Genomic DNA, 71,334 nt, shown 5'->3' on the forward strand with positions numbered 1-71,334 from the left:
AAGCAAATGCTCTTATTCATACCTTCATACACATCTTACTCTTCCTGCAGAGTCCTTTTTTCTTTCTTAGGATGTTGTCTTTTTAATAAGTTTTTCAGGCTTTTTTTTCTTGAATTATGTGTTCAGTTTTGCATCCTAAGTGACTCTCAGGTCTGTTGAACTGGATATACCATACCCAGTATAGTCACAATTTTATTCTGTGCAGTGGAGCTGAACTTACAAAACTTTTACATAATTATGTCTTTGTTTCTAACATCCCCAAAAATGTCCCATAGCATTATTCAGCTACGTGTCTCAGCCCATTTCTTCTTCCAGTCTAGGAAGAAAAGTTTGCAGCTTTAAACTTGCTCAGAAGAATACTTTTGGCTTGCCTTCCCTCACCTGGCCTACAATTTCATTTTAATATCTTCTATCTGTAGCTTCAGGAAACAAGGCTAATTCTTCTCTCCCTTTCTCTTTGTGAGCTGTCATGCAAGGTACCCAGAAGTGTGGCTGTAACAATAATAGGCTACTTAATTTGAGAATTAGCTCTGGGGATTCAAAGGCTGTGAGCCAGTGAGTGTAACTTCACAGGAGCCTACACCTCTGAGGGCCTTGCAGATAAACACTTTCTTTCCTCCAGACACTGAAGGTTATTTCCATTTTCTTACACATGTGATGCAAGGTACACAGCATTTGTATTGTCTTCTTGGGAGGCAGCCTCTCACCACCTCCTGTGCCTGTTCTCAGCCTGCTGTCAACTGAGACCTTATTTAAGAGAACCAAATGGCCAGAGTGAATGTCACCTCCCTCTCCACTTGCTGAACTCTGCTTAAACACAACACTGTTTTTCTGCCTCAAAAATATACATAAAGGTATGTATAGTATGTTAGCCCCTCCTTAGCCTTTCCCACCCTGAAACGTTTCAAACAGGGATGGTATGTTCCTCTCTTCACTGCCAAAAAAAAAATAAATTCCTTTCTCAGCATTTCCCCCTTCCCCCATTTCTTCTCAGCTGACAGCTGTGAGAGTGGAACTTTCTGGAGCTATCCTATCCATTTCCCCCAATTCTGTTTTTAAGCTAGATTTGGTTTAAATATCCAAGCCATCTTTCACACTACAGGATTTTTTTAACATAAAGTGGCTTTGCAAATGCTTAATGTGGGTAGAGACAGGGCAACTGTTTACATATATATTTTTTTTTTTAAACAACCTTCCACCTTCTTCCCCCAGCAATTTAGAAAGTTGATAGAGAATGAAATGGAACAATACAGCCATTTAAGAAATTACAGGAAGGCCAAAGTTTTGTAATAAAGCAACTTTTTTTCAAGACTATTTCCTTATAATTCAAACAATCTATTTGATTTTCATACTAAATCACTTCTAACCAAATAAAAATTTCATTAAGAAATACAGGAATAGTATTCAAAATCTGGAGAGTAAAATGAAAATAATGGAATTTAAGATAGCTCTTGAACTTCACACTTCTCAACCACGGAAGGCTTGGTAGCTGTAGGTAGTTCTTCTGTTGGTTGTTTTGTACTTTGATCGGACTTTGAGGTTATCTCTCACTCTGACATAAACACCTACTGTAACTCAGCTTTATGGGAAGGTGTTTTTCTGCCCTCATTAGCCTGTGCACAAAGGAATCAGCCAGGTACTTCAGCTGACTTTACAAGGCAGGACCCAAAGTATAAACGTGCAGTTGTCTCTGCAGAATCTAACGTAATTTAATTATTAAAACATTCAGGTAAGGGAGAGGTTAGGTATTCGTTTTTCCTTGGATTAACACAGCTGCATGTCTGTGTGCTGGAAAATCTGGGTTTGACAGTGATAAAATAGGATCGATGGCTCCATGAGTTGTGAAATTCAGGAATTTGTGAAATCACATGATTTCTGGAAAATGTGTCCAGGGTGCTTTGAGTGTCCTTGTTGTCCCTTTACTGAACTTGATATGTTGTTAGAGTGGACCCACTGGAATATGGCACTAGAGATCCAAATGATGGAGACCATGTATGAATAGGCAGTGGTGAAAGTGATGTTAAATTTCCCGTGGCCTTAAGGGCATACAGACCTGAATCGTCAGATAGCCAATGTCACTTGTTTTGTATTTTATCAGTCTCATTGACTACAAAGAGATAATTTGACTTCAGAAATTTGGGGTTTGCCCATTCAACATTAGTCTGTGACAAAATGGCATTGAAAAAAAAAAAAAGGAAACCTTCTTTTCAGACCAATTATCATATCCCTTGCTACCACACTCCAAAATAGCCTCTGCATTGTGCTTAAAAAAATCACTGTTTTCTGAGGAGGGTGTGCTGCAAGCAGACATGTCTCAATTGCCTGTAGTTTTAAATCAAGAATTTTTAGGAAAACTTAATTTTGGAAATCTTAGAGTTTTCCTTGTCTTCCCCATACTCTTGCATGCACACCTTCAGCTTCCCTCATCACTGGAGCCCTGAAACCTCCACAGCAGGAAGTGCATCGGAGCTCTGTGATGTAGATTCACCCAGCAGAATACAAGTGTTTTGTAACTCCTCAACAGAGGAGAACATATTGTTTTCCAGAGACATGATGGTTGGCACATGAACAACACCTAAAATGCCTGCTGCCAATTTGTTGTTTGTTACTTGGTTTATTAATTAAGTTACACAAAAGATTTGGAAAAAGGCCAACAGTTATTGTTTTATTTTTTGTCCCATATTTTGGACTGCCTGGCCAAAGCAGAACAATTGCTGGTGCAGAGATACAGAGGAGTCCCCAAAGGTTAGCTCTGTTCTGGGACTAAATTACACCAAAGCCTTACTCCTTCACTGCTGCCATGAACTTTAGTAGAGATATCCTGTTGGGCTATTAATTGACTTCTTAAGAACTTGTGTTTACATCCAAGAGCCATGTAGTTTTGAACCAGAAGAAAATTTCTTCAAAGCTCAAATATACTTGAAATCGAAATTTCAGCTCAGCTCATTTGATATTTTTCCCTATTTCTATCAACTTTACATTGCTTTTTCTTGATTCCTTTTTTCTTTTTAGTAGATGTTTTACCTTTAAGTTACACAAATAAAACAGAGAGTTGCGTGTGGCTTCTTTGTAACTTTATTATACATGTATTTTTATATGTATATAGAATCAATTTCAACTACATTTGCCTGCTTCTATTTTTTTTCCAAAAGGAATCTGATAGCAAGATTCAGTTGACATGCCAGATGTCTAACTGTAGTTACATGTTCTAGAACAGACACATAAATTTATATACAAATAATGGGTTTGCCACATCTATCTGTTCCTACACATTTTTTTTTGACCATAGGAAGAAACTCTTCTGTAGGAATTTCTGTAGTTATCAGACGAGGATTTAGCTTAGTTCAGTAGTATGTCTGAAGCTGGCCATGATCAGTCTCTGAGGAAAGCAGCCTTTGTGTTGTGAAGTGAGTGAAGTGTGAAATTCTTTCCTCTAATTGTGGACATTCCTGTTGCCCATATAAAGTTAAATTTTTCAAAGCCATTGGAGTTCAGACCTCAACAATAGTTTGTGGTGAATGGTTCCACCTGGTCCTGAAGAGCAGAGTTGAGCGTGGGTCAGCCCTGCACTCATTGCTCATTCTTCCTTAAAATACCCTCATATCTAATAATTCACTCAGTTAAAAATGACAAGAGACACTTGAGCCTGCAATATGCTTAACCAAGGTCAGACATTGCTGTGCCACACTGGATGTGTTTTTGGCCCAATAACTCTGAATTTTTCTTCTGTGCAGTCCAAAAGCAGCTTTGAGGCAGCAGTGCTCACTTCCATGTTACACAATGAGGACAGCAAGAGTCTGTCCCACAGTGGCATTATACACAGTGCGAAAATCCTCATCTGTGCAATCCTGTCTAGAGCCATCCTTAACACCGCTGACACATTTTCTTGAAGCTTCCCTGGGTATTTTAGTAATTTACTCAGAGACGCAGCCCCTTGAAGGACCTCAGCTGTCCCAAGACATTGTGGATAACACCCAGAGATGAGGCTGGGGGGACCATGCTGCTCTCTACAACTCCTGGGAAGGAGGTTGTAGCCCGGTAGGAGCCGGGCTCTGCTCCTGGGCAGTGACAAGAGGACACAATCTTAAGCTGCACCAGGGGAGGTTCAGGTTGGACACCAGGAGGAATTTCTTCGCAGAAACGGTGCTCAGACATTGCAGGGGCTGCCCAGGGAAGTGGCGGTCACTGTTCCTGGAGGTGTTTCAGGACATACTGAGCGTGTCCCTCAGTGCCATGGTCTGGTTGACACGGCGGCGCTGGTCAGAGGTTGGGCTCAGTGACCTCCAGCTCTTTTGCAGCCCAGGTGAGCCGGTGGCTCTGTGAGGACAGCCCCGGTGCCCTGGGCGGTGTCAGGCGCTGCCGGGCAGCAGCGCACGGCACTGCGGGAGAGCCCCGGCCCTCGGCCTCAGCAGCGCTCGCCATCGCAGCGGGACCTTTGGGGCCTTTTGTTCCGCTCCGTTATGTGGCACGTTACTTTCTGGTCACCGAACCCCGCACACTTATTCACTAATTCATTATTTACATTTATTTCGCTCCCTTTCCCAGCGCGGGACCAATTCCCCACAGGGCCCCTTCCCACACGGCACCCGGGCCGGGCCCGGCCCTTTTCCCGCTTCCTCCCGCCGCCGCCGTGGCGCGCGCGCGGCCCCGCCCCACGCACATCCGGGTCCCGGCGCTGGCCCCGCCGGCCCCGCCGCCGCCGCCGCTCCCGTCCCGCCGTCTCCCCCGGCAAAGTTTCGCTGCAGCAGCAGCGGCGGCCGCGGCCCAGCCGGCGCCTCACGGACACCCGCCCCGGGGAGGCCGCCTGCTCCGCGCCGGGTGGGTCGGGGCGGCGGGATGGTTGGGGCGGGAGGTTGCGGGCCGCGGGGTCGCGGCGCTGCGAGTCGGGTTCCGGGCGGCCGTGAGGGAGCGGGGGGAGACGGGGCCGAGGCCTCGGGCGGGCCCGCGGTGACACCGGGGGTCCCGGCGGGGCGGGAGCGCACGGGGAGCGGCCTGCGGGGGAAGGAGCAGCCCCGGGAGGGAGAGGAGAGCGCGGGGCCGCCCGCGGGGCTGCTCGGACACGCGTGGTGCCGGTACAGGAGCGGACACCGCCGCGCTCGGCGGAGGCTCGAGAGGGTTGTCTCTTATTTTTGTTGCTTAGGTTTTTTCGGGTTTTTTTTTTTTTTTTTTTTTTTTTTAAGACGAGGACTCTTTTAACTGGAGTCAGGCCTGAGTGAGCGAGAGGAGAGCAACAAACACGTTTGCAGGCGCTGGTGAAGAGGCGGGAGGCGATGTGCGGGCTCACACACGCACTGAGCGATCACAAACACACACAGAGCGATCACAAACTCACACTTGTCCACCTTGGCCTTCCTCGCGTGTAGCCCTGACAGCTGCCTGACAACAGATGAACAGCTTCGGTGATTTAGAATGGCAATTTTTGTCTTCTGCGGGTTGTATATTTAATAGAGGAGATATGCTCTTGCGGTTAAAAGCACAAGACTGGAAATCAAATGATCTGTGCTTTGTTCCAGTTGTGGGGTTTCTAATGTGACCTTAAGGTGATTGAGTGATATTTTGCAGGAAAGTGAGATAGGGATGAACTGATTCAGCAGTAGTGCTGGATGTATTATTGAATAGGTTCAATAATAGTTGTTGAGTCTCTTTGTAGAATAGGTAGGGATTTAGAAATTCCATGCAGTGAATCACTTGGGCTCACTGCTGCCACAAAACCTCCAAGGAATAACTGTCAGAATTTGCATCAGCAAAGTTTTGTCTGTCATGGGAAATTAGGTTGTCAGTATATGATGGGTTTAGATGAAATCTCATGCTGTTTTCATTCCTTCGTTAATTTCAGATAATTAGCCTTTCATGGGTGGCTTTAAAAAGAATGAAAACTGAAATGAGCATAGTTCATTGCGTGTGTCAGTTACAGAAGTTCTGCTCAGAATCGCTTCCTGGTATTCTGAGGAATCACAGTTTGACTGGAGTAAAGAAAAAGGTGCAAACACTTGCAGGCATGTGCCTGTGCTCATCAAAACCTGTAATGCTTTATGAAGTTGGCAGCTAGTGGTAGTGGAAGTTAATAGAAGCAGCAAATAACTTAATTGAAGATGTTTCATAATTAGTGTGTTGTAACTTTTGAGAGTGCCCTGTCTGTGTTGGATTTAATGTCTTAATCCCTACCGTTTGATAGTGGTTTACTCTTACCTCTGATATTATAATTTTGTTCACTTGGCCTTGAAATTGCTGCTAAGTGACTAATGCCACTTATTTCTGCAAAATAAAACCCCAATAAACCACGTGCTTACTGGGATACCTACCTTTTTCAAACCTTTCTTTTCCTTTCAAATGTGGAGGACAGACATTTGAGATGGGAATTTTCTCTTTTTCTGAAGAGGACTTTCCAGGTGGAAGTCCAGATGGACAATCATGATGGGGCTGACAAATGGAAAAGAAGGAAGAGAGGCTTCCTCTGCATTTCTGTTGATGACAAAAGATCACAACAGGGTGTGCTGCTGTAATGGGTAGTTTTTTTGGGTTTTTTTGAGGTTTGTATTTTAACCTCTAATGGAACCTGAAGGAACAGCTGTAATTATTGAACCTTTACTATTTTGTACTTGTTGGAAGTCAGATTTTTAATCTTACACTTGGAGTGGGTGATCTGTGCGGAGTTTTTTATGATCACAGAATATTATTTGAGCTGGAAAAAATGTCTCCCAAGATGGAGTGCTCATGCTCAATTAAGGAACTTTTTGGGCTTATTTGAATGTTCTTTGCTAATTATGTTGTGATCTTTAATGCTTTGGAGGACATATTTAATTGCAGAAAACTGTCCTCTATTTTCTGTATAGAAGTCTAAGAAAAGTGCTAGGAACTTATTTATTGCTCTTGGCTGAATTACATACCTGCAGAAATACTCCTGTGGCAATTCTGTGCAAGTCCCTGTGTCTTCCCTTCCTTCCAGTTAAGGCCTTGCTGGTTATATTCATGTTTGTTTGGGGTTTTTTTAATTAAAGTACAAGTTTCTTCAAATATCTATGTTAGATTTGGTGGAATTAATTTTATTTTAATCTGTTAATGTTTCTTTAAAGATCTTTACTGATGTTTTTTTTATAACAGATAAGGAGCTTGTGTTCAAAATGAGAAGATTTATTCTTGTGTGAGCTGAGTGCACTTGAGATATCTTCATGGCTAACGATAAGCAGCTCATTAAAAGCAAGCTGAGCAGTAATTTAACACTTTTGCCGTTATCATTAGTCACAGTGCAAGTTCCTGCCTTGTTTTCTGGAAGCCTTTTTAGCCGTGTTCCTGTGACCACGTAGAGGAGTTTGGCTGGCACTGGGGCGCGCTTGACCAGCGTGGGTTGGCACGGTGCAGGACGCTGCCTGCCAAGTCCCTATCCCCACTGACCTACCACCAAGGTTGTGCCTGCCAGCACTGTCATCCTTGACAGAGGATCTTTGTCAGAGTCCCTGCTACTGATACACCAACTATGAAGTAGTGTCTCTGAATTCTGGGTCAGTGGATGTCACAAACTGACAAATTTAGAATACTTTGCCATTCATTCATTCTGTGCAAGGGGAAAAAAAAAAAACTTGCTGAATTACTATTGTCAGTGTTCCCTCCAATCCTGTAGCTTTTGTAAACTTGTCACAGGCTTAATGCAGTTCAGTTGGAATGAAGTGTATACACACACACACACATATACATCTTTATTTTTTGTCTTCTTTTAAAGCTTTTTGGCTGGCCCATTTTTCAGGTTATACTTTCTGTTGCCAACTCATAGTATTTAGAATCTTGGTCTTTAATGAAGGTCTTGCACATGAGCGTTTACATTTTTAGAAGGCTTTGTCCAGCTTGTTAATTTTTAGCATACTTTAGAGTTTGTGAAAAGCACAAGATGCCCTTTATTTTCCCATTTTTGTTTCCAAGTGTAGTACTGAGGTCATTCCTAATCACCCACTTGCTTGTCCATGTCCAACCTACCAATGGAGGCATAGGCCTTTGTTTTCATGTTTAGTGAAATGTAGCAGTGCTTTTCTCTGGAATTTTAATTAAGAAATGGATTCTAAGTTGTAGTTATATGCTTTGGTTAGAGTAGATCTGAAATAACCTTAAAAACAGGAGGCAGTTTCAGGGCTGTCTACTGTTGATGGTGGCATTTTCCAGCATAATGCTTCTCCTGGAAAGTACCACTTAGCTGAAACAGAAAAGTGAGAAAATGTACAGTTCTGATAAAACACTTAAGGAAGACAGGTTTTGGTTCTAAGATGGAAATTATAGTTTTTAGAATTTCTGCAAAAGCTAATTGCTCAGTAATTAGTGCAGCTGCAGAGACCAGGGCCATGGGAGCACTGGATTTTTTTGTTTTAAATGTGGATGCTTTAAGAAATAGAACATTTTAGGCATAGCAAGTTTTGGTGTTTTCTCCCTCCCTCTCCCTTCCCCTGTATCAGAGTTAAACCCAAATTTTGCCATGATGCAGAACAAATTCAAAACTGTTCTTCAATTATAATTTTTCTGAGCTTTTATTGGCATCAGATGGAAGTGAGGATACTTTGGAAGTGCAGTGGAGCTCTCTTAGTGATCTCTTTGCCTGGACCTCTTTTGTGGTATAAATCATTATCACTGGTATTATTTTTGACAATAGTTTTTGAGGAAACTTTCAGAAGAAGCAGAAGCATCACTCTACTATCTGAGTTGTATCTTCCATATACATTGTATTACTTGCTGCTTGTGCTTGGCCTCAGAGTTTGTTAGGTTTTTTATAAGAGAGTGCTGGTTAAATACTTCTCAGCTGACAGAGCTAAATGCTTCAGCATTTTTTAAGCTATGTTAGATGGTGTACAGATGTGGAAATTAAAAGCAAAAGTATTGTGTGAGAAAGCCTTGTCAGCAATTGTCAGTAGATTTTTCTGTTTGCAGGGCAGTCACAGTTAGTAAAAGTTTTGAAGATACCAGATAGTTCTTTTCTCTTCTTGTTTACATATATTATCAGTTAGATTATATTGCCTTACAAGGCATGTTTGAAGCAAGAAATCAAGTGCTAGGGTAAAAGCACTTACCGTAGATTTTGGTCAGCTGGATGCCAGTTCTCATGAAAATACCACAAGTTCCTTTTTGATATAATTTATAAAATCTCTTTCATCTTTTACTTAACTTCTTTTGCCTCTTGTCCCCGTAAGTTTTTTTCATTGGTGGTATTCCTTGTGGCTGAGATGTTGCACAGGGTAATTGAAGAGAAATCTTTTCTGTGGAGAAGCTGTGGCAATGGTTTGAAGGATGCAGGCCCTTCAAGTTCATTGAACAAGTTTTTTAACCACAGTGTCATCTTAGGATTTGTTCTATGCTTGATGTGTATGGAGAAACTGTGGAGTTAGCATTTCTCCTGTGTTTGGTTTAAAGAAAAGACTCTAATATGTGCCATTGCATGGGACTGTGTGCTGGGCTACAATGTAAGCTTGGGAAAATGATAATAAAACCCAAGCACAATCCTGCACAGTTCCTGTCAGGAAATTTATAAGGAAAGAAGGATTTTAATAAAACCAAGTGAAATGATGTGTGAGGTTGTAGTTTTAAAGAAAGTATTGATCTGTGTATATAGCATAACACACTATAATATACTACTGCAGTTGAGTTTCTGAGCTTCTGTATGAATATGTATGTTAATGTGTGTATGGAGTCAAAATACTTGAGCATTTCTGAGTTTGAAGGGCAATAAAGTTAAGCACAAGAGCTGACTGCAGAACAGCTTTAACTGCAGATCTGCAGCAGCTCTAATGAACTCCCAGTTGTGCTGCTGCTTATAAGTGGTGCTTTGTTTATTGTATGAAGTTGAGTCTCAAAACAGCTTCTAATCATCAGCAGTGAAGTTCCTTGTTTCACATTGGGTATGATGCTACAGGAGGCTTCCTGAATTTGCAAACAAGTAAATTAGTGGGAAGAGAATAGTCCTTGTACATTCGAGCACAGCCTTAGTACTGGCAGTAGGAAGGGATAAGGGTCATTGGTTTTACCCATTTTAAAATAGTTTTACCCATTTTGTGCTTGTGAAAGCATCATTCACTGCCCTGCTGCTTGCGGGATGATGGTTTGCTTGGTTAATGGTACTTCAAACCTGGATTTTGCAGGTGGGAAATCAGTTTGGAATCAATGGGAGAACAGGTTACATACCAAATGCATCTCATGAAAATAGGTACACCTTATTTAGTGTTACATTTTCTGTTCTGTGGTGACTCTTGCTCAGGTCCTTTTAGCCAGAAGGAGATTCCTTGGTATGACATCAAATGGACCTACTGAACTTGCCAGTTTAATGAAGTAGACTAAGGAAATTTCACAAGAATTGACAAAGGGAAGTCAAGTTGCTTGGTATTTGTGATGGCAGATGGAAAGTGGTAGAGTTCTCCCCTCTGCTTAAATGAAATATAGGTTCTGTTGTTGGCCAACTTTGTTTAGATCTGGCTGGATGAAGTATTAAGGAGGGGGTTCAAACAATGGACCTGTTCACCCAACTAGTTTCCTTCCATTTGCTGTAGTCATTAACAAGAACTTTTAAAGTATAAATAATGCATGCCCCAAAGTCTAATTTTGATACAACGATTATTTCCTTTTATATTTGCCCTTTAAAAGCCCCCTCATGCTACTCCATGTAATTCATTACACTCGCTCCTAAAAGAGTGTTTGTAGCTTTTTAAATGTAATAGTGTGGTTTTCAGTTGATGTTCTCTTGTAGCTCAGCTGAAAAGTTATTTAATAAAAGGAGGTAATGCATAATAGACCCTCTGCATCTTAAGGAAATTTAAGCAAGCTTTTTTCCCCGTGAAAGTTGTTACCAGCTGTGTCTAGAGGTACAGCAATAAGAGTAATTTGTGCACCACTGAATGAAAATGTGACTTTTTAAAGCATTTGTTTCTGTATTCAAAGCTCAGTGATGCTCTGTGGTACTGCAATCATAGCTCATAACTTGGGCTTTTAGGCCTCAGAAGAAATTGATTGTAAGTACAGATGATCTGGGGAAGCTGTTCCTGGCAGATGTCAGGATTACTTAGAAACCTTTCACAAATTAGATGCTGAAATTACAGCAAATGCAAGTAAATGTTCTAAATGTGGTTTGTGCCACACATTCAGAAATCTAAAAACCCTGCATGAATTGCAATTTCTACATGGAAATGTTTGGTTTCTACTTAAATACCTGAACCTACAGCTTTGTGGCCTTAAATAGCTCATGAAGCCAGCTCATGATTCATGAACCTTTTTAACTCTGCCTTGTTTTCTTAAGAAAGGCAAAAGCTGTAAACCTTCAGTGTTTTACCATCCAAAATGAACTTTGGGCAGGTGTGCAATGGGATAAATTCAGTGTAATTTTTTACTTCTCAAAGCCTATTAGTATTTTGTTGCATTTTCTTTCTTGGCCTTGATTTTCTTGAACAGGTTCAAATACACTTCTGTTGGAGAGTGTTTAAAGCCTCATAAGTGGCCAAAATGGAGTTACAGTGGATGGTATGAAGGACTTCAACAGTCTCATTTTTCAGCGGTTAGAGTTACAAGCATGTATGTGGAAACTTTTTTGAAGAAGTTGAAGCAGTTTTGATCAAATCTGTTGATCAGAACAATTTGATCTGTTCTGATGCTTCTGAAATGCTTATTTTACCAGGCTTTGCTTTTGTTGATGGGCCCTCAAATGTAAAGTTTTAGAGTTAATTATGTTACTTACTGTGAGCAGATTATTTCTAAAATGATAGTTTTTAGGACAGTCATTTATCATAATTCCCTTGCCACTTGCCCTTCAAATACTAATTACTGCAAAATATCATCATTAGTAGAACTGTTCCAACTTCCTTTCCTTCTAGTGAGCTTGTTTATTCCATGAGTGTACTTGTGGGTAAATGAGGTTGGAATTGTATAAAACAAATAAAGTATCTTTCCTAGTCGATCCATTATGTTCAAAATAATAAAAACAAAATAAAATTTTACATGATCATAGCATAGAATTGTAGATCTTTAAATTTGGTTTCTTAATACAGAGGGGGCTCCTGTAATGGGATAGATCAGGGGATGTTTGTTAAGATCTCCTTTGAGCTCAGCTTAACTAGAGGAATTTCCAGTGCATCTTTGGCCTTGATGATGCATAAGATTCTTTGAAAGCATAGCTGAAAGCAAAAATAGAACATTTTAATTGTCTCTGGTCTGAGATTCTAGGTGGGTTCATTTCCTTTTCTAGGGGTGTGAGCAGTTGCTGATCTTGCAGCTATTGAATGTATGCATGGCTTGAAAGTAAGTTAGTTGCAACTACAAACACCTTTTACTTTTTGAAACAGTAAACTTTTATCCTCAGTAAAAGAAAAAATTCAGTCTGAGTTCCTGGCCAAATTTATTTCCCTTTATGTATTTCCTGTTACTTTGAAGGGTGCAGATATTCTCATGTGTAATAGTCCAAGGGATCTAAATTAGTCTGAAAGTGCAGACATGGTGATATTTCTGAAGAAAACAGGTGATATGTAATTATTTGAGTTTTTTTCTCAATACCTTCTTCCAGGGAGTTACTGAAGCAGTGGGAGATTTCTGTTCTTTTTTTTTTTTTTTTTCATTTTGGTTTTTTATGAGAACTCTAGGAAGAAAGACCTTCAAACAGTTTTTGTGTTTGCTTTGCTTTCCCGATTTTTTTTCCATATTACTGAAACAAAGTTGAATAATCAAAGAACTACCAATGGGATTAAGCTACTACATGAAATAAGTGGATTTTTTTCCTGTAGATGAGCACCAAGTATCCTTGGGATTGTTCCCTGCTTTCCTCACCCTCTATAACTCCATAATAGAAAATATAGGATGGTTACACTTGGGACATGAATGCCTTGCCTAGGGATGTTTGCTGTAGCTGTGGCTGCTGGTGCTTAGCACATGGTTTTGTTACATAGGAGGATCTGTCCAGGTGCCTGAGTGAGCCTGTAAATGTGCCCAGACGCTTAAAAAGCCTTATCAGATGACTTTTAGTTTATCAAAGATGGGAGGAAAAAAGATCTTCGTGATTAAAGGTAGCAATCTAAGAGAACCAGCAAAGAGATATTTAACATTTTGCTTCCCCCCCACCCCCTTTTTCTCTTATGTGCAGATTTGGTGTCTTGGGCTGGGGTAGGTGTTCTAATTCACCGTGGTTTATCAAAAGTGGAGAGACAATGTTGTTTGGCAGTCTCTGTAGCAAGAGAGGAAGCATCTTTTGTTATTGACATCCTTTCTCTTAGCTCTGCTCTTGCTTTTTGCCAGCTGCTCATTGTCTATACTTGCTTATTTAGTATTCACAAGGGATTTTACAAGTTCTTATCAGTTCGTTGCCACAGCACATCATTTCCTCTTGTCATCGGTACTCCTTAAATTGCTGGGGGGAGGATTTGCATTAGGGCTGGTGAGTGGTAAAACACCATTCATGAGCCAGTTGTTCTGCTCTTCTCCTTTCCGAGGCACTTTGTAGTAAAGGTCACATTTCTAATGCTTACTCCAACCATGTCTTTTCCCCCCTTCTTTTTACTGGGGAGAAGAAAACAATTTTTTTTTTTGCCAAGGCTAAAAATATCCAGCTCTTCAAATACTCTTCTTAAAAGATATAAGGAAGTGCAGCATAAAATTAGCTACAGCTAAAAAAAGGTTGACCACCTCTCTGGGTGGCTGGAGAAGGTTTGGTTTGTGCTTTTCATTGGGTTTTTCTTTTAATTGTGCTTTGTTTTCTTTGTCTGCAGTTTCTTCCTAATTTCTTTTCATAAGCTCAAAAACATGGGGTGACTAATTAGAGCTCAAGAAAAAGCAGATGCTGTAGGTTTTTTTTCCTTTTTGGAAATAAAGATCCATTTGAGAAGCTGAATATTTCCATGCAGTATTGGCTTTGGAACTGGTGGTTCCAGCCTGCCTCCTCCCTGTTTCTTCCAAGCAAGTTTAGTTTTCTAGTGCAGCACCATGACAGGGATATATTGCTAGTTTGAAAGCATATTCCTCAAGCTTATCTTCTGAGAGAAAGTAATCAATTTCAGAAGTGTAATGGGAACTGTGCTGTCCCTACTGACCATCATCCCTTGATGGTCCCTATTCCCACTAATCAGCAGTGCAAGCTTTGGGGACTGATCAGTTTTTTCGAGTGTACATAGTACTACTGGGATTTTGTTTTGAAACAAAATCAGGTGCAATGCTGGGCTTGAAACAGGAAGTCTTCTCATATGTGCCTTTTGTTTTACCACAGCCTTTACTTGTTTACTAATTCCTTGTTCAATTATCTTTTTACTAGAACTAAATTGGAGGAATCCATCATCATTTTTGATGCGAAGGCTTCATCACTGACATCTCTATGCTCATTTGTCATCCTCCAGGAAATAATACGGCTCATCAGTTGCAATAAGTGCTTTGGGTGTAAACTGACATTTATTTGGAAAAAAACAAATTAATTAACAAAAAAACCCAACAGACAAAACCCAACAAACTTTTTGAAGACTTGTGTCAAATGACGTCAATGGCCAGTTTGTTCTCCTTTACTAGCCCAGCTGTAAAGCGTCTGTTGGGCTGGAAACAAGGAGATGAAGAGGAAAAATGGGCAGAAAAAGCTGTTGATGCTTTGGTAAAAAAGCTGAAAAAGAAAAAGGGTGCTATGGAAGAACTAGAGAAAGCCTTGAGCAGCCCAGGGCAGCCCAGCAAGTGCGTTACTATCCCCCGCTCCTTGGATGGACGGCTGCAGGTTTCTCACAGGAAGGGCCTTCCCCACGTCATCTACTGCCGTGTGTGGCGCTGGCCGGATCTGCAGAGCCATCACGAGCTGAAGCCCTTGGATATTTGTGAATTTCCTTTTGGATCCAAACAAAAGGAAGTCTGCATCAATCCATACCACTACAAGAGGGTGGAGAGCCCAGGTATGTTTGAAAGTTATGGTCTGAAAAACTGAACAGAATCTTCGGTACTTAACTATTCACTCCATCCTCTTCCTCCTCTGGTACTGTACAACCAATTGAAAGTGGTGTGTGAGGCAGTGTGGGAAAGGAATGTTCAAAGTGCACATTACTGGTGGGGTTTTGGGGAGGTGTGTAGTCCATTCTGTACTAATGGTCTGAGCTGTTTTCTTTGGGATTAATCACCTTTTTCCCACAGACTTCTTTAGCCTGCTGCCCTTAAAGTTAGTAGCAAACTTCTCCTTTGTTGTGAAATAGAAAGCAGTGATGTGTTCTTTCAGGTTCAGTTTCAAAATCTCAGTCCTTGCAAGAATGTTGGTGGCTGCCTTTCAGGGGCTTGCTAATTAATCAATGTGTGACATGAACTGAGGAGATGAAAAATAAAATTAATAAAATTCTAGGGTGGTAGAGTTCCCCACATGACTTCCAGTTAGGAGACAGCAGAGATGCATAGAAGCAGGAGATGTGATCAGTTAGAGGAAGGTATATGTCAGATGTGTGTCAGGTAAGGAACCTGCTCTTTAAATGTGCTGTGGGAATGGTGAGGAGGATTGGGATTGCAGTGGGAGAGATGAAGAATGTTGCTCTGGACAGTGTGGTGAGAAGTTGCTTCCCTTGCTCCCCAGAGTGGTTGTAACTCTACTGCAATGGCTGTACTGCTCAAGTGCACTGCTGCAGCACTGGAATTCCAGACTCCAGCAGTGCTGAAGTTAAAATACATGGCAGTACAGATTTTGTTTCTCTTCAGTGGAAAGGACGATATGTAACTGTATAGTTTGACTGTAGTAATAGAGACTGTATTCTCATTTTCTCTGATTTGCTAATGTGTGCAGATAGAAATTTTGCACTTCTGCATCCGTATTTCAGTATGTGCCACATGTAGCGTGGTTTAGTTTATTATTTTTTTAGAAACAGGTCATCTTCTGGTTGTGTGAAATACGTGTGTGTTTTTGTGATTCTTGCAAGAGTAAAGTTTGAATCTTTCATTAAGAATGATGTGAAAAATGAAGGAGAGGATGGGGTAGAGGCATGCCACATTCATCCCCTGCTCCTCTTCCCACCCCAGCTAGAGTTGAAATTATCACAATGAGCAGAATAGCACATTATTTGTATCTCTTACCTTATATCTCAGGTTTTAACCTAAATATATCTGGGATTTGTTTGTTTTTTTGCAGTTCTACCTCCAGTGTTAGTGCCTAGACATAGTGAATTCAACCCCCAGCACAGTCTGCTAGTTCAGTTCAGGAACCTGAGCCACAACGAGCCGCACATGCCTCACAACGCGACATTTCCAGACTCCTTCCAGCAACCCAACAGCACTCCATTCTCCATCTCACCAAACAGCCCCTACCCCCCTTCTCCAGCCAGCAGCACTTACCCGAGCTCCCCAGCCAGCTCTGGGCCATCCAGTCCCTTTCAGCTGCCAGGTGAGTACAGCCTGAGTGGCAGTTCAATAAAAATCATTGAAATGTCACGTGTTGTTGTGACCCGTGACCTCAGGAATTCGTGGCTTTTTCTTTTGCATTTTATGGGATTTTCTTCCTAGTTTTGTCACTGATCAGAGTTAATTGTTACAGTTTTATTTTTCCAACTGCCTTTTGTCATGGATGTAATACTGGTGAGTTTTTTTGCACAGCTTCACTACAGATTAACTAATCCATACTTTAGAAGAAGAATTATCAATGAAAAGAAAGCAAAGGCAGGATGCTGAACAGAAAGTTTACTGATGTCTTTCACTGAATAAAAACACTTAAAATATATTGTTTAACTGGAAAAAAGTAACATTTTTGTTGGGAAGAGACTGGATTAAACAGATTCTGTTTAACTGAGTTGGAAAACACAGAAAAAACAATTCATAGGGACAAAGGAAAGAAGTCTTACTGATTCTGTCTGATTATTGGTGTGGTTTATAAAGCCAGAGATTTAGAGTAAAGATTTTATTTTTCAGCTAGCTCAGTGGCCTGATCTTTGTAGTCTGGTTGCTCAGTTCCCCAGAAATGTCCCAGTCAGAGAGTATCTGTGTTGGCTAAGTACTGGGATCACTGGGGTGGATGCATTTATGGGGCATTGTGGGGTGTTGCCACACTGAGTGCTGTGCTGATGGAAGAAAACAGATCCACACCTCTGTAATGAACTCAGCCTGCAGGAGCAGCAAAAACCCCCAAACTCTTCTAGGCCTTTGTTATACTAAGCAAACAGTTATTTCTTCTACTGCTTTGTTTTTGAACACTGAGAAGAGGGTAGGCAAGAATGCTCGTGTTTGTGTGACAAAAAGGGGGAAGCAGAGTCATCAAGCCCAAATGCAGGAGTGCAGGTATTAAAGGAAGAAAAATGCAGAAAGAAAAAAGTGCATCTCTTATTTTTTTTCAAGTTTTCAATCTTGTTATTGGTTCCATAGGTGAAATTTCAGCTACTGAAGGAGTTTACTGTAAAGACAGCTGCCTGTGTTCAGATTTCTTTGAAAATGAGGCCAAATTTTTTAACATCTTGTTTGGGAATATTTTTGTATGTTTACAACTGTAGAATGTATAAATAAATAGTCTAAATCGCAGAAGTTTATTCTTATTTTTTCATGTTTGTAGCTGATACTCCACCTCCTGCATATATGCCCCCTGATGAACAAATGGGGCAGGATAATTCACAGTCTATGGACACAAGCAATACAATGATCCCTCAGATCATGCCAAATATATCTACCAGAGGTAAGTTGTATAGTCTGGTGTAAAATTACATAGTTTGGTGTCTTGCAACTCATGACCAAACTGAATGAATAACTTCAGATGGACCAGTAAATCCTGCTGGTAGGTGGAAGCAGTCCTCCTAGCCCCTTACTGGGGCTGTAAGAGACACAATTGAGAAATAAAACTTAACTTCCTTTTTTTTTTTTTCACCTTTCCCATTCAAAGCCTCAGGTGCATAATGTTGCTTACAGTGAGTTGAATTTTTTTCCATTTCTTTTCTGCTACCTTTGCCTGTTGCTGGAATAACATTTGCACAAAGGCTCTGAAAATTGAGTCCCAAAATACCTGTTACAACAGATTTTTTAAAAGTGAGCAGAAGAGTTATGTTTTACCTGCTATCACATAGTCTTTTCTCTGTGTGTGTGTAAGGTTGTTTTTGTTTAATATCAGGCTTAAAATTGAAAAAAACAGTAAAATCAACAGGCCAGCTAAAACGCACAAAGGTCAAAATCTTTAAGGTTATAATCAGGACACTTCTTGCCCATCATAATTGTTTACTCAGATTTTACTTAGCTTGGTGTTTTGGAAGGTCTGCTTGACAGTTTAACTTCAGTGTTTTAACTCTTACCTAAACTGTTCCTTCCATTTGCTTTTCAGATGTTCAGCCCGTTGCCTATGAAGAGCCTAAACACTGGTGTTCCATTGTGTATTATGAGTTAAACAACCGTGTTGGGGAGGCTTTCCATGCATCTTCCACAAGTGTCTTAGTAGATGGCTTTACAGATCCCTCCAATAACAAGAACAGGTTCTGCTTAGGTCTGCTCTCCAACGTTAATCGCAACTCAACGATTGAGAACACTCGGCGGCACATTGGCAAAGGTAAAGCTGGGTTTGTCTTATGAACCAAGTCCTTGCTTTTATTTCTCTATACTGCAGCAGTGATAATTCTCAGATGAGAATGCTGGAGGTAATCTGAGATGTGATACATTATCTACCTCTCCAGTATCAGAAAACAGCTTAGTTAGGTATGGTTTGATTCTAATTAGTCAGGAATTGCATGCATTTTTCTTTGTCACTAATTAAAAAGACTAAATATTACCCCTTCCCTACCAAATTAGATTGCCATTGGGGCTTGTGCTTGTTAGGGTAAATGTACTGATCTGTGTTTCAGCCCCAAGAAACATTACAGAATATGCCATGATATTCTACATTATATCTACTTCTTAAATTCTGCATACACCTTTGCAGTATGTCAGAGATTATTTGTTTGTTTTGTTGTTGTAAGGTATTACCTTCTGTCTACAGTATGTTCAAATATCTTGGTGAGTTGGCAGCAGGACTTTGAAGTGCTAATGCAAAACTGCAAGGGCTCATTTGTTTGAGTGAATCCATGGGGCGTGGATGTGTGTGGGAGGGATTCCTGGAGACAGCAGGTTTTGCAAGATCTTCTAGTTTTCCTGTACTGTTTTGGCTGATAGTACATAGAGATGCACAGTTTTCATCTTTGATGGAATGTGCCTGGATTATCTTAAATTGTAGAACACTTTTTCTGAATATAATTTTTTTTTGTGTTTAACTCAGTCCTGAGAAGAGAACTCTGTTTCTCTTGCACATGTTCAGAAGCCTTTTTACCACGTAAGAGTATTTGGTAAAGTTGGTGTTGAGTTTTGATTCATGAAAGTTCACCCTTTCCCATAACAATCTTTTAATTAGAAATAACTATAAATAGGACAAAATTTTGCAGATAATTTGGAGACCAGAAGTTCTGTTTGTGTCTATTGGAAACTTGGCTCTGTGATGCAGTTGTCCAAAAAAGTTTATAAATAAAATAATATTATAAAGGAGAGCAAGTGATTTGTGGGGCGTGGGTGGTTTGTGAGGCTCTTTTGTTTTGGCTCTTTTGTTTTTAGTGGTATTGGCAGAGAAATCTTGTGCATCTGCCTAAGGTCAGAAGTGTAACCAGGACCCATCATCATATTGTAGAATAGTAATGAGCTTTAAAATGGCTGCATCTCTAATAGTAATTATTGAAGTTAAACTTTGCTTTATGGTGACTCTTCTGACAACAATTAAGGTTATTTAGGGATAAAATACTGTTTATTTAAGGCTTTTGCTTGCAAGGTCTTGAGGTTTTGCCTCCTTAGAGCCACGCAATCCTGTGTGCTAAGGTTTTCTACTGTAGCTGGCAAGTGGTGGTCACTGTCTTTTTAAATAAATAGGGTTGTGAAAATGCAGTCTTGCCCGCCCCAGATTCTCTGACAGCTGCTTGCAGTTGTTGAAACCAACAGTTCCTCTGCAACCTCCATCCTACCTTAGTCCCAAGGGGGTCTAGCACTGTTCACAACAGTGGCTGCTGTCTGAAAGATTAACTTGCATCTGTTGAATTGCTGCAGCCTCCTCTGGCACACCACGGGATGGTCCTTAGTGGATTCTCAGGGTATTGCAGGGAAGACTTAAACAGAGCTGTATCCCAAGCATGTAAAACTGGGATAGGGGTGGGAAGGCAGGTGTCTCAGTGAAGCAGCAGGGAGCACCTGAGTTTGGGTGCTGAAGGGATGGGCAGCTTTTGTATATTAATTTTTAGTCAATAATAATGTATAGACTTCAAAACATGTGCATAGCTGAACGCAGACAGATGTGATACATCTGGGGGCTTTGTTGATGTTAAGGTCTGTAAACCCTGATGGTAATTAAGTGGAGCAGCTAGTTGGACTTACTTGTCCTTTAGCTTGATAAAATGTACTGAAAATCTGAGCAGACTGTGGATATTCTTTCTCATTCATGTCCCATCACTGACCCTTCTCCCAGGACACACCTATTTCTGTTCTACTTGGCATAGGTAGAAGCTGCCAGGTGTATAAAACTGGGGTTTTAATAATAAATTCACATAAATTCTCCAGAAAAATAGCTTGAAATAGCAATTGAAATGTGGCAGTAATTTTTTCATTCTATTCTGTAATTGATCAGAGAAGGACATCTAGTGGCTGGTGCATCATGAGCTTGCTGTGTTGAAATGAGACAGCGTGTTATAATGCAAGCAAAAGCTTTCCTGAAAACCTCCTCAGGCAGAAATTTACTCTTTTTTTCCCCCCAATAAAATAGAATTTAAGATAACTACCTCGAAATCAGAGACAACAAAGTAATTTTGAAATGTTCTTATCTTTGTTTTCAAGGAGTTCATCTCTACTACGTTGGTGGAGAAGTCTATGCTGAGTGTTTAAGTGATAGCAGCATATTTGTACAGAGCAGGAACTGCAACTACCACCATGGCTTTCATCCAACAACTGTATGCAAGATTCCCAGTGGATGCAGCCTGAAGATTTTTAACAATCAGGAGTTTGCTCAGCTTTTAGCTCAGTCTGTCAATCATGGATTTGAAGCAGTATATGAGCTCACCAAAATGTGCACCATTCGAATGAGTTTTGTAAAGGTAAATTATTCTGAGAGTATTTAAGTTTATTGTGGGTTTGGGTATTTAGCAGTAATTCCATTTGCACTGTAGCAAAGCTGTTCTGGCCTGATGGGGTTCTTTTCAATTATAAGTATATTTAAAGTGATTAACTGAGGGAGAAGGAAATCAATGCAAGAAAGGAAAAGCACAGATTCTATATTGAATGTTGGCTGTGTATTCAGTTACTTTAGTATTCAGGACAGGAATTTTTTCATTATGGTTGCTGTAATTTTGTTAAAGGACATTTAAGTTCATGGTCTAAATTTTAAGGAGTAAAGTGAAAAACAAGTCCACTAAAAAGAATGTGAGTAGAAAGGAGCAAAATTATTGAAGAAAATTGATCAGTACCATTTTGTTCATTTTCCAGGGCTGGGGAGCTGAATATCACCGGCAGGATGTCACGAGCACCCCGTGCTGGATAGAAATTCATCTTCATGGGCCCCTCCAGTGGCTGGATAAAGTACTTACACAAATGGGTTCTCCTCTTAATCCCATCTCATCTGTTTCATAGTGCTGCAATTCCACCTTCAGCCTTATTTTTAGTGAACTTATTCTAATTCTAGAGAAACTTCCAGTGGATACTGTGAGCTATATGGAGAATGGATCTTATGATTTAACTTTTTTTTTTTTAGATCCCTTTGTGACCAATTCCATTGTGTATAGCTAATCAGTTTTACATTTCAAATTGTTCTTGTGATGCTTAAGTGACAGTTGAGCCCTAAGGGAAAAAATAGTCTATTGAAAAATTCAGAACACTTTTCCCCTTCTTCCCCTTAAAACTTAAACAGACAAATGTCTTAACTGGAAAACCTTTTTGTCCTGTAGGGACAAGAATTAATGAAGACTGACTTCAGAAAATAAATACATATCATAATTAGGGATTTTTTAATGTGTTTTAATGAAATTGTTTGAACATGTGCAGCTCCAGCTTGCAAGCTGTATTTTTAGCTTAGTGTTTTAACATCTTATGGTTGACATCTGTCATAAGCAAAATTAGACTTTATTATGTCTAATTTGCCTCAGATTGAACAATGTGATTTTTTTTTTTAATGTACACATGAAATATACTTTTTACAAATATTGGAGTGGTGTAAAAACACTTGTATTTTCTATTGGAAAATGCTGTCATAAACACATTGTATATTAATACAGAATAGCAGTTCTTAGCCTTTTCCCACTTTGGTTTTTTAATATCTCTTTTAACCACCATTTAAAGTAGTAATTGATCCAAGGTAAACATCCTGCACGGTTCTGGAGTAGTGATTCTTGTTTTGCTTTGATTTACACTCATGCCGTTTGGATTTGGTTGCCAAGGCTATTTCTTTTTAGGTACCTTTCTCTATTTTAACATAAACACTACTATTTGTAAATGGCAGTGCTTACTACTTTTTGGAAGGAATAAGTTTTTTGTTTTCTTTTTGGTGTTCTAGCTGTTTATTTTACCTGTCTGGAATTGATCTGTGTTAGGCCTTTTTAGTCTCTCAGTAGACATTATGCAGTATTAGTGATTACACTGTATTTAATTCACTTTCAAGTATGAGTTTGAGTCTCTTTGAAGACTGTGAGTGGCTTAGCAAATGAGTAACTGAATGCAGAATCTTTTACTTCCAGATCATGTAATTTAATTCAGACCTCTTGGTAATGACCAAAAGTAATCACTTCTTTGTAGCCTGCATAAAACTGTGCTCTTGATCCTGTCCCTGATGGCAGGGCTTCAATCAGAAGACGTGTAGCTGTGGTTGGCATCTTTATGGGATTGAAGGATTGTGTTAATATGACAATGGAATTTCTCTCTCACATCTACAGAATCACAGAATGCTGAGGGTTGGAAGGGACCTTAAAGATCTCCCAGTCCCAACCCCCTTTTCCATGGGCAGGGACACCTCCCACCAGACCAGGCTGCTTCAGCCTTTCTCCAACCTGGCTGTGAACACTGCCAGGGTTGGGGGCATTCACAGCCTCTCTGGGCAACCTGTGCCAGTGCCTTACCAGCCTCACAGTAAAGAATTTCTTCTGTATGTCTAAGCTAAATTTGCCCTCTTTCAGTTTGGACCTGTTACTCCTTGTCCTGTCACTACAGTTCTAGACAAAGAGTCCCTCTCCAGCTTCCCTGTAGCCCCTTCAGATGCTGGAAGGTTCCCATGACGTCTCCACTCAACCTTCCTTCTCCAGGCTGAACAGCCTCAAACTTTTTCAGCCTCTGCAGGGGAGGTGCTCCAGTCCTTTTACCTCAGGACTTGCTCCAGCAGTTCCACATCCTTCTTACACTGGGGGCCCAGATCTGTGCTCAGCACTGCAGATGGGGTCTCACAAGGGCAGAGCAGAGGGGGCAGTGCCCTCCCTCCCCCTGCTGCCCATGTTCCTTGGGATGCAGCCCAGGATTCTGTTGGTTTTCTGGGCTGTGAGTGCTCAGTGTCAGGTCATGGTGAGCTTTTCATCAGCCATCACCCCCAGTCATTCTCTGCAGGGCTGCTCTCAGTCACTCTGCCCAGCCTGCAGCTGCGTCTGGGATTGCTGGGACCCCGGTGTAGGACCTTGCACTTGGCTTGGTTGAACTTAATGATGTTTGCATTTGGCAAAGTAGAGAATTTAAACACAGTACTGAACACTAAAATCAGTTACATAACATATACATATTTCTGTCCTTTATATCATAAAAAAGAGGCTGAGAGAAACATGTTAAGAGAATTAGAAGTGAATTATATACAAAATTTTGCATGCAGAAAGACCTTATATTTTTTAAACTCACCTTGCTTTTTCTCTTTCCTGAACACCTTTTCAGAAAAGGGTTCAGTGTTTGGGGGAGAGGCTGAAAATTATCATGCAAATACTTATTAAAAGATGTGTTGCAGTTAATTACTGCAATCCTGAGAAAATTATTTTTTAAACAAGTTCTTGTGTCTTCTGTTGAATGACAGTTTCTCCTCAAATGTGGAAATCGTGCATCATATGGTACCTAAGTAACAAATGATCTTAGAGGATAAGAATTGTTTACGTGTCATTAAAATGTTTTTTATGAATTGCCTTAAAGGAATAAACTGTAACACTTCTGCAGAACCCTAATGTTCTCTTGTACAGGAATTTCTGTATTTCTGTTTTGGTTTTTTGTGGTTTTTTGTTTTTTGTTTTTTTAAACAGTTTCTCAAGTATGTTTGAAAACAGATGAGTGCATCTTCAGGAGAAGGGGAGTAACATTTTTCTGCCACTTAGCTTTGGTTTCTTCCCTTTCATTCTTTGGAGCTGCAACCCACAGACAGTTATTTTGATTGAATAAGATGCCAAGTCAGTTGGCCACAGGATCCTGCTTCTATTTTCTTCTTGGGGCCTGACATTTGTCAGGTTGCTGAATATGTATATTTAACACTACAGAATATTGTATTCCTTGACTAGCTTATGTAATAAATGACATGGCACATTGAATTAAGGGAAGATTGCAGTTGTAGGTACAAGATTTTACTTTATCCAAAATGTTTTTCACCTGGCTTCTCTCTGTTCACTTGTATGCTTATATGTGGCCAACTGAATGACTCAAGAATGGGTGCTGCAGTGGGTGCTGTGAGCCAGAGCTGGTGTTTAGTGCTAGTATTGTGGTTACATTGGCTGCCCATGCACTGAACCATAATTTCTGCAATAATATCCAGTTAACCCACTTCTGATGCTGTCATTAAGTACTGAAGTGCTCTGGCATTTTTTTGCTTGTGTACATATTCTGGAACTGCAATAGCTGCAGTGCTGGGATATCCTTGTGACTGCTGGCTTTGGCAGGGCAGGCTTGCAGGAGCAAACCCAGTCAAATTTGTCTGCATCCTACATCTCTGTCCTTCCTAGCAGGGCTTTTTGGGAGCTTTCTGGTTAGCAGATTTTGTGTGCTACTGGTTCATGGTGTTGCTAATCCTGTTTTATTCATCTGTGCTACTGATACAATATTCAGATCTGGGTGCATGGATAGATTGGATAGAAAGTTGTTTGGTGCCAACAGTGTGTAAAGTGTCACCAGAGCAGGGAGTGCTGCTCCTGGTACAGCACATTCTGCAGAAATCACCCCTTGGTCTAGAGAGAGGGATGGGGAGATTGACTCAGCCAGTGGTGTGGTAGTGGCACATGGAGCCTTTCCAGTGTAGCCCAGCTTAGACTGAATGTTACTCTTCAGTAAAAACTCATTTGGCTGTTGTAATGCATTTTCTTCTTTTTGGGCCTCTTCCTGCTTTGCACCAGCCCCAGCACTGGTTGACAGCTTTGGCAATACCAGCAGAGAGCCTGGAGCAGGCTTTCCTGGCAGTGCTTTTACAGTCCCTGAGATAAGACAGCAGCTTGGCTGTGGTTCCTTACACACCTGGGCCTTGCTGGCAGCCAGGCAGTGCCTTGTGTATCACACTCATTAACTGCATTAGGCATGAAGGGCTGACACTGGGTTATAGAATCTACAGGACCAAAATAAAACCACCTAGCAATGACTGACCAGTGAGAGACAAAACTGACAGAACAGCCCAACAGGCAAAAGAATGATGGAACAGCCCAGGTGTTACAATTCAGGATAGAATTGTTTAAAATGTTGGAATTATTTTAGTTTTGCTTGAAGCAATGATTATTTTTTTTTCCCCCCACAGTATTACAGTGTCAAAGTTGTCAATTCTTGGGTGTAAGATTGACTTGGATTCTTGCAGTATAACTCTAGAGGACATTGAAATGTGTCAGGCTTCCTCACTAGTCTGAAATAGTAACTTTTTCAGGATATTGTTTTACTTGCTCAGAGTGTTGCTGGTGATGGTTTCTGGAAAGGCAAAGAAACAAACAAAAACCAAAAACAAAACCAAACCATTTTCTAAATGTTTTGCTTCAAATGACAAACGTGACGAACTTTCTTCTGGAGTTGTGAAGTTTCTGTTGAGGAGGGTTTCCCATTCTGAATTCAAATCAATAGACCAAACTATCAGATTACAATATAATGTTGCTTTCTTGTGCTGCTCCATAAAGCTGCTTCTGTGTTTGTTGCAAGCATAACCTTTATGCTTTTGTTTACATTGTAGAAAACACAGTTCTAGCAATGAGGTTTCTTTCATTTAACTCTAAACATCTTTTTATTTTGTTAATTTTAAAATTACTAGGTTTTGCTATGTTATGTTTTTAAAGATATTTTTTGCATACTGCTGCTCATATTTCAATAAACAAAACAAAAACCCCACAGATTCTTCTGATTTCCTTTTTCTGTAACTGTGTCTCAAGTGTTTGTTTACAAGGGTTAATTTATCACGTGCTGATGCCTCTCCATGTCCGTATTCCTCCTCACACAAAGGTGATCCTGTCATTTTAAAAATACTTTTCTGTAGCTTTTTCGTAATGTGAAAGCTGCTGTGCTCTCAGAAACAGAGACCTAAATTATTTCATAACTTCATTTTAAAGAGTTCTTTTTTCTTGTAGAATGCAGCCAGCCAAAATGGTATCATGTTCATAGTACTTATGTAACTATTTTTTGTACTACCAACTGAAGAATTTCTGTGAGACCTCAGCAATCTGCTGACTTGGGGGTGGTTGGGGTTTTTTTCCCACTGTGGCCAACCATAACATTTTGAAACAACTCATCGTGCCTGAATGTGTTGAGCTTTGAACTGCTGACCAAGAGCCTTTTAGTGAATTGAAGGCTGCTCAGATATCTCTTTAACTCAGTACTGCTGCAGTAAAATGTACATTTAGAACTTCAGTGAACTGTATATTAGCTTCTTTTTAAAGATTGAGGGGAAGAAAACTTTTCCCTTGTTTACCAAGATACTGCAGAAATAGAGGGTGACAAGTGGTGTGCATATATTAAATCTTTTTTTTGGCAGGATGAGTACAAAAATACTGAATCCCAATTCCACAATGACAAATGATTTCTTTAGTATAAAACTGAAATGAAGATGTTGATACAACTTTATCTTGTCTGGGCTTCCTGCTTTGGGATTTAATTTTACCAGCAGACTGCCACCTGCAGTAATGCTCTGAAATTCTTGACATTTTCTTAATAATAAAAGCTTTTTTCCTCTGAATGAGAATCCAGTCACTCAGGCAAAAATGTCTTTTTTTAATTAAACTCTTGATACTGTACTATTTTCATGGGTTTGCTTCCAAGACAATGATTGCCATGAAAATCCCCAGTAGATTTACTGTGTTAGTATTACACAGACTATACAGGCCAATTTTTGAGTAAGATCTCAGATGAAGTTTCAGTAGCTTATTGGCTTTGCAGAAGCTTTATGAGGATTTTTATTAATAGTTTTTTAAGTAAAAAGCAAGCAAACAAAATACTTAGATTATTAAAAGTTTTAAATAATGTAGAAATGAAGAGGTTTTTTTTTTTTAATCTTACTGGTCTTTCTGGGGAATTTGGAGGTACAGTAACAACTCTGGGAGTAGGTAGCCAAAGCAACCTCTTGAAATTCTTTATTCATGGGATTTTTACAGATGGAAAAAAAGTTTTGGGTGAAACAGCCCTCTTCCACCCCCTCTTCAGCCTACACTGTGTTAAATAAATCGGAGGCTGCTTCTGTTCACTGCTACGTGAAAAGCAAATTAAAGTAATTAAACATTGGGTGTCCTGTACCCTGTGACAGGAGAGATCTTTCTTGTCCTGGAGTAGAGAGCAGCTTTCTGCCAGCTCAGTCAGAATTTCACATTTAATTGCTGAACTCTGTTGCTGTTTGATTTGTCCCTGCTCTGCTGGGGGGAGGAGCAGTGGGCAGCATGTCGGAGGTGTCACAGGCAGCTCTGTCACTGTCACCTCCTGCAGCACATCCCAGGTGTCACAGGCAGCTCTGTCACTGTCACCTCCTGCATCCCCCTGCCTCAGGCATCCAAAGGGATGCTCTGAGTTAGCAGAGACTGAGCTGCTGCACTGCCAGTGGGGATTGCACAGACAGGGACCATGGCACAGAAATGCTCCTGCTACAGGTGATGGGGGACAGCAGGGGCAAGGTAAAAGTCTCATAAAGACAGGTGGGATTTATACACACCACCACATTAATGTGAAATCAATATTCTTTTTCAGATTTAGGTCTTGAAAATAAGCTTCCAAGTTGTGTTCAGAAATAAGTATACTTAGGTAACATTTCCCCTCCCAAAGACAAATTCTGTAAAACTACTTCACTCCCATGGAGCTGTGAGATGAGGGGGTTGAAGGGTGACTTTCTGGGGGACAGAAGCTGTTGGGTCATCTCCAGCCATTCTGTGTTCCAGCTTCTTGCAGGGCTCCTTTTTTCCATAAAAGGCATTGGAAGAAAAACCCACACCTTTTAAAATAGCAGTGTTTCTGTTCTAAGGCCAGTTTTATTTTGTTTATAAATATCTTTTTTTTTTCTCGTTCTCTTTTTGAGAAATAACTTTGTTGTTTGCAATAACAATTTATTTCCAGGACTCTGCTGTGTAACCTAATTTTCACTCCTGCAAATCCTGATTTTCTGAAGTCTCTTAGAGAAACTGCTGATGGCAAACTCAGGAGCCACTTGAGACAGCTCAAAGCTGTGTGTGTGACTTTGACTTCAGACCAAAACAGACAGAATGGGCTCTGTTCTGTAAGAGCCAAATGGAGACTATTTTTTCTAAGATTTCAGATCTCTGGTGAGCAGTGTCATTAAAAAAAATAATAGAAGCAATTCTTAAGTTTTCTCTATGAAATTGAGGTAAATGCAGTATATTGAACTTAAAAGTGCAGATTTAGGAGTGACCAGGCTGTGTCCATGAATAGAATTCACCAGTAGTGCTCTATGCAGATGCTCAGCCCTGCAGGGAAGATTTTGATGATACCAGGAGGGCAAGAAGAAGAAAAAAACTTGAAAAGATGTGACTGTGTACCCTGCTGCCCTGGAGACTTTCTGTATGGATTAATGGATTTAGAGCAAACTTCTCTACTTATACAGGCAGTTTCTGGAAGAAAGAACCTCCTAAACACAAATGTGCTATGAGCACAATCCAGGTCTTCCTTGCCCCATCTCAGTCTGATATATCCTCCATTGTTTTAAATGTTTCAAATATCTGGTAAGTAAAGCTCCTGGCTCTCAAAATGTGTAGGAGAGCAAGGACCAGTGTTCAGTGGGGACACTGCCTTGGCAGAGCTGAGCTGAACCTTTTGATTTGCTGGGGTCAGCTCTGGCCACACTCTGCTCTGTGGGAGTAGGGCAGCTGCTTGTCACCAGGAAATCAGGGTAACTCACAGCAAGTGAGTTACAAATTGCAGTGGCCCCAGTGGTTTGATACAGGTTTGGAGAGTGTGATCATGCCACACAGCCTTGCTGGGCAGCACTGCCTTGGTTACCAGGCTGACACCTCAGACAGACATGGAATATTTAGCCCTTAGGATTTATTCTTTGCCTTTTGTCTTGCTGTGCAGTCTCACTGACTTGTGAGTCCTACAGGTGAGCTCCTTCCAGGCAGAAACTGTCATGGCCATGTGGCATGGGAAACCCTCAGCTCCTCACTTTTGTTAGGGGAAAGGAGGACCAGTGCTCATGGGGAAGCCCACCTACAGCAGGAAATGTGAGAAGAAAGATGGGTCCTGCTGGGGCCCCAAAATGTTAATAATCCCAGTGTTCAGGCAGAGCAATGGGTGAGCTCCCAGGTGTGGAATGCTCTCCCAGAGGAACACTGAGCTGCTGGTTTCTCCTTGGTTGCTCAGTACAGGGCTGTGGCAAACTCCCTGTGAGCACTGCCTGTGCATTCAAACAGAATGAAATATCACAACAGAATGAAATATCACAATAATAATAACCCATTGAAAGGGTGGCATCTACAAAGTGATGAGCTGTTTCCCTTGCCCAGAGGGAGGTTAGAACCCTCTTTAGCTCTCAGGTCCTGATTCAGCAGAGCACTTAGCTATGCATGTGAAGTGTATGAATGCTCCTCAAAGTGTTACAGGAGCTGCTCATCTTTTGAAAGCAAAGCCTATAATTGTAAGAGTTCCTCTGAATGGGGACCACTCTGCTTCTCACAGCCTCGTGGCCCAGATTTCCTGGTGTTTCACTCATCTTTCGTGTTGCAGTGAACTGACCTCCAGTCTGCCTTGAGGAAAAGGCATCAGGAGGGGGACGCTGCTGCAGGGTGTGTTCAGAGGCTCGAAAAAGGCACATTGAGAAAATGGGATTTGGTCAAAGACACAAGGAACGGTGTGTTTGTGTCAGGGGCAGGACTGTGACTGGCAGAGAGTGAGGGAAAGGGATGGAGAATCCATGTGGGACCCAACATGTGTCATACATCCAATAAAACAGTTCCAGCAAGTGAAGCAATGCCTGTCAGTCCCTCCCTGGTGTGCTTGCAGTTGGAAAGGGGATTTTTTGGTCAGCTTGAATTCTGAGCCTGGTAAAACAGAAAGTTTTCTACACATATGTTTCATACATTGGCTAAAATTATGGTGATGCCCCATCCCTGGAAATGCTCAAAGCCAGACTGGAAGGGGCTTGGAGCAACCTGGCGCTGGAAAATGACCCTGCCCATGGCAGGGGGGTTGGTACTGGATGATCTTTAAGGTCCTTTCCAACCCCAAATGTTCTAGGATTCTATGATTCTGAATATCATTAATGAAACTTTCTTCTGCAATAGAAATGATCCTGGATATTGATGAGAGCAACACAGGGCATGGATAAAAGCATTCCCAGAAAATCAGTTAATGCTCTCAGCATGACAGGTTCTTCTGTGGTATTACTCTAACCAGGCTGTGGTGAAAAACAGGATTATTCTGGAGCTATTCTTGAATGTTTAAATAAAGAGTGCAAAGCAACGTGTGCTCTGTCAGGTTCTGAGGCTTTTGCCAGCAGAAATTCTTAGACCAAACACATTATGGCTGGTAGCTGAAAACAAGCTGTCATTACTTAAAAATAAGTAAGAAATGCCTGATTTGATAAAACTTGATTTATTCAAAAAGGGCTGAGAGAAATACACTTGCATTTATTGTTGCTTTCTGTATTAATTGGAATTACAGCAGTTAAATTTGGTTCAGAGGAAATTTTGGCCACATATCAAGGAATAAAATATTGAAATCTGTTGTGTAGTAGTTTAGCTATTGAAGCAAAATAAAACATGGTAACAAAGACAATGACATGGAAGTGTTATCAACTGTGCAATTTTTGGGTTATAAAAGAGGCTTGCAAACAGACTTCCATAGATACACATTTTGTCTGTGCTCTTAAGTGTAAGCCTGTATGTGTGTGTAATTGCATTGTAAAATCACCTCCTTTGGATGAAATAAGTTATGTACAAGTATATACACCCATCTCCTCTGGAGTACTCTGCAGGTCAAGGACAGAGTTAGGAGCAGCATCTGACACCACTCTGAACCCATTTCAGATGATCCAATACCCAAAACTGCCGCTAAAATAGGATTTAGGACTAATTTTTTAGTTAAATAGGATTTGGGATTTAGCTATCCAGAAACACGCTGTATCCAGGTGCTTCTGGATAGCTGCAATTCTTCTGTATATTGAGCCATTTGATTTAAAAACAACAACAACAACAACAACAACAACAACAACAAAACAACCAAAAAAACCCAAAACAAAACCAAAAAAACCAAACCCAAGCCCTCTGCCTGCTACTTGTGGGAATTATGGACACTTTTCCTACGTCCATGCAGCTTCATCTGGAATTGCGCTGTAACTGCAAGTTTACAAGAAATCAGCATCTACAAAATAGCTTGTCACCTACCAGTGTTACGCAGCAGCTTTTTTTGTTCTGATTTTAGAACAAAATCAGACAGTAATTTGAAATGGTAGGGGTTGCCAGTGGCCAGTGTTGAATCAAGCTGTTGTCATATTGATATTTTATACTTCTAATTGGGCTAGGTTTAGATGAAGAGCAAGGAGTGATAAAGTAAAGCTACTATTCCTATAAAGCTGTGTTTTATGGCTTTCAGAACTTATCCACTTGGTGTACCAAACTTGGAGCACTCTGCTCACACTTCTCATTTAGTTCGCATAATATTAAATATATTAATTTTATTTCCCCACTTCTCCCCAGCCTGATTATTTTGGTTTCATGCTGTGGCAAATAATTTCCTTTGCAGCTTTTGAAAGATGAAAATAAATTCATTAGGTAGTAAGTGTTTCACATAAGTAGTAACTTCAGACTTGATCGATGATGCATTCAAACATCAAAAACACCCTTAACAGAATGACAATCAAAAGCCTAAATAAACATTTTTCATTTTCTCCTGCTGCCTGGCAGGCCTCCCACAGCATCACCATGCAGTTCCAGCAGCAATTGGGAGAAACGGGTCTGGAAAGTAAACTCATCTCTGTGGAGCTGTTAGGTAAATACACTGGTTTTATACATTTGATGCTTGGTTTCCTAAACATGGGGGAACAGGCTCCACCAGATGCCCAAATCAGAGATTTTTGTTAATACAATTATCCTTGTATGGACACTGAATGGGTGGATGATGACATTTGCATACACACAGAGCTTAATCTGGAATCACGGGGCAATTTTTTGCAAAAACTGTATCAATTTGCTAAAGCATTCTCTTCAGTTCATAACAGAGCTTTTTATTTACAGCTACTCAGACTGGCATACAGCAGAATTTTGAGCCATCTCCTCCTGCCCACCACTCTAAAGGGGCTCACATCCTTGCACTGGCACATGGCACCAACTCCTTATTGCGCAGGGTTTGTGGCGCCTGCTCCTGCTGGGATGAGAGGTGTCAGACAGCTTGTGTCCTCCACGGGTTCCTCGCCTCCCTGAGCGATCTGTCGTAAGGAAGAGTAGCAAAAAAAGAATTTTTCAGCTGGCAGTTTATGAAGAACACAATGAATGTCACAGTCAAGAACAGAAAGAAAAATAGAATTATGTAAGTCACCAAGTCTGGCTTATTTATTTCCCCTTCTTTTAACACCCTGGCTGTCGACATGTAAAGAGCAGAGGAGCTCACGGGTCTCGGGGTGCTGCTCAGGTAGGGTGTGTTGGTCTGAATCATTAGGTGAGCTTCAGTGGCACTGGTGGAATTGAGCAATTCACTATACATGTTCTTGCTTAAATTTCTTCCACAGCAGAAGTAAAACAGGAGGGCAAACGCAGTCAGTCTTTGGCATAGGAAAGAAATAATGTTCCTGCTTGTAAAAGGATGCAACCCAGCCGCATGTTGTCTGAAACAAATTAATTCACTTGCATGGCTCAGCGACTTTCTTTTAAATCTTCTTGCCTCATATTTACAGCATTTACCCACAAATATTAATCAAAAATGATACAGGTACCTCGTGTCCTGGCCCTGGCTCCCCCAGCTCTCCTCGTTTGGGGAAATGCGCTGGCTCATCTGCCGGTCAGCCGGGATGTGCGGGGAGCTCCGGGAGCGCGCTGCGAGCCCGGTGCCACCGCTCCGGCATGGGCTGGGGGACACAGAGCCTCTTCAGCACCGGGCACGGAGCAGGGATGTGCGGGAAAGGCGCTGGAACCCGGTGCCACCGCTCCGGCATGGGCTGGGGGACACAGAGCCTCTTCAGCGCCGGGCACGGAGCAGGGATGAGCGGGGAGCTCTGGGAAGGTGCTGCAAGCCCGGTGCCACCGCTCCGGCATGGGCTGGGGGACAGAGCCAGAGAGCCTCTTCAGCCCGGCTGGCAGCGGGCACGGAGCAGCCCCGGCTGGGCTGGCAGCGCTCACTGTCCGCCAAGGGGAGGCACGGTGGTTTTCCAGCTGCTCTGCAGAAGTGGGATGCACATAAATCCGGGGTTAAACGGCATCTGCCTGCCTGGAGATGCGGCCGGATTTGCCGTCGCGGCTCTCTGCCTCGGCAGGCTCCGCGCTGCTGAAATCCCGGCGCTGCGAAGCATTAGTTGACTTTCTTAATCCCAGTTAACGGCGCTCTCTGGAGCCAGCGTGAAGAGACTGAGCTTTCTGCTTGAGCTTTCCAGGCACTCCTTTCATTGCTTTGAAGAGAAATAAATTAAAAAAAAATAATAATTAAAAAAAAAGAGCGACGTCCCTTTGTTCGAGAAAGAAACCCCCAAAAAGCTTCCCTGGGAATGGGTCAGTTCTTTGGCAGCCTCACCCAGAGCTGGGCTCAGCCGAGGGGCTCAGCTCTGTTAGACCCGGCTCTGTTAGACCCGGCTTTGCCCCTCGCTCCGCGGGCAGGGCAGGGCACAGGGCAGGGCTGCGTGGTGCTGCCGATCAGCTCCGCAGCCCGCGGTGCAGCTGGCACTGACACGATGCTAAAAAGGAAGAGATCTTCGGATAAATTCCCGTGAGTGCCTGAGGCTCTGGCTGGAGGTTTTGAGCTGGGGGAGGGTAGCAGAGAACGGGACAAAAAAGAAGAAAATTGCCTCAAAACCTTTCTTTCTTCTTCATCCCTATCCCTTTATTGTTTAAGTCTAGAGTAATCAATGTCCCTTTTTTTTTTACTCCTCTGTGATCTCCAGCACCCTCTCCAGCCTGACAATTAGCATGTTAATTCTTTTTTCCAGCAAATTGCTTTATGCTGCTATTAGCTCCTGGCTGCTCGCCAGCTTGCTCTCACAATCTCCCATGCATCAGATAAGCGCCGTTAAAACTTTTATTTTAACGCACTGGAACTTGAAAAAATGGGCAGGGGAGACGAGAGGAGCGAGAAAGAGTAACTGGGCAGAGGAAAACACCACCTCCAGCCCCAGGGTGCTGATCCCAGCAAATGCTAAAGCTGCTTATGATGAGCTATTGCAGCCAACAGTGCCAGTGGTTAAACATTTCACTTAGCATAATAAATGTTTCTGCTGAGAGAGAGCGAGTGAAGAGAACGGAAATCTAATGGTCAGTTAGATTTGAATAAAATAAGAACTCAACACCCTCTGAGGCCCTGGTCAGCATGTTCCTCATCTGCCAGGCTCCAGGTGCTCCAGTTAAACCCCTTGTGCCACCAGCAGCTCTGCTGGTGTGATAGGAAGCTGACACATCTCTGTCACATTGCTGTTCACATCCTCCTGCCTCCATCCTCAGAAGAGCCATTCCCTGTGTGTTTACTCACAAGTCCTGGGGACCCTGTCATCCACAAGGAGTTCTTCCTCTATGGAAGGTTTTCTCGACTTTTGTTCCCCTGTCTCTCTCTGTTCCTCCCGTTTTTCAGCCCCAGTGCTCTGAGTGCCTCATGCTGCTCTCCAGGATGGCAGCAGGGGCTTTTCCTGCCTGCCCCCAGAGCTCCTCCTGGGAGCACATCTCCTGCCCACAGAGCCACGGCAGTCACACCTATTTACTCTGCAGGTTCAAAGAACAGGATGCTGAGGCAGGCAGCTGTGGGGGCTGGAAAAATCAACAGAGCCACAGAGTTTGAACTCTCATGTTGAAATGTCTCCTTTCATGCCTCCTTCAAAGAGGGGACTCTGTGAGCAGCAGCAGGGCAAGGCTGAATGCCTTCCCAGCACCATCCCATCTTCAGCTCTCTCCTCTCTGAACTGCTTTTGAGTTTAACAAAGCTTTACATCCTTTTTTTTATTTATTTCCTTTATTGTTTTCATTAATATGTAAGAAAACCAAGAAGGCAATCCTACAAATAGTGTGCACAGTCTCAATGTTTTACATACAGGCTCTCTGCAGATGTTTCCAACTCTGTCATAGGATGAAAATGCAACAAAAGATGCATAGGGATGTCATGGTCATTGATGTGTTTCCTCCCTGCACAGGAGTGTGGTGCAGAACAAAGGGCTCTGCCAGGGGCTCCTTGGCATCTTTCACCTCCATCCCTCCATCCCTCCTAGCCGCTCCCTTGGGAGTGTTTTTCTGGATGGGGGGTGGGATGGGACAGGATGGTTCTGCATTCCCTTGGGTGTGTCCCTGGGGAGGGTGGCACAGTCCTGGGATGGGATGGGATGGGATGGGATGGGATGGGATGGGATGGGACAGGATGGTTCCCCGCATTCCCCTGGCTGTGTCCCTGAGGGAGGATGGCACAGCCCCAGGATAGTTCCCTCACTGCTGGGACAGGGCAAAGGTGCTGTTTGCTCTCCCTGGTGAATGCCCCCAAACGCCTCGTGGGGCTGCATCCCTGCCCTGCACACACAGGGTGCCCCCCTGAGCACCTTCCTTCCACCCCTCTTCACATGCAGGTTGCACGTAGACACAGAACCAGAGTCTTTATTTTTTCCCTTTTGCTCCCACACAGTGTTCTCTCTCGTTCCTGGAAGATCCCTGCCCTGAGGGTGCCGTGTCTCAGCTCTGGTGCCAGAGCTGTGATTGTGTCCAGTGGTCACAGTGCAGCTGCCCAGCGTGGGGATCAATCCTCAGGGTGGTTTACAGGCTTTGTGAGCACACAGGGAGGTCTGGGCTCCTCTTGCTTTTTGGCTGGCTGGCTGGAGCTCATATACAAACTGATGAGAAGCCCTGGGAGTAAATCAGATGTATTTTCTGTGGCACTGTATCCAGGCTTAATCTTAAAACAGCTAAATTGCCATAAATAACACCTTAATTGCAAAAATGAGAGCTGATCCTTTCTCTTTGTTCTCCTTAATTTGGAAGAGTTTTTAAAGTCTTCAGTTCCTTTTAATTTTTCCTCATTAACTTATTCCTTATTTAGTAGTTTCACTGGGTTTGTTTCTTGGTTTGGGGGATTTTTTTAATTCTTTCCCAAGGCTGCCAGCATTTAGTGGCTGATTTTGTTCATTTTTATGTGCACTGGCAGTAGCACTGCAAGGACAAACACAGGGCCTCTGACACTGGCTAGAGTTTAATGATAATAAACTTTAGAGTGTTGCAACTTCCTGTCCTGTTTAGAAAGTAGGTCAGCATCTCTGGCCCTGGTGGCATCATGGGGACAATCCTGGGGCTGGAAAGGCTTCTCCCTCCTCCTGGGTCACCCCCATGTCTGGGGTGGTCTGCCCTCAGATACATTCAAGAGCAAGAAATTTTGCTCAGGTGTGTTGGTGTTTTGTTCAGGTGTTTTGTTCAGGAGTTGATTGATGGTTGTGGTGACTCGGTGGCAGTTCTGGTCCAGTCTTGTGAAATAAATAATGACATCAACTGTCCAGAGCTGAGAAGAGGGGAGCAGAGCCTGTGCCCCTCAGCCCCATCCCTGCTGCTCTGCAGGCTGGCAGGACAATCCTGTTTGCTTTAACAACCCTTCAGCCCGGCTCCCACCACACACAGCACAAATCCTGGCGGGGTGGGAATTGCTGGGCACACGCTCTGAAGGGCTGGAGCCTTCCCCCAGCCCCAGCCTGGTAAATAATGCATGATCTCTGCCATGTGCTTACGCAACCCCTACCACGATAAACGCCAACCCAGGGAAATGAAAGTGGAAAGAAACATTATCTTTCTCCTTAATGCAACCATTTACAATCTGCATTACGATCCTTCTGCTCTGCAGAGTGAGCAGCAGGCAGGGGGATGGTTCTATTAGCAGACCAGAATGCCACAAATCATGGGCTGTAACTTTCCAGTGCTGCATAAAAGCAGCTTAAAACCATATAAAGGAAAGAAAATAAAAATAACATACGAGGATTATTTCCTTTTCTGTTCACTCCAAAGGCAAATACTTATTTCCAGGTGCCTGAGTTTCAGATATTTAGGAATGTATTTTCAAGTGCAGGGCCATAAAATTTAGCATTAGACACCTGATGTGGGGATCTTGCCTTTGGTTCTTAAGTATGGGGCAGGATGCCTGAAGAAACTGGCTCAAGTGCAGAGAAGTCATGAAAATGTTTTGTTTCAGAAGGGCTTGTGTGTTATTTCAAACTAACTTCTACCATTAGGCTCCCCAGGACATGTTTGCACCAGCTAAAGCAGGAGCATTTAGGAAGTTTCCAGAGAAGTCTGAGGCAGTGGGGTGGAACTGGATCATCCTAAGGTCCCTTCCAACCCAAACCATTCTGGGAGTCTATAAAAGGGAGCTTGTGTGTATTTGGTCAGTGCTGCATCCAGATCCTTTGCTCTTCTCCAGGCTGGGGTGAGTGCTGTGATTCACCCAGGCATGGCATGGGCAGTAGGCACCACACACCTCCTGCCATCCCAGCGAGCTTTGCCTCTGCTCCGGTGGGTGTAGGGGAGTGACTCTGCCTGGTACATGAATGGTGGGAGCATCCCATTCTCCCTGCCCTGCCTTCCCTGGCCCAGCATGGTGGGCAGCTCCCCATGGCTCCTGGGGGTTCTGCAGGGGGAAGAGCTTCACCCTTGGTGAAAGGTTGTGTGTGGTCATGCATGGATTCCCTGGGTCCTGACAAAAATGGTCATTTTCTCTGTGCAGTCACCTTCTTGGTGTGCTCAGAAGGCAAAGCACAGCTGGACAGAGTGTCACCCTGGAAGAAAAAGCAAAAAGGTTTAATTGCAGAGAAAGGTTGTCTTTGGTGCCTCCTTTACACTCAAACAGACCCTGAGTCAAACAGTGCTGCTTTTTCAGCTGAGCTGGGAACAAAAGGGGCCGTGGAGCTGGGCTGGGCTCTGCAGCAGCAGCAGCAAAGCTTCCCCCAGCTCAGGGCTGCAGCCCAGCCCTCGGCTGGGCTCTGTGGTGCTGCCTGCTCGTGTTGGCTCAGGACCACGGCAGTCCTGGCCCTGCAGCACCAGGATGCTCCCTGGGGCTGTTCCTGGCCCAGCCTGGCACTCTCTGGGCAGGGAGGCAAGTCCAAGGACAGCAATGTGCAGTATGTGTGCTGCTCACTGGGTGGGTATGGCCAGTGTTCAACCCCAGTTATTAGGGGTTGAATTTTAGTAAGAAAAGAAAGGATAAAGGGATGCAACTCACTACAAGGTTTCTGTTTTCAATATGGTTTGCTTCTGGTGTCAGCAGTCCCTCACCAACTTGCAATATGAATAAAGGGCACTATCAGTCCCATCCTGAACAGATCCTTTGGGGATCAGAAGGAGATTTGGGGAGGCTGTGGAAAACTGTGCTTCTCACAATTTTCTGTCTCCTGTTCATGTCTCTTCTCAAAAGGATTAAAGAGTCTTTCTACAGGCTGCTGCACAGAAGATATCCCACCTGTGTGTACAACCTTCCTCCTGCCTGTTCCCCTGGGATGCTGCAAAACTTCCCATTTAACTGTAGGGTTAACTTCATTGTAGAGAATTCCGACCAGGAGTGGCTGGGGTTCTCATCATCTCTTGAAAAACTGTTGAACTCTCAGGCAGAAATCCTCGGGCAGTGCCCTCCTTCTCCCTACATTAATTTTGCCAGTATTTGGGATATCAGGTGTTTGGGATGAACCAAGGATTGTTTATGAAGCTTCACAGATCATCACAGGGTTCTTTTATTACCAGAATCTGTCTTTATTTATGGCTTCTTGCTGGTCCAACTCACCTGTGTGGTGTCAGAAATGTCTCCTGCTCTGTTTCTGAGCCCTGGGCAGGGTGGGCAGCTCTGGCTGTGGCTGTCACGCAGCAGTGACAGCCTGGGCAGATGGGGATTCCCTTTCTTCTCTGGGTATTGATTTTTGCTCTGCTTTTCTTACGGTTGATATTGTCAGCTCTGAGGGGAGTCAACAGCAAGTAATAAGGTGAGTTATTAATCCTGGGTGATCCCCTAGACAGAGGGAAGTCATTTTACAGCCCATGGATATTCCTGCCTCCTGCAGGCATGCCGAGCCTGGGTGTCTCTGGTCATGTTCTGTGCAACAAGATTTCTATTAGCAATATCTTAGTTTGCAAACTCCTCCTTAGTCTGAAAAACAGACTTGGTAATACTTCCTTACCCTGCAGGGATTCAAAGGATTAATCAGAAAAGGTGGCAAGGTGCTCTGATGTGGAAAAAATTAAAAAAAAAAGTCTAAAGAAGCATCTAAAACAGGGTGGCAGACGGAGCTGAACCCTCGGGGTGATGAAGCTGAAATCTTAATAAGCTGTTGACACTCTCTGGAAAGTTATACCATCATCCCTCTGGAGTTCCAGTCCCTCTGTGTGGCCGGCTACTGCTTTAAGATGTATTTCCCTCTATGACTGTGAAAAAATTAAAGGAAAATCGAACACAGTGTTCCTCAGCAGGCCAGGGATTGGGGAGTTTAATTGCTTGTGTGCTTCCTGATAAAGAAAAACAGTTTTGTGGTTTCTAATTTGTCATTCAGAACAGTCTGACTCAAGAAATCACATTGCTTGTTTTTAACTCCAGGGTCTTTTTGATGTTATGATAGAAACCTCCTCTAAAACACACAGAACCCCTCTGAAAACCGGGAATGGTCTGTCCTTGGCAGAGACCAGGTTTCCATCAGCTGAAATCTTGTTTGTGTCCTAAGCTGAAATTAATTACCTCTAGGATGGCAGAACAAATACTTTGTTTCAATTTCTTTTTGTGAAATCCTTAATTGAGAAAGCAACCTCTTGCCTCTTTCTCTGCTCTCTAAAAACACCTGCAGACGTACAAGGGAAGGGCAAATTCATCATTTCCATTCCTACAGAAGAGCTGATCTCAAAGATTTGCACTGTTCACTGAAGATATTCACCCAGAAAGGGAGACAAAAGGCTCTTAGACCTGTACATCAGGTTTCTGTGTCTGTTTATTCCTTGTTCTGGGGTGGAGTCGGAATCCCAGAGAAGGATTTGATATTACAAAATTTTACATACTTACATATTGTCAGCACCTTCTATTTCATCTACATTTTATTACAGAAGTGGCAATGCACTGTCCCTGCCTGGGCAGACCCAGCCTTGAATCAGATGAAATTTTCCTGGTGATGCACAAACCCTGGAGCAGCCTCTCCTTGTTTCTGTGAGAGGATGCTGGTGAGACCTTTGGGGAGAGCCAGGAGAGAAGAAAGCCCGGCTGCCAGGGAGGGATGGCAAACAAGATGTGTGAGTGGGAAGCCCAGCTGTCAATGCCTGCAGCAGGGAACGCACCCAGGGTGGCACAGCTCGCCCTTGTGAGTGCTCTGTGTCCTCTGTGTCCCTTCCCAGCTGTGACAGCTCCGTGCTTGGCTCTCCCTGCCTCAGGCTGTAATTAGCAGTAATCAAGGTGCTGCCCACGCTGCCACGGGGATGGCAGCGCTGGAGCAGCTGAGCTTTGGGGAGCCTTGGAGAAATCTCCTGGCAGGGCCACGAGCAGGGAGTGCCCTGGTCCCCATGGCCACCCCAGCAAAGCTGCTCTGCAGCTCGGGCTTATTGAACGTACCTCGAAATTAAATCTATCAGGGTGTGACAACGGTTTTTTAATAATCTAAAACCTTATTGCTTCTGGAATAGCTGCTCCTTCATGGAGCAAGAAAATTGGTTTTAATTTCATTGCGATGATGTCATGGAAATAAATTTGAGAAACTCAAACTCTGCTATCAGTTAGAAAAGCAGCATTTTCTTTTTCTCACCTATAACGGTGCTCATAAAACTGCATGAAATATAAAGCAAATAGAAATACTTGCAACTAATTTCCCCCATTAGTAAAGTAAAAACTTGATCTGATTTTTAACTTTGCAGAGGAAAGCAGTGTTAGCAAGAGATGGTTCTTTTGAGGTGATGGAAGATCTTGTTACTCAGTCATGTTCCTTGCCTAGATAGAAGCAGATACATTCCTGATGTATTTTAATTAGTTCTGAACCTATGCAGGTGAGGAGTACAGAACAGTATTGTTATTAAAATTCATGCTTCATAATCAGAACAGTTAGTGCAGTCTCTGAGAACAGCAAACCAAAGAGCTTTTAACTTTGGTTAGTAGTGGAATTATCTAACTCCTGCTATCATTTAACCCATTGCAAAGTTTTTAAGTAGACAGAAAGGTTGTGATCATAAAGTGAAATTGTTGCATTAAGATCATAAGGAGAAAAGCTGTGATCCCTCTCAAAGGCTACTTCAGGCCAGCCGTTAATTATAAATGCTCATTAATTATAATGGATTTTCTGCCACAAGATCTCTAACTGCTCTCTTGAACTGAACTTCAGTAGGGCAGCTGTGACAAATGTAGGAGGATTGCCCCTTTTAAAAGGCTGGGGGTTTCTCTCTTGTGGCATCCATGCTGAAACTGAAGCAAAATGACTAATGAAGTGAAGAACCTCATTCTTTAGAAGATCAAAGTCATAAAATTCTGTTAATTCCCTTTGAGACAAAACTATCAATTATAGCAAAGAGATTTTTTCCCCTGTAACTTTTTGTTGCATTTTAAAACTCCCTAATTGTTCCCCAAGCCCATCTTCCTTTGTATTTTGCTATAGACTAATTTACTGCAGTGTCAGGAATCTAAAAACGGTATCTCTAGGACAAAACATCAATTATTCTTCTTAAGAACAGAAGTAACACCCAATTCCTCTTCAGCAGACCCCTGCCCAGGCTCTTTGGTTATCAGAGTGTGTTCAGCTACACAAGATCCATGTTCCTAGAAAAGGGGGAGTAAATTTGATATTTTTGTTTAGTGTTTATGCTTCTCATCTTCTCCTATCTGAGCTGCTTCCTTCTTCTCTTTTTGGGGTTCAGGAATTTTTGCTGAATTTTTGTAGGGTAAACATCATCTGAACTTCTTCAAATCATCCCTCCCAAGTGTATTTTTGTGTCCCCATTCAGTTTTGGGGGAATCCTGGAAGGTAGGGAGGGACAGAGATGTTTAACTACATGGTTCCAACACAGCTAAATTTGGCTGTAGCTTTTAATTTCTCTTTAACTGAAGTTTTTAACTCCTCCAGTGCCAGGCTATTCCTGGAGCTGCCACCATCACCTTCCACTGTCTAGTGTTGCATTTGGCAGAAACATCCCAGATCTGTGTAGTCCCCACTCTGTAGCCTCGGGGTGCTCATCTCTTCAGTTAAAAATTTCCACAGAAGAATTTTTTTCCTTTGATATTTTAGAAAAAAAAAAACAACGTAGGATGAAAATGTTGCATCAATATTTTCAATGGTTATTTAGAGAATGAAGCATTTGGACATGCTTGAAAATACTGCTGGGCACCTATTTGCATGTGTAGGTGTCTAAATATCTGAGAAAAACAACCATCTGGTGTCTCTGGACTCAGATCCTCAGAAAATATGTAGTCTACTCAAACAAAGAGAATTTAGGCACATACATTTCCTTTGATGATTTGCTCAGCTCTTAATATCTCCCTCTCTAATGTGCAGAGGAAGAATACACAAAAGGCTTTGAAAGGCTCTGATGCCTTTGCACTGTCTGTATGTGTTTTACAGATAACATTATGGAAAACTAGCAGGAAAACCCATATATTTTATACAGGTATTCTGCTCTCCAATTTCAACATCCCTTAGAACTCTTACTTTATAAAATAAATAATTGCCTACCTGGTGCCTAGATAGCATTGCCAGTTATTTCAAAGGCAATTAATTTCTGAAATTATTTTCAGCTACCTCAAATTGCTTCTTCTCCTTAAAGACTCATTTTCTTCCATCCTGTTCAAGCAGAATTCCAGATTTCATATTTTAATTTCTGTAGAACTCCTGGGTTGTCTAAAGAGAGAATTTGGCCTCAGCATGCCAGAACACAGCAAGTACAAACCTTTCTGCTGCCAGGAATCTGCCCTGCTTTGTGCACACCTTTCCTGGGACAGAAGACAGAAGCATCAGCACCTGAATGCAGAATATTTTCTGATCTGTGCATGGTGCCACTGCTGGAAGGCAACACAGAATTCTGTAATTCTGAGCAGAAGACCATATTGTGCCAGATTTGGGTGGAAGCTCTTGCTGACATAAAGATAATTCCCAGTAGGTGACTGCCAGCAGAGTTTTGGTTTTTTTAGTTTGGTCACTAGATTAAGTGGACACTGAGAAACACTGGTTTAAAAACTCCACTCCTAAACATAAGAACTGTTCCAGCTTCCACAGGGCAAAGCCTGGGACAGGGAATTAGTAAAATTATATTAATTTCAATGCTGATTCTTCAAATATAGGGCAATGTCTTGATTCTGAACCTGTTACATGACTTTCTTCCCTCAGTGTTGACAGTATTTAATGCCAAAATTAATGAGATACTCATTGATGCTGGGCCAATTCCCTGACTTGCACGTTGTCAATCAGGTAGAAATCCAAATGCTCACCCACTCTCTAAACCATTTTATGTCTCTGACTCCATCAGAAGCACATGACACATCTTGTGGATCATGTGGAATAAAATCAGATATTCTTTCCTTTTCACTCTGATGGAAAAGAAAGCACCCCACGATTCTCAACTGTGTAATAGTTTCCTATGAAATAAATTACTTTATCTGTCTTAATACTGTCACACTTCTGTTCTCTAGTGATCTACTTCTTCCATCTGTGTGCATAACTGTAATCTTCTCTACACCTACTCTATGTATGCTCTAGTGTCAAAATCCAGCCTCAATCATTCCTGTCATCAGTCTCTTGTTCCTGCTGGGATAGTGGGTAAAACATCACTGCCCCTCAGACTTCTTTGGGAGATTTCTGGGCTCACCTTGCAGAGTCTACATGAGCTATCTGAAATACAGTGTGACTGAGTTTTGCTTTGGTTTTTGTCACCTGAAATTTTCCACTTACGGAATGACAGGGTATTTTCACTGCTGTGTGTCTTGTTTCCATCATGACTGATGCTGCAGTGAAGCATAATTTCAGGAGATATCCACATCACCCAAATCCTCTGAAAGTTGACTTGCTGTTTCTTATTGAGTAATTCTGTGTGACTCATCCTTTGTTCTCTGATACAAATTTTTTTCACTCGTTTGCAGAATATTGTTCAGACAATTGAGCTTACTTTCTGAAATCACCATCTTTTCTGGTGAGGCAGCACAATCACTTTCCCCTTTCACAAAGCCCTTCCAGAGAATAGGCAACCCATTTGTTACCACCATCTTGTTTGCCTTAAAATACAGATTATACTTGGCTAAACAAAACAACTGCAGGAAAAAAGAAAAAGAAACCCTCCTGGAAGTTCTGCATCTTTATAGTTTGACATGACAACATGCCTCTCCCACTGAGCCATGACTGGCTTTGCTCACAAAATGCTCTCATTACCTTCCCCCAAACGTGAGGCTGTGGGAGCCCCAGGAATTCTGTACCTCAGGATCTGAAGTGTCAGGCACTGACAGTCCTGCAGTGTGGATTTCTTGTGAATCCTGTGCCAGGGGCCGTGCTGCTTATCGTGTCTCATGTAAATAAAATAACCCCTCTTCTCCTGCTGCTGTTGGTATAATTTCCAGATTCCAGGCTGCCCTCAGCATCCACTCCTCAAATTCACAGCTGGATAAATTTTGCCATCTCATGAGTGATTCTGATACTTCTTTGGACTGATTTATTCACCAGCCTAATTAAAATGTTTTGCTCTGGTAGTTCAAAACCTTCTTTTCTTTTCTTTTCTTTTCTTTTCTTTTCTTTTCTTTTCTTTTCTTTTCTTTTCTTTTCTTTTCTTTTCTTTTCTTTTCTTTTCTTTTCTTTTCTTTTCTTTTCTTTTCTTTTCTTTTCTTTTCTTTTCTTTTCTTTTCTTTTCTTTTCTTTTCTTTTCTTTTCTTTTCTTTTCTTTTCTTTCTTTTTTCTTTTCCTCTCCTCTCCTCTCCTCTCCTCTCCTCTCCTCTCCTCTCCTCTCCTCTCCTCTCCTCTCCTCTCCTCTCCTCTCCTCTCCTCTCCTCTCCTCTCCTCTCCTCTCCTCTCCTTTTTTGTTAATGGAAAGGAATCCTTTTTCTTTCACGTCGTAAATATAAATGTGTAAATATTGCAAGTATTGGGTAAATAGATTTACCCAATCTATTGTGCGCATCAAAACTTGGTAGGATGCCTGCTCATGGAGAAACAGGAGGCAAGAGTTTAAGCATTAACAGCTGTGGGAATGACCTACAACATATGGGACATTTGGTAATTATCCAGTCTGTATTATGTAAGACATAATATCACACAGTTCTGCTAAAACTTGAAAGTAGAGAGATGGAAAATGATGGCAAATGTCTGATTGCAAAGATAAAGACTCTTAACTGCATATTCATATTGTTTGGATCTTTAAAAAACGCCTAAAATTTGCTTGTTGAATTCAAGTTCGTTACAGAGCAAAGGCTCGGCTTTGGAGGATGTTTATTGATAGAAGAAGAAATGTTTGAATCATAAATATCCACAGCTGAGAGTGATTTAGAAATGTATGACTGCAGGGACTGGCTGTGAAAGGAAGCCTGTGCTGGTTTCTGTGCTGCAGTGTGAGCAGGGAGGATTTCTGATGCGTGTCAGGAGACACAAGGGTGAGCTTGGACTTCCCAAAGCTTCCCACCCCCAGTGCGTGGTATTTGATGTCCAAATGAGGCAGGAATTTCTACTTCCAGGGGGTGAAGTCATCAGAGCAGGGAGAACTGTGCAGTTATGGGCTGAATAGATCTCAGTAATTAAAAATTAAGTCAGTCTGTCCTACCAGATATGGATGTTGAGTTGGACACTAAAGGCTAAGACTCAGTGTTGGAAAGGCTATCCACTCCTGGGATTTCTACAGGGAATTTCTTTCCCCCAAATTATTCAATGTTGTTGAGCCTAGTAACATATTGGAAAAGCAGCTCACATGCACAGTGTTTAGGGACCCCAGATGAATTTACAAACTCTCTCTGGGAACTGGTCCAGTATGTAATTTCCTCCCTGACACTGGAACTTTGAGTAACACTAAGGAGTCTCACTGCACATTTATCAGCTTGGAATTTGGATACCACTATACTGTTGGGAAGTAGAACTGTTCTACAATAATATATACCATCATTTTTGAAAACATGTGTCTTTGTAATTAAGATGTGTAGAGAAATGGCAGAGTGAGGGCCAAGGTATTTAGAGATATTGTGTTTGACACTACAGCCCAAATGATGAATCCTGAAGAATTCTGTTCCAGCAGGGCATAATCTTCCACTTCTAAATGCTCAGAGGTTGCCATCTGCAGTAGTTCTCAAACTCTTTGCTTAGTACTTACAAATTCATTTTGTGTTGTATTTTGCCTACTTATGGCATTGCTTTACTTGGATTTACAGAACTCACCCTGGCATATAGAAGGAAGCTGTTTGTGTTGTATCTTGTAATCTGTGTACTTGGGTTAATACATCTTTTATTATTCACAGCTCCAGACATTCTGCTGGTGAAATCCTGGTGAAAGCAATGCCTGAATCAAGGATGGAAATTGTCCTCTGAGTTATGAGAAACACAGCCCAGCCCAGCCCAGCCCCGCCCTTCTCAAGAAACTCCCTGACAGCTGTTGAAGCCTTGCTGTGCTGTGCCTCAGTGCCACACGCCGTGTTGAGAGATTTTTATAAGAAATAAGTGACATATAGTAAATATCTCCTCTCTGAGCTTGCAGGAGCCTCAGGATCCTCCATGGCAGCCGAGCCAAAAGGTGATGTCCTGTGCTGTTCTTACCAGTTGGCTGAGGTAAAAATCTGCTGTGATATGCAAAAAGATAAAAAGGAGAGGATTCTGGTTTATAGCTGAAACCACAGCCTGCCACTGCAGGACATTTATTAGAAGTGGCTCAGACACTGCTTGCCCTCCTCATTTTGAGTTGTCCCTTTCTCTGTAGTGAAGTTCATTGATTTCATCAGGGCTACTCACATCCTTAAGTACAAACAGTTCTAAGTGAGGGTGAGAGAATTGTACCTTAGTCCCTAGACTGTTGCAGACCTTTTTGTCCAACCCCTAAAATTTTTATGCCACCAGAGTAAAAAAAAAATATTTGCATCAAAAGTCTTCATCTTAGATAAAAGATTTGAGTCGCTGTTTAAAAAAATAAGTGACACTACCTCTCAAATAGCTGCAGATTCACTTTTCAGATATGCAATTTTCATTCTATTGAATTTTTTGACATGTGGTTATGTAAAACATCTAAAGCAAACTCCATCCATTTACACCCTCCAGAAGGCAGAGACTTCAGGAGTTAATGTGGGATTATTTTTAGCATGTATTCAAGTTTATTCATGCTGAAAGGTAGTACTTATCTTTTGTAATTTTAGAGTAGTTATTTGAATAAAAACATGAGTATAATTCTATTTTAACTGTCATGTGACATCTGGGAACTGGTTCAAACCTCTCTCTCTTGAAGAGGTGGAAATCTCAGCAGTTTTTCCTTCCAGCATCTCAGTGGTACACACAATACCTGTGTATGTGTTGAGACCTATGTCTGTAAATAATATGAGTAACAAAATATGAGTAATCTTCTATATGCTGAGAGAACATGATACCAGAAACAATGAAAGCATCGACCAGAGAAAGTGCAATTTTCAGTGTTCTTTGTAGGAAAAGCTTGTTGAAGTTAAATTACCCCTTTGAGTACAAATTCCATGTTAAGCTGTCACTAGAGACACTATTAGATAAAAATCTGTGGCTGAGTATTTTCTCCCTAGCTGGGTAAATATTTCTGTTAGCCAACTAACTGAGGCCTTTTGCAAGTTCAGAGATGATCTGTGCAGAGGTTGTGAGGTTCTCATGTTTTGGGGTCACTCCTTATATAACTCTTATGCTCTTTCTACTCTCCAATGGAATGATAAAACACAAGGGGGCTGCAAATCTAGTGTGTAATTTTGGTGGAAGGACTTGGACTGTTTGTCCAAGAGGACACACAGGGATTTGGCTGGGGCAGGCTAATGCAGAAGAAACAGCGGGAGGTCAACAAAATTTCACAAAATTATATTTGTTCCAAGTTTGATTTACAGGAAGAGGAATATAAACCTCTTACTTAGAGATGATTGTGGGTCTGACACTGGGAAAAGCTTTGCAGTAAAAATAATAATTAAGTTACAATGATAACAAGGCTGTAGTCAACAATGCCAAATGATCTTTTTGCCTTTGCAGGAGATTCAGGATTGTACATTTTGATATTCAAGATAATCTGGGTTGCTCCAGCCTTGGGGCCTGCATTGATAGGTCTGTGCTGTATCCTTCTGCAGAAGAAAATATACCTATATTCACAGAATAATGCCTTTCACAGCCTCTTTCTCAAGCAAACATGCCATAAAAGTGTTTGTGATACTGGGTCTGTTGACAGTGATGTTCAAAAAGTCATTTTATGATGTATTTTGTGGTATTTGGGTAAAACCTGACAAGAGAAAGGCCTTGTAAAATCGTGGCTCAGGCCTTGCTGCTTTGGCTGGCTACAGCTGACAGGTAGCCTGACAAGTTCCTGTGAGAAAGGAATTGTAACAGTGAGAATCAGCTTGGATATCAATCTGTTCCTGTGGGAACCAATTTGCACCTGTGAGAAGATTCTACCTGTGTGGAACATATTTTTCCCAGGAGACAAGAGTGTAAACATTTCTGGAAAGTTTTTGATGGACACATACAATAGTCATTACTAACCAACGAACTGAATTGCCATAAGTTACTAACCAACTAGAATTAAACATGATGCCTTAGAAAGCCATTAAAATATGAGCTATGAAGAGCTAAAAGTGGATATTGTGGATGAAGAGACAGGTGTCATTTTCCATCTTTACTCTGACAGTATTTCTTCTACTGATCCATATTTCCGTTCAGTGCACTTTGAAAGCATTTTCCAGCTCTGAGTCCCAGTGAACCAGCCCTGCATGTGCCACTTCCCTCGATGATAGCTCTGAGCCCTCAGGGAGTGTTTGTCACACAGCTCAGTCCATCAGTGGAGAGCAGATTGCTGGCAGTAACCAATGCACAGGAATGAGAGGCTGTGCTCAATTTTGCCCTCACAGTAGCAGAGAAGTTCAACAGAGCCATTCTTGTAGGATCTCCCTGTTTCCTTTTAGCATGAGCTGTGGTGGGGCTGGGGTTGCTCTGACAGGGGAGGTTGGAGCTCAGCTCCTTCCCGAGGGCTGGACCCACCTCCCATTGGGATCCCAGCCCCTACATGAGCCTTGAGATCTTCTCACCATCTGGTCTGACCCCCAAGAGGTGCTGGGCAGAGTGGGTGACTCCTTCAGCTCCCATAAAACATGAACCAGCCCTTAATTTCAGCTGCTTGAACCCACTACTGGCTGCAGATTTGGTGGCAGGGTGGAGAGGAAATAATAATTTTGTTTCCATGAGCTGCTGATTTTCACACTGAGTGTGTGTAGCTTCTCCTAATCCTTTGCCTGAATGGAGTATTTCCATCACTTGTTATTGGAACTAATTCCAGAAGACTGTAAAGAGATCCTGAGCTGAGTGATCTATTGTAATTCACTGAGAAAAGACTCAGCAACCTACATGGATACAAAAAGAACTGAAGTAAATCCTCTTTGTCTCAGTTACAGGTCTTTTCTCTTGAGTTTGAAATTTCTTAGACAGAAGAAGCTCCAGAAGATGTTCTGTCCCTCTTAGCATTGCTGCTGCACCAGAAATAAACTTTGGTGAAAGAGTTATTTAAATGAAGGAGCCATTTTGCATGGATCCTGTCAGCTTTGTTACCATTTCTGATCAAATTGGTCTAGTGGGAGCTGTCCCTGCCCTTGGCAGGTGGTTGGAACAGGATGATCTATAAGATCCCTTCCAACCCAAACCATTCCATGATTCTGTGTTCTTTAACACTCCTCTGTCCTGCATCTCATTTGGAGAGTGGCCACTTGGGCAGGCTGTTCCTGGGGGAGTCAGGATCCAGCCCTCCCAGTTTTGCAGAGATGGGAAGAAAAGAAACACCTCTGTGCCCAGCTGTCTCATCCCTGCTGCCAAGCCAGGACAAGCACTCCCCTGGCCATGGAGAGAAATCAGACCAGCATTTCTCCACCGGTTTTGGGAATAACCACTGGTACAATAAGATGGTGGAGTCTAATAATTCTTTGATGTGAGAAACAGTTGTTTTGTGTTGTGTCTGTCTTCTTTGGGAAGGTGTCAGTGCCATTCCTTCTGCCCCTCCAGTGTCCAGAAATGCCCTTTCATCCTCATTCTGAAAGCACAAACAAAAGGGTCTGTCACTGGTCCAGCCTCCCCAGTGGTGGTGTTCCACCCTCACTGATTCACCCTCCCCAAGAGCAACACCCCAGTTATCTGAAGAGCTGCACTTCTGATCCCTCCTTGAGAGCATCTCTTCTCTGCAGCCATCCCTCCCCACCACCCACCTGTGCCCTTGCTGGGAGCCCAGCACCCCTGCATGACCCAGCAGGACCAGCAGAGCTCAGCAACAGCCAGAACTTTATTTCTTTCCCCCCAGGCCTTCCCCATTTTGTTACTCTGTTTATTGCATCCTAATTAAACTCAGGCAATCTCCTTTCTCCTGTTTCCGCCTGCATCCTTCGTTTCCCTCAAGGGCTGCATCACTGCTCACAGAAATTGCTCTGCTCCTGCTGTTGGTCTCTGCATTCAGTTTTTCTGCATTTCTGAAGGAAAGTTTTGGGTGGAATTGCCTAAATCTGAAGAAACACCCCCATGAATCAGACCCATTTTATTCTTTTGATTGACTTCTCTTTATATATACATGGTGGGAAGTAACATGGTGAGACAGATCCAAAAACCCAGCAGTGACTTGTCCCCAGGGGAAGCCGTGCTGCAGCGTGTGACTTACACACACTGGGCCCTGCCAACCCCTCCACTCCTTGCTGCTGACAATTTTAAGTCTCTCAGTAGTGAAATCAAGGCAGGAGCTTGTCCCTGACCCCGTCAAAAAAGTCTTAATACAAAAATTCATCCCTGGCGGGCTCCCAGCACATGGCAATTGGCAGGAGCTGCTGGCAGCAGGTGGATGGCAGCTCTGGGGCTTTGGAGACCTGTGTTACACATTACTTTGGTTTTTAGCTTCAAGAAAGTAGGAGAACAGCCCAACATCTGCTTTTGCAGTGAAAATTATAGTAAGCTCCTGGCAGTGCCAGGGAGTCTCTAAATTGATTTTTACTCTCTCTGCCTTCTTGTGCGAAATAAATTGATATAATTTGTTTGGAATTAACATAAGGTGGCTTTAGAGATACAAAAGGTCTTTGCCAGGCTTAATCCATTTACAGCTCGTGAGCAAATTGTTTAATTAGTGGGAAATATTTATACTAAGGGCATGTGAGAACTTCAGACAGGATCTTTTTCCAAGCTATGGGCAGCCCAGAATGAGCCCAGGAAAAAGGGCCATGATGGATCAGGTCCTTCATTGACATTTTCACTCCAGACGAGATCCGGTGTTTGATATGTCAGACACAGCTCCTTTTTTCAAAGGTCAGGGTCAAATGTGATTTTTCTCCACCTTCCTGGCAGCGTCTGCAGTGCTGGGCAGGAATGACCCTGGGGCTGGGCTGCGTGTGCTGGCTTGAGGATGGGCAGAGCCCACCAAGGCATCCCTGGCCAGAAGGAACAGGGGCTCTGTGGTTTGGGCTGGCCTCAGTGGCTCCCAGTCTGGTGTCCCAGGGCCATGCTGGGAGATGGAGGGAGCTGGTCCCAGAGCCCTGGGACACCCCAGCTCCGGCCTCACCCCATCCCCTCCAGCCTCTGGCTGCATCTGAGGCAGGACACAGGGGGATGTGGTAGGAAGGACCCCAAAGCAGCAAAGCACATCTGCAGTGATCTTGCAGGTAGTGTCTTTTCTAACCTCTACAAGACACCCAAAGAGCTGAGAAGTTTTAGGGGAGATAGAGCTGTTTTATTTATTGACTTGCATCTTTGGTAAATTAAGAAAAACAAGGAAAAAACCTAGCTCTTGTTTTTTTAATCTCTGTATCTGGCTTTATTTATACAATCCATCAAGCGGTATCTCATCAACAACATTATTTAAGCTGAAATAGGAGACTCACTATTAGACTTAAAAATTCATAGAATAAACAGGTTCTGACATTTAACTTGTTGTAGCCAGTAAAAGAATAAATTACTGAACAGACATTATGCAGAAAATATTTAAGCAAAGTAGAAATCAGTGTTCTTTATATGGGAACTTAAACCAGAACCATATATTTTGCGTGTTCTGTTTATTTTTGTGTTGGGTAAGATGAAGTGTGCAGTTTGTATTGTTTGCTTAGGGAATAATTTAAGCATGGCTAAGAATGGAGCATCTGTCGAACAACTCTTTGGTCAGTAAACAGTGTAAGATATTTTTTATTAAACATAGCCCTGCCCTCCCCTTTTCCAGGGATGGATGAGAACAGCAGGCACATGAATTTTCTCCAGCAGCAGGACAAGGCTGAGCAGAGCAGGAAGAAATGGCTGCTCTGGTTCAGAGCTATGCAGGCATCAAAATAATTTGTGCTGTGAGGAAAAGAAATGAGGGGTAGAGCCAATGCAGCTGGGCTCCAGAAGAAGTAATGAATGGCAAATTAGTGAACGCCTGAGGTAGCATCCTCCAAAAGGAAGCAGAGTGGAACTGGGCTGGTGGATGATAGGATTTCCATTAGTTTACCCAGACTCATCATTGCACTGAGTTGATTTTGGTAGAGAAAGGACAATCATGTCTCATTTAGAGATCTGCTGAAACCCATGAATGGCCAATGCAGAGAGAGGCCATGCAGGACAGGGTGTTCCTCAGGGGCAAACACATGGCCAAAACTCAGGAAACAGCTGGCTGTGGTGTCACAGGGCAGCTTGGGGCTGGTGGGACTTCACCCTCTTCAGCAGAGACTGTTGGAACTGCCCGACTCCAGTGCTGCCTCCTCCTGCCCTGGCCTCCTGCTCTGGCTCTTGTGCCAGAAAACACCCTGGCCTCAGTATCTGTGATAAATCAAACATCATGGTTATGGCTTTAAAAGCATCTTCTTTAAAATTTATGAATTGTTGAGAAAATCTGATATAAAAAACAGGTAAGACTGTTGGAGGTAAACACACCACTCTGATTATTTACTTCTGTTTATATTTCAGTAGCTTTTAAAAATGTTAATAATGAAAACCACACTCAGATGTGGTTCTCATTCAAAGGAACACCTGGTATAAGCCTTGGAATTTTGCCCGTCTTTCCCTGTTTTGCTTTCCCATCCCTCCATTTATTCATCTGCATCTCTCACTTGCTTCTGACCTGCAGAGATGAGCTCCCAGGTGAGCTGGGGCTCCTGGCTTTGCTGCCCTGCAAAGAATGACAAGACATGGTCAAACAGTGTTTCCACACAGAGCAGAGCTACTTTGATTATTTCTAACAATGTTATTTCTGACGTTTATTTAAATATGTTTCTCAGTGAAACTTCCGAGTTCAGGTACAAATTAATGGGTATGTTCTTGATTTGGTCTAATGGGAGCTGTGGTACAGATAAGAGAGATGAGGCTGGGGCTGAGCAGCCTGTGCTGGGATCCCAGGGTGGGGCAGCAGATGCTGGAGGTTGTGCTGAGAATTGGATTCAGTATGCTCTTCTGCACTGAGTGCTCTGAAATTGGGAGCTGGGTGAGCCAGACCAAAGCAAAGAGGTGGCAGATGGGATGAGGGCAAGATGATTAATTGAAATATACCAAGCAGCCCTGTATCAGCTCCTGCTGCATGTTCTGAAGTGTGGGATTGTGAAGATCATCTCTGGTTTAGGGGCAAATCTGCTTCTCTGTGGTAGCAGTCCCACTGTGGCCTTCAGAAGCACCTGGCTGTCCACGCTGCTTACCCAGCTGGGAAGTGAATCTGGAAAAGAAGGGAAAAGAAAGGCAAAGAAAAAGAAAAGGATGCACAGGAACAGAGTCTCCAGCTCCCTGAAGCAGGCTGAGAAAGGGACAGGAGATGAGGAGCTGCAGTAGGAAAGCATTAAATAGAGACCCAGACAGGCATAATGGTAGAGACAGACTTTTAAATCAGTAAGAAACTGTGAAGAAAAGGCTGTTCAATAAAAAAACTGCCATCAGTGAACCACAGGGACAGTATCCACTAAATGACATCATTTACCACTCTGCTTGTTATCACTCATTATGCTGTAGATCCTATTATGTGCTGCTTGATGTGAATCTGGCCCCTGCTGTGTCAGGCACAACACACAAAAAGAGAGGAAAAACAATTTCTTGCCCCAAGGGGTTCATGGTGGAGAGTAAGGAGTATTTCTATGAAAGGTTGCATTATCAGTTCAGTGCTGGAGGTTCTGGAAGACAGTGACAGGTGGGCAATATGTTTCTCAGAGTTCAGAGTTTTACAACAAAAGCAAATTATATATATGTAAAGTAGAAATTAAATTGGCTGAGTGCAAGAAAACCGTGGAGGTATGGCAGTTTCATTTTGTTGAAGGGAAGTGATACATTTAGTGGCATAGGGATGCTGGAGATTTCATTAGATCTTAGATTTTAGTAGGCTACAAATCTTCACTGCTCTAACTCCTGTGGGATTTGAGCTTTCATTTGGAACCCAACAATCCTTGGTAACCACTCTTGCTTTTATATGGTTGCTGCTTCTAATGAAGAAATCAAAAATTCAGCAAGCGATAAGTGCCAGAAAATAGAAGAATTCAGGAAAAGTCTTGTTAATCAAAATGATCTCTTTTTAAATAGCTCATAGAAGGCTTTATAACACCACTGCAGTCTCAGGGAGCAGCAGGAGTCAGCAAGAAGGATTGGCCAGGAGGAGGCTGTAGTCAGCCCAGCCCAGCAGTACCCATAGGCTGGCTGAATTTAGGATAAGTAAGACTTACTCCTGCCTATGAAGCACCTTGACTTGTCCTTCTTAGGAGGGGGTTTGAGGTTATGTTGTTGGTTTTAAGCAAAATTTGTTTGGGTTGTTTTTCTGTGGTGTTTTTTTTGGTTGTTTTTTTTTTTTAGTTGTAGTTTTGTTGTGTTGTGTTTTGTTTTGTTTTGTTTTAGTTTTTTTGTTGTTGTAGTTTTGTTTTCTGCAGGGAGCTTTATTTCCATTTAATAGGGATCTCTTTCAGGATAGCAGGGAAGTGAATGTGTAAGGAATGATAGCTAGCAGATGGCTTGTAGCTACAGAAGGATGCATCCCAAGCCTGAGGTGTCCTTAACTACCCCAAATGACAAAACTATCCTGAGACCCAAGAGAGTGGCTTTCTTCTAAATTCATCTACTCTGGTAAGTGGGGTTGGGTGTTCTTGCAAGAATGGCAGGGTAAGAGACAAAGCTCAACAAATTTCAGGGTATAAATTAAACTCCACAAAGCCTTGTCAGGCTTCTCCATATGTAAATGTATGTTTAATTCATACATCTAATTGAACAAATTCAGGAATGTGTAACAACACAGCACTTGGCTGCCCTGGACTCTGCTACCAACTCCTGAAAGGAAATCCAAGCCTTAGGCTCTGCAATTTGCATATAAAATGTATTTTGGAGTTGACCACTGAATGGGTGTGAAGAAGGTGCACGTATTTCAGAGCAGAGGACTTCAGTGGGAAATTCACACCAGGACCCTCCAGCCTGGTTAGAAGAAAATTCCTGCTCAGGAGAGAGAGGCTGAGGCCAGACTAAACCCCAGTGCTTTGTTTAGTCATAGGGATGTTGCTCTGACTGTTTCCTCTGTTTAGGGTTAATTTGATTTATTTTGAAGAAAGCACCCTTTCCCCTAGAATTTACCACATTCCATTTATTTCCAGAAGTCCCCATCAGCTGCAGAAATTTCCTCCTTTGTTTCACAGCATTTGACAATAGAAGAGAATTTTCCTCTCTCCACTGGCAGATTAACCATTATAGTTAGGGAAAAATACTGTCCAACGGGGTTAAGTCATCCCACTCAGATGGCTTTGACTTTGCCATGCCAATTACTAATTTCCATTAAATTCAAAATATGTTTTATGCTGATAAAGCTTCTTAAAGCAATTTCTCTAAAGCTGCATTAAAGAAAGTGATGCTTACATAAGTCCTTTGGAATACCTAATGTGCCATGACTTTTGCTATAAATATGTGCCAGTTCATTATTTTCACTAAAGTTCACAAGTGGGTAGGTATAGATTACTTTACAGTTAAAAGGGGAAAATCTTGGATACTTGCACATGGTCTGGATAAGCTTCCAAAGCAATCTGCTGTTTTCAGTCTGGCCAAGTGGGTGATTATTTTCCTGGATTTCCTACTTTCTGTTTCCTCTTGGGTTTTTATATTTTTTTATGCTGGCCAGTAATTTTGCTGCCTGTAAAAGGTGCTTTACTGTTAGGATTCAAGTAGAAAACTCCCTCCCCAAAATCCAAATAGGTTTTTCACACCAGGGAAGAACTTAAAAAATGTGAGGATGAGAAGAACTTTACAAAACATGTGAAGATGGGGTGGGGAGGGAATGTGAGTGCTGGCAGCTGGCTGTGGGTAGAGCTGCCCCACAGCAAATCCCTGCTCCCTGGGATAGGCTGGATTTATGGATCCATCTGCACAATGGAGCAGCATCTCATGCAGTTTGCCCAAATTTGTCCTTCTTTGTCTCTGACTTCTCCCTTAAAGCTCCTGCAGCCTCAGGGTGATGGGCTGCTGGTCCAGCCTCCACTGTGGGGTGTTAGTCCACACTGTATATAACTTAATTAGCCTGGCTGCTAATTGATTCCCTGTTCCTCTCACTAACAGGCCCAATAAAGCCAGTGGAGGGCTGTCAGTCCGCTGTGTTTGGCACCTTGGAGCAAATGCAGCGTGCCTGGCTGCTAATGAAGCTGCTGTCAGCTGAAGGACACTGTGCATGCTGCTCTGGGGGTGAGCCGTCAGCTCTGGGGCACTTTGCTTTGCTGCTTTGCTTTTCCCTGTCATTTTCTCATACAGAAATTATTTCCAAGGTCTTTTGTTCTGTTATAAAAGTCTATAAAATCATCTTTCTCTGACAAAAATGATTCAATGCTGTCCATGGTCTTCTCACCTCTTCCATGGTTCAGGAGGTTCACAGCCATGCTGGATGTGACCTCCAGTTAAATGAAATTTTAGAGTGTAATATGTCCTTTATTTCTGAATACCAGAAAGGATTTTGCTAATTAGGGGGGAACCAAGGTCTCTCACATGGGGAACATTTTAAGAAATCAGAAGTGTCATTCAGCTATGACAAATGACACTTAACAATGATAAAATAACATTTCATAGCAGCAGAGGTTATTTGCTGCTGATATTGCAGGAGTCTGGAACTCTGAAGGACTCAAAAAGAAGGAAAAGTAAAGCATGATTCATTACTTAAAATAAGAGAGGGGTAGGAAGTGAAGAAGATGACATTCCCACCTCCACAGGGAAAGATGTCCAAAGACCAACCTGAAATGTGTGAAGGAGCAGCAGAGCTGATCCTGCCAAGTTGCAGTTTTTACACTGATTTCCATCACCACACCTTCCCTCCGCTCTGAAATTGCCTTTGGGTCACTGAGCCCAGCTCACTGTGTATCTGGGTTAGGCTGAACAGGGAGATGTTTATTTTGGTGAGGAGAAGGAGGACCTAAGGCAAAGGCTTGTGCTGCTGATAATTCACATCCTGGCTGTTTTGTATTGGTTTCTCAGTGGAGGCAAGCTCTGGGGATGTGACTTTGATTATGTGAATCAGGCAGCTCCAGATTACCTTAATGTGGTGCTGCCTTCATCTGGAGTGCTGTGCAGAAAGGGTGATTAACCACCCAGCCCAGATGGGATCAGCTCCAGGTGCTTGGGGAAATGCTGGGAGATGGCTTAGTCTGGTGTGAAACTGCACCAGGGCAGACTGGAACAGCAGCATTTGCTCTTGATGGATGAGCCCTAATTTATTTCCACTGCAAGAGGCTTTGGTGACAAGTTTACCCTATAAATAATGCTTAAATTGAAATTTTGTTAAGTACCCTTCTCCTGTAGGGAAAAAAAATAATTGCTGCCTTCTTTGATTATTCCAGGTATTCAGTAACCCATCCTCATGCACAGTGCTATCAGTTATTTTATACAATGCCTGTATTTTTGTATAATGTATGAATCTATGTATCTATATATATACACACACATATATGTGTATATAGATATGTTTATCAGGAGAAAGCTAATTCCTGGAGTGATGCCTGATCCAGCTAAGATCTGCACAGGTCCATCAGAGCCGTGGGCAGCCATCCCAGCTGTACCTGTGCAAGGTGACACGAGGCACTGTCCCTGTGGGACAGCGTGTGCCATCTGCAGGAATGTGTCATCACTGCATTGGCTTCCAGGAGGATTTCCTCGGGCTCAAAGAACTGGGAGAGGCTTTCTTCCTGACGAGAAGGGGACTGAAATCATCCATCAGAGGCACCGGTGTGGGGAGGGGGAGGCTCAGCCTTGGGTGTCCCAGTGTCGAGGGCAGGGTGGAAGCTCAGTGGCTTCAGACTGTCATTCCTGCCTGAACCTTTTCCTAGGGAGCCTCACAAACAGTTCTGGTTTGATGTGGAACAGAAGAAACATGGACAGATGACCTCCCATCCTGGCTCCCTGATTTATTCTGATTTTCTTCCCTGGGGGTATGTTAATTCTTGAGACTAATGGTTTCCCCAGCAAGTGGCTGGGACCTGACTGGTGTTTGGTTAAAAGGTTTAATTTTTAATAGAAATTTGGCACTTGATTTTGAGAGCAGCTCATTGTGAAATACCTGCTTACATTTTAAAATCATTTTTCTACTCTGCTTTTGTAGCCTCACTAGGGATGTGTCAGCCAGCAGAAGGCTGGCTGATGTCTCAGATCCAGGCTTTTTGTTTTAAAAAAAGAAGAAATACTAACATAAAATCGGGAAATAAAAAGTGTGTAATTTAAATAAACGTGGTGGGGATGGGAGACTATTTGTTTAAGTTTGTGTTCAACACTTTAATAGACAGGTTAGGAACCTTTCTGCCTGTGAGCAGCTTTGCTGCAGCATGATGAGAGCTTGCAGCAGTCCTGCCTAAAGCATCATTGCCTGTTTTACAAGTGAGTGTATTACAAACTCTGTCTGGAAAAACGGTTCAGAGGGATGTCACTGGGGGTGTTTCAGCCAGCGTGACACCTGGGGTGGCAGGGTTAGTGACACAACCCAAATTGTTTCCTGGGCTCTCCCAGAGGGCTGCAGCCCCCTTTCCCCGAGGCTGGCCCCCATCTGCAGCGCTCACACAGCTCCTCCCCAGCTCTGCCAGCCTCAGGGATCAGTCTGTGGGGCCATCTCCCCTCGGGGATTTTGGCAGCTGCAGCACACACGGTGCCTTGCAGTGAAGCAAGTCTGTCTGCTTTTCCCAGCCCGAGGCTGTGTCTCCTCTTGGATCAGACTCTGTCAATGAGTTCGGTTTCCCCATGGCCTCAGAGAGAAGCACCAAGGGCTGGATGGAGTTTTCCTGAGGATCACCAGGAACTGGCAGCAACAATTGCTCAGCATGTCCTTAGAAGCCTCTTCAGTGCTCAGGGGATGTGGAGATGCACCTGGCATGACAAAGGCACCCGTGGCAATGTGACATGGGGATGGCAAAAGTGGGGCACTCCAGGTACCTACTGGGAACTTACACTGGGGTGTCTGTCCAGGCAGAGGGGGAAGCAGTGTGCTGATATTAACAGCCATTGACTCCATCCTCAGTGTGAAATATTATTTACATATTTACCTCAAAAAAAAAATCCCCTTCCAAACAATTAAAAAACCTTTGTAGGGAAACCAAGGAATTTCTAAGGGGATGTAGCAATAGGACAAGGAGGAGTGGCTCCAAACAGAAAGGAATAGCTTTGGATTAGGTATTAGGAAGAAATTCTTGCTTGTGAAGATGGTGAGGCCCTGGCACAGGCTGCCCAGAGCAGCTGTGGCTGCCCCATCCCTGGAAGTGTCCAAGGCCAGGTTGGACAGGGCTTGGAGCAATCTGGGACAGTGGAAGGGGTCCCTGCCCGTGGCAGGAGGGTTAGAACAAGATGATCTTTCAGGTTCTTTCCAACCCAAACCACTCTGTGATTCTACAGTTCTTTGAAGTACTGGTACTAAGAGAAGATGCTTGCAAAGGTTGAACAAGTGAGTTGTCCTGCCCTAGAGAGTCAAGGAAAATTCAGTTGGGTCCTGATTGATTTTTGTCCAGGGAAGAAGTCTGAGACAGACTCTGACAGAGACATTGTCTACTCAGACATCAGGGAAGGACTTGTTTCAGTTTCAGGGAAGTGACTGCACAGGACTCACAGCACTGAGGGCTTGAGCTCCCTGATGCACTGCAGTTATCTAATAGGGAGAGTAACGTGAAAGGTGGGAAGGGTTCTCAATTATCAGTTTATACAGCTTAAAAAGTTCAGTCCTGCCTCTCTGGAGCCCTGCTGCAATGAGACACTCACCAAGGAGCAAAGTGCAGAAGTTTTGGTTCAGCAGGTCCCATCATTGCCTGGTTAGAAGCCTGGAAAATCACAGGCTGCAGAAGCAGACTGCCTTAACCTAACTACAGATGTGCTCTGTAATTACAGGGCTGTTTGTGTGCAGAGCCAACTCTGCTGTGGGACACTTTTCTTGGCTGGAATCAGTGAAAGAATCCAGCAGCCTCACTGACTGAGCAAATCAGGAGTCAGGTAAGTACATTCTGCCAGCAGAAGGAGATTTTAATGCTAGGCTGTGGTCTATCATTAATTAAAATAAACATCTATTATTTGGTTTTGAGATTCTTTCCAAGAAGGAAAATAGAGTCTGGAAAGGTTTTCAGAGCTGATTACTGTGCACAGCCTGGACTGTGCTTGAGACAGGCACAAAGAGGATCTGGGGAAGGAAGACAAGGATGAAGAGGAACAAAAGGTGTTGAAATCAATGTCAGAAATTAGAGAAAGAACAGGCAGGGAGGGAACAGAAAAAGAAGCAGAACAAAGCCAAAGAAGACAGACAAAATGTGATTGATGGGGAGGGAGGGTGGCAAGAGACGGCTGAGTGACTGGTGGGGGTGACAGCTCAGATGTGAGCTGGGGAGGTGGCTCTGGGACATTGTCCCTGGGGTCTCCAAGGGCAGGCTGGGCAAGCCTTTGCCAGGCTTGGTGTGGTCATTGCTCCCTGAGGTGGAGGTGGGTGAGAGGACCCTGGACTCCCCCAGCTCTGGTTGTGCTCAGGCATCCCATGGCCCCTGTGCCTGCCCTCACCCAGAGGGACTGCAGGTGGAGATTTCACAGGTCACATCTTCTCCTGGCTCCCTTTCCAGTTCACACAGGAGGCAGACAGATGCAGCAAGGGCTTGGAGACTCCTGCCTGGCCAGCATCACCCTGAGCACACACACAGAGCCCAGGGCCAGCTGCAGCATGTGCTGCTCAGTCCTGCATGTGCTGCTCCTCTCCTGCTGTGGTTCTCTGGCAGCAGACACCAGGTAAGCACATCTCTCTGCTGGGAGTGGAGTAGAAATCCCTGGCACCTCCATAAACCAAGTTCATAAAGCATCTGTGTGTGCAGGGGCTGTCAGGGGAGTGCTCCAACCCCAAACCCTCATCCCTCAGAGGCTTCCTTCACTGAGCAAATGAGCTGCTCTGGTGGCTGCTGTGGTCCTGTGGGGACCTCGTGTCTTCTCCTGTGGCTGAGGAGAGACAAGCCTGCACTTAGCCATGGTTTCTGCTCTCTGTTTAGCTCCCAGCAGAATAAAGAGCTGCTCTTTTGTGGGAGGCATAAGGCAGATTTGAGGGCAGAAGGAGGAAAATGTAACAGAGCTTCACACCATCTCTGTAGAGACACACACACACACACAAAAAAAAAGCAACTACCCTAAAATCACAGTTTTTCTTATTGCTTGATGCTACACCTATAAAAATCAGAGGAGAATCTACCACTGAAACCAGTTTAAACACTGGATATTGTAATTTTGGATTTTATACTGACCAATAATCAAGAGTAGACCATATGTAGAGAGTGCAAGGTCTGTAGGCAGAGACAATTTTTTTTTAATTGATCTGGTATTACCAGAGAATCCTGAGGGCTTTTCACCATCCAAGTGCTTGTAAGTAGATACAGCAGCCTTCAAAATGAAATAGGAATAGAAAAGAGTTATTAAGAGCTTACCTGATGTGTGTCTCTTAGGCCATGGTGGGAGGGGAAGAAGCAGGGGTAGCACTGGTGAGCAGTGAGAGCAACATCTCATCTCCATGTCTTGTGTGTTCTTCTGAAGGTGCCTCAGGCTCCTGTATCCTTTGTGCCTGCTGCCTGGGAGAGACAGGCAGGCTGGGAAATGGGAAATTCAGGTGTGACCTCAGCCACCTCTGGCCCGTTGAGGTAACCCAGAGGGAGACATTCCAGTTAATGGGATGGGCATGGGATCCAGCCTGGACTGCTGCCTCCTGCCTGCAGCTGGGCTCAAGATGTCCTGAGAGAGTGAAGGGCTTGGGATGTTCAGGTGGTTGGAAGATTGGAGATCCTGTATCCAGATGCAGATTTCAAGGACCCACAACCCCAGAATGGCAGGATATTTCATGCCTTCCAACTTCCACCTGCTCGTTCTCATTCCTGAACCCCCCAGGACCTTCAAGCCCAGGGAATCCCGTGCTGTGTATGCACCCATGTCACAACTGAGCACGTTTCCAACATTTTCCACTGCTGCAGAAAAGCCCTCAGGGATGCCTTGAGATTCCCAGGTGAGTAAAATACAGCCTGAGCTGTGTGGCTCACGTGCCATTTGATAAATTCTTAGATAAATTCCTTGACAGCATTTAACTCCCATGGGGTTTCCAGTCTTTGGTGTTGGAGCTGATGGGCAACAGTAGCAAAGAATCACCACAATATCAAATGTGACATCAGAGATGTGACATTTCTTATGTGCTCTAAACGAGTGACTAATTTCAGAGCATTTGCTCAGATGTCCTGTTGATGGGGGGATGTTTTCCTTCCTCCTGTAACTATTTCACACCACAGGGAAATCAAAATCTGCTCTCCAAACAGCTACAGACACCGCCTGTTTTCAAGAAGGTGTGAAACAGAAAAGAATAGAAAGATGCTCAGCACCTCCTACGTGGTTCCCTGCTCTCCTTGAGCAACAGCACCGTGCAGGATGAGGCCCCGTCTTGGCACCAGTTTCTGAGTAAACTGCCTCTATAGAAATCGAGCATCTGTTTCTATTAGCAACAGCTGCTTCTGCATGTAAGGGTGTGTTAGTGCATTTAAACACCTCATTATTAAATGGAGTTTGTTTGTGGGTTTGGAAGTGGTGAGGAAGGGGCTGGTACAGGTTACCTTTGGTGGGAGAGGTGGGAGAGCACGGTTCCTACATTCACCTGTGCTAGAGCATCCTCTGCAAAGCTCCAGTAAAACCTCCTGACAACAGGGTGTTTTGTCAGGCAGGGATGTGGCCGACAGCCAGAGAGGAGCAGAGGCTGAGCCCTGAGCCTGCTGTGTGTCCTGCTCCTCCCAGCCAGCCAGGACAGACGGACACTGCGGACAGCAAAGGGAAAGCACTGGCGGGGCAGCTCTCATTCAGAACAACAGGATGCTGCTGCCAGCTATTCCTGGCAGGTCCAGGGGCACGGAAACGCTTTGTGCCACTAGACTAGAGCAGCAGGAGAGGAGCTGTGCCTTTCCCTCGCACAGTGGCTAAAGCAGCACAGGAGGAGCTGTGCCTTTCCTTGGCACGGTTGTCACCATGATATTTTCTGAAAAATCCCTTTGCCAGGATTTTTCTCCTGAGAAGCTGAGAAGCCTCAGAGGAAAAAAAACCCAATAATTATCTGCTGCTGTGGAATGCAACAGGTGCATCTTTGATTGGTCCATATTGGTTGTTTCTAATTAATGGCCAACACAGTCAGCTGGCTCGGACTCTCTGAGAGTCACAAGCTTCTATTATTGATTCCTTTCAAGCCTTCTGATGAAATCTTCTCTTCTTTTAGTATGGTTATAATATATCATTTTCTTTTAATATAATATATATAATTAAATAATAAATCAGCCTTCTGAAACACGAAGTCAAGATTCTCGTCTCTTCCCTCGTCCTGGGACCCCTGTGAACACCACCACACACGGTGCCTAGAGCAGCACGAAGGAGCTGTGCCTTTCCCTGCACAGTGGCGGCTCCAGCACTGTCGGGCAGGGTGGATGGGACTGAGCCAAGCTCTGCCCGCTCGGAGCAGGGATGGAGCTCAGCATCTGCTCTGCCCCGCACGTCTGCCGCCTGCATCCGCAGCAACAAAATAAACACACCCTGGGGACAGGCTGGGTGTGGGAGGGTGGGAGCTGCACAGCAGGAGCAGCTTCAGCAAAAGCAGCTCCTGTTCGCAGAGCAGCCAGCCCAGCCAAAGGAAAGGCTGGAGAGCAGCCACCAAGCAGCCGTGGAAGTTTTTTCCTATTTAGCTGCGGGGATTTTGTTGCAAGTCTCTAGGAGAATTTTTCATTTCCTTTGGAAAATAGGCTGCAGTCCCCCAGAGAAATGGCATGTGACAAGATTAGGGCAGGAATCACCAATGAGATGAGCACCCAAAGTGAGCCAAAGGCTACATGAGCATGTTTCACTACAAGTGTGAATATTTCGTTCTGCTGTGCTAAAGTGTCTCTTAAAGTATCAGTATTCTCTCATTGAAAAAAAAACAAACCCATGAAATTCAGAGAATGCACAAGGTGAAAATTACATTGATGTTCCTCTCAGGCTCTGAACTTCCTTGCATACAAGCTTTGTCCAAGTTGAATTTATAATTTTCTGGCACAGAAACACTAAATTCTTTTGACTCAGAAAGTTGTGCTGGAAGGACTAAAACTAATCAGGCAGGGTTGTTTGGTAGCTTACAGCAAACCTTAAAAGCTGGGCCAAGCTTATAGTAAATTCAGCTAAGTAGATTAACACGTATGGATCCTGCAAGCTGTCAGTCCCTTTGCCAGGATTTGTATCGGGCAATTTGGACACTCCTTGGCAAGTCCCTCCTGGCTGTCACTGCCTGCCCACTCCAGATTCACTGGGCAGACAAACTTTTCTGTTCTTTTTGGGCTTTTGTACCTCAGCTAGTTTCCCTGAGAAGAGGGGGAAGGGAAACACATTTACGTATTGCCATGGTTGCAAAATCTGGCATTCCAAAGGCAAATCAGCTCCCTTTGTGTGTTATTGGGTCAGCTGTGATGAAATGAGGGGCAAAGAATGTGTCTGAGCCCTTCAGCTTTTGAATGTTCAATGCGAGAAGCATTTAAATGGCACCAGGAGGTCGGCTGTGATCTTGCAGAAAACATCTCCACTCGATGCTCGCATCTCCTCAGCTGATAATAACCACTGTCACAGCCAAAGGTGACAAAAATTACACAAAGGCTACTGTTTCTGCACAAAACCAGCTGGTTTATTTTGGCAGCCTTCATTGGTACAGCTAGTGACCAAAGCCTGTGAGCTGGGCTCGGGTGGAGGGGCAGGAGGGGGAAGGTGTGCAGGCAATGTTGGCATCTCCAGGTCACAGCAAACAGCCCTAGGGGTGGGCTGGGAGGAGGGCATGCATATATCTCCTTAAATTCCTCTAGGAAGTCTCCTCTGGAGAAATCTGGCACAACACGGATGCTTTCAAGGTGTTTTAGTCATCATGGAAAAACAGCACATTGGTGAATGCCTGGAGAGAGGAGCACCTCTGCTGTTTGGGAAGAGGTGGCAGCTGACTCCTGTGGGCTTCTGCTCTCTGAGGCTTGCTCAGCAGGCAGCTGAGGGAACTTTCTGGTACGGCTGCTGAAAGATCTTGCTTTTGCATGATGTTAAAAAGATAACAACAATTGCATCTCTCGTGTACTCTGGTTTTGTTGCTGTTTAAAACTGAATATTTGCTGGTTTTCTCTTCCAGTGCTAATCCTGTGCCTTGTTGCTGACTTTTACCAGCAGCCCCTCTGATGGATGCTGTTGATCCTCTGCCCAGTACAGCCAGGAAAACAGCCTCCTGTGAGAGCCTGCTCCAGAAAAATACACCCAGGGGCTGCAGGAGCTCCCGAGGTCAGCAGGGGAGGCGCTGCCCTCTCTGCTGGCTGTCCACAGCCTTCCCTGAGGGCGGAGGACAGCGGTTCAGGCTGGGAGCACAGCTGGGATCATTGCTCCAGGTATCCATCTCTAATCACCCTCACCCTGTGCAGTGGGAAGGAGCCGATGTTGAAACCTATTTGCCTGGAAATGAGCTTTTCCTGAGCAGCCTAATGCTCAGCTTCTAGGTGAGCTACTATAAATGTGTTTGTAATGGTTCACCTAATTGCAAGTACTTTCACAAACGATTTTGGTAGCACTCACTGGGAGTACAGCAACATCTGAGGCTGTAGTAATGAAAATGTAATGTGACACGATAGCATGATAACACCACCAAAAGGACTGATCTGAGAGGGATTAACAGCAAGATCCCAGTTGTGGGTGCTTAGTTAGGAACTCTCAGTGCAAGGAACAGGCAAGGGGCATGGGGAGAAGGGAGATGGTGAGGATGTAGAAAAGAGCAGGACACCAGGAGACCAGGACCCTTTCTTAGAATCATTGTCAGGGGTCATGGGCACTGACAGAAAGAAACCATTTTTTTTAAAGTGACTGAATAAGGCATCCTGGTTTTCCCTGTCTTTTTCTCCTAAAATGACATGAGAATTGCAGGGTGGTTATTGTTGGATAAAGACAGTTTCAGTGTAGAATACAGAGCCCATAGAGGGGAGCTCTGTGCAGAAGGTGCAGAGGAACAGGTATTGAGCATCACTGGGGCAGGGCACAGCCCTTTGCAGGTGCCCCTCCCCAGCAGGTAAGGCTGGAGCTTTGTCCTCTGTGGGACACATTCAGAGGGACCATGGAAGGTGCAGAGGTGATGTTAACCAGGCAATGAGGACATTTGGCCTCTGCCTGGGAGTGCTTTTGTTTATAAATCTGTATCCACTTCCCAGGAAAATATTTTTGATGTTGACTTCAGACATCCTCTCTGGGAGACGGCCCAGCCTCCTGCCTTGCCCAAGAGACAATAGAAGGAAAACAAGCACAATAGGTGCATGTGCTAAACACTTTAATGAGCACTTCCACACCATTCTCCTGCATTTCCCCACATGTCCATGAGTCAATAAGCACCTCATGCAGCTTTCTAGATAGTGTGCAATAAATTGACAGAGCCACAGACCAGCCCCAACATCAGCCCTCGTTCACTGAATAATTGATGGAGATGTGAACTGATTTTGTGCTGTGTGTGTTGTCTCAGTGACTATTCCCACTAATCCCTTGTGCCTGTGTGAGCTTCCTACAACGAGATTATGCTTCAAATATTTCAGATACAATTATACCATTTGTGCAAGAGGCTCTGTGACAATTTTGCACATGCACAAATGCCCAGTTGATTGATCTGCACCTGCAAACAGAAAAGGGCCCTTGAATTCGTTGCCCTGTGGCTCTGGAGGATGTGAGTCTCTTGTTTTCTCTGGTTCATTTTGAATGGTAAGTTAATGATAGAGCTTAAATCCCCAGTGATTATGCTCTGGTCTCCATTGTCACCCAACATAATGTCCTCCTGTGGCTCTTTGTGATGATGCTCTGTGATGCACAGAGCATTCAATAGGAAACGCTGGAAGTTCTGTACTAGAAAGTCAGCATTTATAGTAGTTACTTGGGACAATTTTATCTCCTGGAGACAGGGCTTTTAAATTATGACTAATACATGGTATCAGGGAGTCTTTCATCTCCAGCTCTCTCTCAGATATTTAGCCCAGATATACTTGCATTACTCCCAAACCACTCAGCCTTTCTCTCCCAGTGCACACAGGAGAAATTTTTATGGTTTATGTAAAAGGAAAATTATCAGGCTTCAGAAAAATTATTTATATTTTAATATTCTTTACATACAACCAGTGACAGGATCTGGACTGAGGGATGTGGATAACAGAGCCTTGTAAAGAGAAAAGACGTGAGCAGAGAGGATTTACTTCCCATTCACTTAGACATTAATAAATAATAAAAATGCTGGTTTGGGATGAAATTCTGCCTCCATGTCCACCAAGACCAGCTGTTTCAATAAAGTTGGTCTGACTCTGAGCTCTGTGTTAGTTGCACCAGCTCAGGACCTGTTCTGATCATTCCTGCCTCTCTGCTGACTCTCTCTGACAGTTTACCAACAGCTTTTCCATTACCTGAGCCTGTGAAAAGCTCATATAAGTGTCTGATTTCATTTAGTGTTTTCCATCATGCTCTAGGTTACACTCAGTGCTCATTATCTTTGCATGTTTTGGAAGCATGTGACTACAAATATGACTTAGTGTGAGTATTCAGAGTGAGGGATTGTTGGGAATTTTTCAATGAAATAGCTTTGCAGAAGAAAAAGAGTTCTCGAACTGGCAATGCAGCACTAAACCCAAAAATTGTACTGGGAAAGGTGATTGCTCAGGGTATTGGAGAATGGGATGCATTTTACAAACTGCCTCCAGTAAACACTCTTAACTGGACCTTTGCACACCTGGGTTGGAATCTGAAGCAGCTGAACCTGTTGGAACAATTTTATTTTTGAAACAGGGATTTTAGCCTTAATCTCTTGGACTATACTCATGCTAATATAATCAGCAATGCTTCCTTGCTCTGGGCACCCCACTCTAGCAATATCCTTTCTCCTCCCCTCTGGTTATTTGTTTTCTTGCACAGGCAACCCAAAACTGAGGGCAGAGTTTTCTGCCCTCAGTGGCTGCTGTGATGTGTCTGGGGCACTGTCAGCCATGTCCCACAGCCTGCTGGCCTGGCCTTGGTGCTTCTGATACAGGGACCTTCCATTAATTTCTGTTGGGGAAAAAGGAAAAATAAATAAATTTGGGGAAGTCCTTCATTTCATCCTTCTGCTAAACCAGACCTTTCTGAGTGCTTTTGATGGTCAGAAGACTTTGGCAGAATGAAGCTGTTCCTCACTGCCCTTTGTAGCTTTAATCACTGCTTTCCCTGTTGTTCACATGATGAACTCCAAACCATAGCTTGGTTGGCAGCTCAGTATCTCTTTAAATCACTACTGGTTTCTCCTATGTCATTAATATTTTATTTATGTTGTATTAAATTTCGCATCAGTCTCCATGCCAACAGTTCATGCCAGCAGCAATGTCTGACAGAATAATTTAAACCCTCAGAGATATGAGCAATTCCTTTTTGAAAAGCATCACAAAGTTGGATTCATTTTGTCCTTGTTTGGCAGTGTCAAAGAGTCAGGCCTGGACATAGAATCAGAGTGGCTGGGGTTGGAAGGGACCTTAAAGAACATCTCATTCCAATCTCCTGCCATGGGCAGGGACACCTTTCACTGTCCCAGGGTGCTCCAAGCCCCATCCAGCCTGGCCTTGGACACTTCCAGGGATGGGACAGCCACAGCTTCTCTGGGCACCCTGTGCCAGGGCCTCCCCACCCTCACAGGGAAGAATTTCCTCATCATATCCAATCTAAACCTTCCCTCCTTCTGTTTGAAGCCATTCCTCCTTGTCCTAGCACTACAAGCCCTGTAAAACAGCCTCTCTCCAGATTTCTTGTAGCCTCTTCAGATGCTCAAAGGCCACAAAAAGACCCCCCCAGAGCCTTCCCTCTCCACACTGAACAATCCCAGTTCTCTCAGCCTTCCATGTTCCTCCTCTGGCCCATGTCTGGGGACACCAACAGGGGCATCTTTGCACACAGGGAGAGCTGAGGACCAACACTCAACCTGGCACCAAATGTCATCTAGAGCTGACACCAAATCCTCAGGGAAAGGCAGAGTTAGACCAGATGATAATTCTGGGAAATCAGAAGGTTTTGAACAGAAAGTCCCTTCCTCAGGACACTTGCAGACTCTTGCTTGTGGAGTTGCACCATTCTGGCTACACCCCTGTTACTGCTCTCATTCCTGTGTAAGTGCAATCCATGCAATTATTTTATTGCATGTTTATTGTTCCCATCTGCTTGGCTGCTGTCAAGCAAATCTCTTTGATGCTGGAGATAAAGCCACTGAGAAGGAAAACCAGCAGCCAGCTTAACTCCCCCTTAACCATGTACAGTATGGTCTCATTTTGGATTTATTTATTTATTTATTTATTTATTTATTTATTTATTTATTGTCATTTCAGCCCTTAGTAGATCTCTAGTAAAGAGCAAGGAATGGTGCTCACTCCCAGAGGTTCAGCAAGAGCAGACCGGTCTGTTGGGACTGCGTGGCATCCATCCTGTCCTCTCTGGAATGTCACACCAGCAGCAGAGAAATGCAAAAACCAATAATAAACCAGTGAAAAGTTGAGTAGAAATAAAAAAGAAGAGTAAACTATTCATGTTTAAATAAGAAAAGAATATGCAGGAGAGTACAGCCAAAAATGGTTGGAGTCTCAAGGGAAAGATCAGCAAAAAAATTTGTGTGTTTCTTCATCTTTTCATTCAAGGGACCCCTAAAGACTCGCTAATTGAAATGCAAAGTCTGGATAAAATAATGTGTAAATGGGGATAATGTAATGCCACACAGGGAAGATTTGACACAAAACACTTCAGACTCCTGGGGCCCAACAAATACAAATTTTCTCCCACCATATTCTCAAAATCCCAAATCTGCAAGACTTGGGGAATGCCATTAATCACAGGTGTAGCCAAAGGCAGAGATCCAGGAATCACAACTGCCTTCATAAGCCTCTGCACCAGAGGGGATTGGAGAGAAATGAGTTTACTGGAGGAACTGTGGAGTTAGCACATATCATCCCAAGGAGCAATTTGTCAATAAACAGCACATCTCTGCCAGGGGAGGGGAAGCAAAGAAAGACCCAGGCAACAACTGCAGCTTATAAACGTGGCTGTATTGATTTTCCATGCCAATTAATGCCAGCAAAGAATACATCCCTGGAGACCACACAGCACGAACTGTAGGCAAAATTGCCTCTCCTGGGACTGCAGCTGCCTTTGCAGCCTCATGGTATCAACCCTCCTTGTTTGCTTCTGCTTCTTTTATTAAAAATCCACAGTGGGGAAGAGACTGGTGCTTCTTCCTGCCCTTGAAATGT

The 71,334-nt window shown here is 43.3% G+C and overlaps 2 protein-coding genes across 3 annotated transcripts; one reads left to right on the forward strand and one right to left on the reverse strand.

The window, feature by feature from the left end:
- Positions 1-4,671: 4,671 nt before the first annotated feature.
- SMAD5 (SMAD family member 5) lies at positions 4,672-26,219 on the forward strand. 2 transcript variants are annotated; one of them, XM_030957276.1, is made up of 8 exons: positions 4,672-4,818; positions 5,181-5,399; positions 14,252-14,867; positions 16,079-16,330; positions 17,486-17,605; positions 18,242-18,463; positions 20,758-21,014; positions 21,403-26,219. In XM_030957276.1, the coding sequence occupies exons 3-8, from the start codon at positions 14,465-14,467 to the stop codon at positions 21,544-21,546; spliced, it is 1,398 nt and encodes a 465-aa protein (XP_030813136.1). In that variant the 5' UTR covers positions 4,672-4,818; positions 5,181-5,399; positions 14,252-14,464; the 3' UTR covers positions 21,547-26,219. The 2 variants fall into 2 exon arrangements, with proteins under 2 accessions (XP_030813136.1, XP_030813135.1); XM_030957275.1 differs by lacking the exon at positions 5,181-5,399.
- Positions 26,220-30,926: 4,707 nt separating this feature from the next.
- SMIM32 (small integral membrane protein 32) lies at positions 30,927-33,219 on the reverse strand (the record flags this gene model as incomplete). Its single annotated transcript, XM_030957709.1, has 1 exon — positions 30,927-33,219. A coding segment is annotated over one exon (525 nt), but the record flags the coding sequence as incomplete, so codon positions are not given.
- Positions 33,220-71,334: the final 38,115 nt, after the last annotated feature.

This window comes from Camarhynchus parvulus, chromosome 13 (assembly GCF_901933205.1).
Source record: "Camarhynchus parvulus chromosome 13, STF_HiC, whole genome shotgun sequence".
Classification (NCBI taxonomy): domain Eukaryota; kingdom Metazoa; phylum Chordata; class Aves; order Passeriformes; family Thraupidae; genus Camarhynchus; species Camarhynchus parvulus.

Bases quoted from the DNA above. Each gene is read 5' to 3' on its own strand.
- SMAD5 (XM_030957276.1), top strand. From the start codon at position 14,465: ATGACGTCAATGGCCAGTTTGTTCTCCTTTACTAGCCCAGCTGTAAAG. The intron at 14,868-16,078 runs GTATGTTTGAAA...GTTTTTTTGCAG, and splicing joins CAAGAGGGTGGAGAGCCCAG to TTCTACCTCCAGTGTTAGTG. The intron at 21,015-21,402 runs GTAAATTATTCT...TTCATTTTCCAG, and splicing joins TTCGAATGAGTTTTGTAAAG to GGCTGGGGAGCTGAATATCA.